Here is a 71,736-nt window from a genome sequence, read left to right on the forward strand (position 1 = left end):
CACAGCACTGTCTGGGCTGCTACAAAGAAAGTTCACTCCAACCCAACCCAGTGCGGCGTGCAATCCCGTGGTACCCAAGCAAGGCAAGCACAGCAGGTCCAGTGACAGCCAACAGTCAGCGGGTACCAGACAACTATGAAGAGCAACACAGCTTCAGCATCATGCCAGCAAGTCAGTGGGTCAGGGTTATTTCAGCAAGGTACACAGCCAGGCACACATAAAAAATGTCGAGCAAAAGCCAAGGGAAGGCCACCAAGGCATGCTTTGTTACCACAGCTGAGGACATGCATGTAATTTCCCTTTTCCTCTCCCAGACTTGCACACCATTATGCTGGACCACTAGATTATCAGCAGAATCACAAGAAACACCAGATGACTGATTTTTACCAGGTAAGTCATAATAGAAACGTTGGTCAGTGAGAATAGGCAGCGAAACAGGACACTTGTTCAACTAACAGATTTTTTATTTAGCCACAGGAGTTTAGCAACCAGAAGGGAAAAACAATGTACTTATTACCCCACCAACAACTCTGCCAGTTTTTCTCAAGGCTTTGGTAGATCCAACTTACCCCAGTTCTTCCAGGTGGCAGAGGTGCAAGTGTCTCCTGAAGTACCAGAGCTGCATCCTGCCTGGAGAAGGATTTGAAAAGCTTCTGGTTTGGGAATAATTCACCCATTTTAGCATCTGTCCCTTTGCATTTCACCTCTGTTGTATTGCATTGTACCTCTAGCTGCCATCTTTCAAGATCATGGGCTGAGCAGACATCATGTAATGAAGAGGAGTGGACCTGGTGACATTCGAGGAAGCTGCAAGGGCAGGATTTTCAGAAGACTTCAGGACTTGCTACTGGTACTCTGGACACCTCTCAGTTTTTAAAAGAGGCTGAAAGGATCCTGGAACCATCAGGAGTTTTCAACAAAGTTCTTTTATGTAAATGTAAAGGTAAAAACGTTTATTCAGGATTGACAAAGTAGATGTGAGCTTTTTTGTTCAAAGTAATGCCACCAGTTCTAGGCATCACTAGCATTACTTGATAGGTGTAACTTTTCAACCCTCCCAAATCAAGTTTTGACCTGTTTGAATCCAGGGATCATAGCACTTCTGTAGCAAAGATTGTCAGGCTAAAAATTATGGCCTATGAATATAGGTCTATGAAGGCGGAAGCGTGCCCTCGTGTGACTCCTGGGAGTCTGGGGTGGGAGAAATCTGGCCTCAAGCTGTTGGGATGCAGCAAATGACAGTGGGGCCTTCAACAGAAGGGTTGTAAGACCTTCTGCACTGAGAAGAACAGGCAGAATGCAATCATGGAAACAGATTATTATGTAACAAAGATAAAACAGAGATTCCCAGAACGGATGTGGTACCCAAAGAATATCATCTGTCTAATGGAGAAAATATATACTCCAGCACAAGTTTGTATACACACATGAGCATATGTTGAACTGATTAAACACAGTTCAGTTAAATTTATTCTAATTTTACTTCGTTAGATGGGCAAATGGAAAAAATATGGTATCTGATAATAAATCAACAAGCAACTGAAAGTGACCAGACATCAAAGGTTTTTTTGAAGGCTGATAAAATATCTCCCTCTCCTAGAGAGCAGCTGATCCACCAGTAAAGGAACAGACCCCTTGATCTGAATTCCAGATCCAGTTATAGGACCACATTAACTTGTATTTCTTTGGCTAGAATTGACCTAAGGGATAACAGCCACAGATCCAGCCCTGACAGGAGAGTGACACAAGGCAGAAGTTTTGAAAGCTGTGGCCCGTTCCGCTCTCACTTGCTCTATACATGTGATTACCACAATTCAGTGAGCTGCTTGTGGTTTTGAAATGAAGCGAAGGTGACCTTGTGAGACTGATAAGTTTTTTCATATAATTTAATTTAATATTTGTATAAGCAAAGAAAAGGATTCTTCTGGAATATGTTACTACAGTATTTCATTCATACCCTGTTTCATGCCTTGAATACTTTTTATTTGAACAGAGTCTATGTCCTTGCTATCTAAAATCACTAGTACAAACATCCTGTAAGAGAATTTCTTTCTTCTCTCTCTTCCCCTCAGTATCACAACTTCCAGAAGAATTCATTAAACCTTCAGAGTGGACAACTTATTGGACACAGTGGGTTGTTGTTACTGAGATACTTTGAGGGAAAAATAGAAAGGAACGGATGCTCGTGCTGTAATTGTTAGAGACGGACAGCTGAGGAAAGTCTTGTTAAAGCTTCAGGGCATGACTCTTAGGTCAAAGACCAGAGTAAGAGCCAAGTGTCTGCCTTCAAGGGAGAAAATAAAACCCAGTAGCTTCTGAAAGATAGATCTTACTGGTCTGCACAAGCCAAACTATGCTACAGACACACACAGCCATGCTGAAGGCTCAGCAGTCTCCCCGGCTCAGCAAGGTCCTGACACAGTTTTATTTCTGCTAAAAGCTGGTACTGACACCCTGCAGCTGGATTTCCTGGTGGCTGCAAGTTCAGTGGGCTATTCCTGCTATGAAGCACAACATATCCAAGCAGCACATTGCTGTTAAAGCTAAAAAAATTTCGTTGTATGGAAGGAGTTTATGGTCTTTGTCCAGGTGGCAGTTTTGGATGTAATATACTCTGAACACGTGATGAGGCATAAAACACACTAATGTTACCAGGATGAAGAAGAAACTCTTTGCCTGAGCCCTGAATTCCACATGGGAGTTGATGTCAGGCCAGTATTTCACAGCCAGTCTACAGATGACAGACAACTGGATGACAGTAAGCACAGCACAAACTGCCACCAAAATCCCAACCAAGCAGTAGTTTGTGATCACCATGGGCACCTCTTGTATCTCCTTGTGGAACTGAAAGCATTCGGAGGGGTTGTACGTCTTAGAGGTGCCATAGTGGGAGAGAAGAACCGGTGTGACCACCAGTGCTCCCACCAGCCAGACAGCACCCACCCAGGTGGTGGTGTAGCACTTCCTAAACTCCAGGCGGAGGAGGCGTATTATGATGATAGCCACGTAAAACATGAAGGTGGTGTACATGTGGAGGTAGATGATGGCGCTTGCTAGCTTACAGGTGAACCTCCCAAATTTCCATTCCTGTAAAATGTAATAGCTGAGGCGGAAGGGGATGCTGAGTAGCATCAAGGTATGCAGCACCAGAAGGCTGATGATGATAATGGTCATCACAGATTGCGATCGTCTTTGAAACAACTGATGGGACATCATGATGACCCCAAGGGTGCCGCCGGCCAGGTTGATGAGGTACAGGGCTATGAGAATGGTGCGGAGCCTCTCTGAGGTGTCTGGCAGCGTCTCATTGGAGGAGTAGATCTGCTGGGTTATGCTGCTGTTCGGAATCATCTTAAGCTTCTCTTTCAAAGCTTACTGAAAGTGAAAAATGGGAATTGTCAAAATAGACACATTTTCTTTGTTGCTTCCTTTATTGTTAACTGTGGAATGTCACAGATGCATGAAGGGACATTTTACTGAATTGTGTTGGAAATGATGTTGTCCCATGTAGTATACAACATTATAGCTACTGTCATGCTGTATATGACAACAATAACTCTTCCCTCTCAGTGTTCTTTATATTTCATATTTTTTATTAATTATGAATGAATTTTTAATTTACTAAGCTGCATTCTAGGAATTTTTATCATTATTATTTGCCTCGAGATTCAGCCATTTTAAAATAGCCAAGACTCTGTTTATCAATTATACAAGTTCAATCTGCACTCATAAAGCTAAAATTGGAGGTGGGAATAATACTGAAATGTGAAGAGGTTGTACTTATAATTTGAGAATACTTTATGAAGACACCTGAGCCCTCTTTTTAGCGTCTTGCTGGATGGATCTAGGACACCCGTAAGGCAGCAACAGTTTCAGTTTCAAGATGCATAGAGCACACTGAAAATAAAATTATGAAAATTCCATTGCTTCTTGCTTCAGCTCCAAGTCTTTTTCACCTGAGCTACTCTACTATCAAAAGTGAGGAAAAGCTAAAAATTCTTTTAAGAACAATCTTCTGAAAGATGTAATCCTATTGGCACTTGTTGAACATAGCAACACAGCTGCATTCTCATTTAGACTTAAGGCAAAATATGGACTGTTCTGTTGTTTGGGCTTGCATAGAAGTATACTTCTGTATATAATTCTGAACAAATAAATGGGAACAGCATGCGGGGTACTTGCATACTTTGCTAATGAAATTTGTCCTTATCTTGCAAAAAGTTTCAAAAAAAAACCAAATTAAAAGCTGGAAAATGGTCACTTAAAAAAGCAGCGCCTTCTCTCTCTGATTCCTTTGGAATTTGAAATCAATAAACTAGTTTTAATCAGCAATTCTTAATTTACTTGCACTCATCTGTAAAATGATAGGCTGCAATTGTGAAACATTTTCAGGAAAACTTACTTATGAAGTAATTTTTAATTTATCTATTTATTCCTTATAAGGAAAGGAAGAAGATCAGGAAAAGCATCTTTAGAAAGCCATTGGAGTGTTGTTTCCAAGACTGATGTAAACCTTTCTGTTCACTCCCTTTTAAAATGCATGATCTTAGAAGCATTTAAATGGCTAAAAGCACATATCCACCACCCAATATTCCTGAGACAGGCATGATAAATTTGCTTTCTCAGACACTTTGCTATAAGAAAAGTTTTACAAGTTTTCAGAAGATGACTTTCTGCTCTTGACAGAAATTCATTTTCCAATGTAAACTGTTAATATTTCAAACTGGCTTTAAGAAGGTACAATCTTTTTTGTTGTTATAAACAGCATAATTACAGCCTAGATGCCAACATTTTATATTACTCTGAAATAGATTATGTTTTTCACTGTTTATAGAAATAAAATACTAAAATTTTACCTTATAATCTCCTGGTTTTGTAACTCCCTCCTTCTTCTTTGCCATTTCACCCATCCATAGCCTATGGCACATATAACCAGCAAGAAAAAAGGAGCCTTTGGTGTTACTGTTTGACCAAGAATGGTTGAAAGTTTTCTCAGCCCACATACAGGAAGGCACAAGTCTTTTTTTTTTTTTTTTTTTTCCCCCCCACTGTGATAGCAATCACATACGTTCAACAACTTATATGATTTTGTTCATGCAGAGAAAACTGCTGAAAAGCTGCTGAGCTGTCAGAGACCATTGCTGTGCTCGGACCTCAGACTGTAGGATGGACTCACCCACCAGGACTACTGGACTACTTCTGCCCACACTTTGGGCAGCCTCAAAGCTCCGATGAGCAGTGATTCCCTGAGCTGTACAACTACTAGAAGTTACCAGGGTTTGCTACTAAGCAAGTAAAAAGTGCCACTGATCAAATAAAGAGATCTTCAGCTAAGCAGAGGATTTTTCATTATAAAAACACTTTTCCCCTTAATGGTTGGACTTGATCTTAAAGGTCATTTCCAGCCTGAATGATTCTATGATTCTATGTTTAATAACTAAGCTAAATGTTCCAGAGTGACAAAGCCTTCAGCAGAGTTAACAAAAGATTCCACTCTAACATGCTATTGGATCTTCAAGAATTCAGAGGAGACTGCTCGCTGTTAAAATATTTTAAGTAAAATAAGCTTCAGGCATATATAAAAAGTGACTTAAGAGTTCCTGCTGTTAAAAAAAGACATGCAGAGGCCGGTGGTGGTTGAAGATGGTGCCTGAACCACAGGCATGAATGCTGATCCTAAACCATATCGTTAGCACAAGGTAGCTCACCAAAAAGAGGAAAGCATTGAGTCCAGGCTCTTGCAGATATTAAAAAACAGTTTCTTGACTAGAAATTAAACAGGAAAGTGTTAGCCAGCTTATTTTTCAATTAGCATTTTAAACCACCCCCAGAGTCATCAGTACTCAAACATGAAAGGACAACGCAAGGTTTTGTGAGCAGTAACATAAATACCATGTTCCAGCAGGGCTGAACTAACACTGTTGCTGCCATCCTGTGATCATCCCCTGCTGTGCATGTGAGGATGGATCCCTCCAAGAGGCTTCTTTCTTATTAAGCACAGTTATTAGGAAGAACAAGATGTGAAAGAGAACTATTAGAAGTAAATAAATACAAAGACTCAAAAAACCAAGGACGCTTCATCAGGGAAAGAAGCAGAAAGGGTTGTGAGGGTAGGCAAGAATGCGGAGACAGCAGTCTGCGAGGCATTCTCAGGATAAACTCTGAAAGCTTTGAGGGAGCTATTACCAACTCAACTAGACCGGGATTCAGAACAGGAGAGATGCCCATTTTGGAGACTGCTTAGACTCATGGGCTTGGGGTAAGAGAAATGTGCAATTGCTTCCACAAACAGAGCACTGAAGGAAGACAGCTATGTGGGTAAGGGTACTCACCAGATATGGTTCCAGCATCACTTAATCCCACATAAGGACAGGCTGCTGCCTGACATGGTAGCAATGGCGTTTGGATGGTGGAATGATCAGCTGGTTCTGCAGAAATGCAGAAGAAGGTAGGGAACAGCCTGAGTGTCAGACACGGATGGTTTCGATGGGTTGGAGTGATTGTGAAACTACATCCACAGCTTCTGGGCAAAGCAGAGAAAAGCCTGCAGCCCTGTGCTATGTCCACAAGACCTGAAGTGATCTGCAAAGCTTGAGCGACCAAGTAATTATGCAGAAGAGACATGAAGAAATTGCATTCCTGAAGTGGTTGCTATGTGACAGCCAGCACCCCAGAAAGAGCTGAATCAGGCTATAAGGTGAATTTTCTGCACTCTTCTACCTGGTTTGAGTCCAATATGAGCTCTTTGGATGTAAAGTGATGCAAAAAAAACCCTGCAAAGGTGTTGCATAGGTAATTCTGGTCACCTTGGGGAGACCACTGTTGACTGACACCACAACTCCTGGGAGTCAGAAACCGAACTTCTCAATTGATATTTCATACCTCTGAGTGTTGTCAACAAAGTCTTCTCCTCAAAATGTTCCTTAGAGGTTGTACATTGAAGCTGTTCAGCATGTAAACTTTTCATCTTCACGTTCTTCTGTTACAAAAAAGAAAAAAAAGAAATCACTCAACTCAACCCTGTAATCCAGGTCTTACACTTTAGGTTAGTTTTTCATTTGAATATAGAAGGAAATTGAGTCATATCAGCTTGTTCAAATGACTTTTCAAGATCTTGCTTTTGCTTCTTACTTCATCAGCACATAGTTTGCTTTGACCAGTGGTGCAAATAAAGGTTGAAACAGAAATGTATAGGTAGACATCAGAGATCCACGTGAGAACTAACGTCACAGATAGACTTTAAGGAAGGAAAGAATGGGGCAGGTCTGGTTCAACACTGAGGGAAAGCGAAGACAAAGAAAAAACGTGAACATTTAGATTATTAAGAAGAGAAAATCAAACAGAAGAAGCAATAGTTGAAAGAAGAGAAACAAGTCCTGTTGGATATTCAGAGACAGGATGAGTCTTGTGGAAGTGTCACTGACTGTGTCCATGCATGGGTGTAGTGGAGCACCTTTAAGCAGGGGCTAGACTCACAGTAAAACTCTAAGTTCTTGATTTAATTTCATTTCTACATAATTTCTTCTGCTTTCAGTGTCATTTCATAAGAAAATGTTATGTTTACTTGCCAGCATAATAGCAATCAAGGATTCACTTCTGAACTCAAGAGCTTCTTTTTATTTAGGAGCAACGGGATGGCACAGTGAGGCTGGATCCTGCCTGCCCATGGCACAGCACCAAGGAAAGGGCTGATGCAGGAAATCCCAGGAGACAAAAAAATAATCAAAAAGGACAAGAAAAGGAGAAAACCCACAAAAAACCAAAACAACAACCAAAAAAAGAGAAAAAGTACATAAAACTGTGCTACTTCATGTGACTGGGTAGGATTTCAGTTTGAGCCACTTCCAACCTAGGGTCATAATTGCTGATAATTTCAATTATTTATTAATATTAGACCCACTGTTGCTAGTTACTTACAAGAACTAAGCTATGTCCAGGCCAGTCATAAACAACAGTAAAACAGGGAAGACCTGTGCTATGTTTTAACATACTGCTTTTTCTGTGACTGCAGATGCAATCACAGCTCTTGCTGCCTCTCTCCCACTCCATTAGATGTGAGTCACAGGTTCTGAAAAGTGAGCAAATCATACTCCATGGTTAGTGAACTTGCAGGATAATCCCTTAACTTGCCAATCCCACCCACCAATGCAGCATGAAGAATTTAATAACTTTAGCCTGTAAGTGGTCAACAAACTTAGCAGGAGATTTGAGATTCTTGGACTAATTTACTTATTTGGCTACAGATTTGCTGAGAGGTTTCTTAGGCCTTGTTCGTTGGGATGGAAGAACGTATCTGGCTTCTCTGTCTGTTAGAAATAATAATATATAGTTGCCTCAGGCATACTTATTTATTATGCCTCAAAAGTAGACATTATGCTTTACATAAGTAGAAGTACTGTATCATGGGTTTCTGTGGTGGAATTTGGAGGAGTATATCACAGGCAGGCTATGGCTTGTCTTTTGAAACAAAACTGTTATTTCTTGGGTTTGATGCAGGGACATGAGATTTATTATTACAAGTTCAGGAACTTGCCATTATTTTCCTGTGTAGGTACATACCAGTTTAGTAGTAAGTTAGAAGATTTATGAAGTAGTTATATCCTACTATTTGGTCTAGTTGCCCTCCAACACCTGTAGAGGCAATTACAGTTGTTGCTGCTTTAGGTTATTCCAGAAAATTTATAATGGTGGCTTTAAAGCACTTGGGAACAGCTGCAAAGAACCACATGTGAGCCAAGCATCTGGCACTGATAGCTTAATCTTTTGCTGGTCCCAAATGCTTTCCTTTCTTCTTGAACACACTGCCACCCATCCTCCTTGTCAAACTTAATCCCTTTTCATTTTCAGTCCCACAGTCTTTTCCAGAAGTCTGTGTTTCTAGGGATGGACCCAAATGAAGCTACTTTAGCCTGTTTCTCATGTTCTCCTGCTTGATAAATACAGTCACAACCACGGAGCCCGAAGCTGTCTTTCCTGACTAACCTGCAGAATCAACAAGCCTCTGCAGTGATTCAAATCACTGCAAAAAATGTTTGCTTGACACAGAGTTGGCAAGGCTTAATGTTTGTTAAACTAAAAAGCAATTAGAAAGAAAACACATAAACACATTAATTTATGCAGGAAAGCAGAGATCCTCATTGCATCAACAGGAATTTTCAGTGAGTTTCAGATGGCATGGAGAGTGCCCAAAACACAGAGGTGGTGCTTTCAGGGTGGGGTGGAGAGGTTGTTTTGGGCGTTATTTTCTGGGTTTCGGTTGATTTTCCAAATTCCCCTTGGTCTTAAACTCCCAGATATCTTGCAACTGTGTCTTTGTGACCATCTCCCACAAAAATGAGCCTTACCTTGACTGAGGAAAATGTCCTGTTTTTCTGGAAGAAAGGCAAGCCCTCGTGTTATGGATGGAGTCGCAGAGAGAGCACTAGAAGACAAGGACTAGGACTCTGAAAATAAAAAGTGTTTGCATTTGTCAGGAGATTAGTTTATAATTCAATGATTCTGGTGTTTAGAGGCCTGTCACCCAGTTTCATCAAAATACACATCCTAAAAAGCGTATCTACTAGAAAAACAATGACAAAAGAGGATTTTGAACTATTGAGAACTTGAAGCACTAGATATGAGCTCTTTAGAACCTAAACCCATGAGCAAATCAGAAAAAGTGGCTTAGCATTTATCCTTACTGGGCGTGGGAGTCAACATCAGCAGCGTGAATTCTGAAATATAAAAGAAATTAAGTATCAATATGAAACAGAAGACCTAGAGCATCTCCAATATATAGTGGTAGCATTTCATACTTTTCTCAGTGGTGGAAACGGAACTGGTTGTGAAACTAGACGATTTTTTTGGTTTATAACACTAGAGATTTGAATACAAAATCTATGCTGCAGGCTACCAGACTCTTCCAATTTCATTTCCTGTGGGATTTCCAAAGGCACTTAGAGAAGCAAGGGTGAGTTTGAAATCTGTACATTTCAGCTAGTGGATGCCACCACAGAAGCCACTTCCTTCAAGTCCCTGGAAAAAAAGACAGGGCTAAGGTTTGGAACACCTGCAGTGGGGCAAATCCACAAGCAAAGGGAACTCCAAAGCTGAGGCCGTTTGTGCAATGGACTAAGTTCTGTATTTACAGACACTGACCCCCTGTCAGAGTACCTTGTCCACAGCGTGGCCACCATTTGCAGGAGAAAATACAACAGAATAAAAAGCAATTCTGCAATGCTCAATGATAGAAGTGGCTTAGGAAGCAAAGTGTTGTGCAGACAAGAATAATCCGAAGGGATTTAAAGAGAGATGCTCATGTATATAAAGTATACCTCCTCACTGCCCTGCCTTGGAAAAGGTTCTGTTGACTTCTTCAGAGATGTCAGTAGTGACCAGGAATGAACCTGTGTGCTGGCCAGTGCATCACCCACGGTAAGCCCAGAAGTCCCAACAGACCCACACTTTTCTCAGGGCAGAGCTGCCATTTTATATTCTAATCACAAATATCACTGGCATCATCAGATCTGGAAACTCAATGGTTTAAAGACAACTGCTAATTGCCAAAAAATTAGCATCTCTCCTGGGATCTCTCCCTAGGTCTCGGGTTTCTTTTGGGTCCAAAGCCCACAGTTCTCCCTCTTTTCAGGAAGAGGTCACAGATCTCTTCAATGCCAGCAATGATCACCCCAGCTGCTCTGACTTGTACCCAGGCCAGCACTTCTGCTCCTTCTAGTGCTATGCTAACAATAAGTAGTGACCACCGCTTCCTTGCAGAAGGGCATTTCTTTACAGCAAACAAAAGATGGCCTTTAAGAGGAAAGACATACAAGTCAATAAACCAGCCGCTCTTCTTATTTAGATCTTACCCAGGTTTGCTATTTGCTAAAGCGTGAAGAGCCATTACTTGAAAGCATGTCCCAAAGCAACTCAGAAAGGCTTTTTGATCACTAAATTGAATAATATCTTTAAAAGTGGAGAATATCTTTGACGTTATATATATTGTAAATATCACTAAATAATTCAGCCACATTCAGCATTTGGGAGAGGACATAACAATGCCATTTCTGCTGCCTTTTTGCTAATTGGGAAATCTCTGTGCTTCCATTATAGATTGTGTTTTCAGAAATGAAATAAAATGAGTGCCATGCCGTATGTCTGTTTATACCCCATACTCTCAACCATGGCAAAGAGAATACGTACAACCAATCAAAATGTTCTCATATTAAAATGATCATGATTGTAAGTACCATCAAACTGTCTACATCAATTCATTCAATAGCTTTCACCGTTTCTTTGTTTTCTCAGTTGAAGGATCTGAGCAATTACTGTAATTGTAAGAACATTTCTACCCTAAAGCATAGATGGGCCGTGCAGCTAATTAACATACTTTAAGCTAACTCTGAAAATGAAATATGTGATAGGTTCCAAATGGACTGTTTAGCAAAGTCCTGTTGGACTTATCTTTCCATTGTAACGAAAACAGATTGTAGAACAAGAGAATGGGATGGAGGGGAACATCTGAAATGAAGTGATTAACTTAATTGCTTTTCTTTCAACCACCAGCCGTTCTTAGCAGAAAAGAATGGGAGAAGCCTTTGTTAATGCGGAAGACACAGGAAGGAAATTATTTCTGTACATGCAATGCAAGGTTACTTTATAAAATCTTGTACTCAACCTCTAATCATTTTTGAATCACTGAAACTCAAACAAGTACAACATTTTGCAAGCTAGAAACTTGGGTATTTTAATGCATCAGTTGCCAACTGAAGAGAGGCATGGAGAGAGGGTGTCAGGAGCAATGACTAAATCCCTCCATTCCTAATATTGTTCCACTGTGGGCAATCAGTCTTGGCTTCAGAGAGCTAGGAGAGGGCTACCTTTAAAAGCAGAAAGGGGTGTTTAGGATTTAGCAGTTACCTCCCTTTGGGGATACAGGCAGCAATCTTTCTGGTGCTTTTTCTCCACTTCCCAGGAGGTGCAAGCGTTACTGGATGGCTGGTATATCTGAGCTCTGACAAGTCTCTCCCGTCTCTGCTTCTGGCTTGAAACTCTCTGAGCAAATATGGTGGAGCAGAGATTAAGAACCTACTGCTCTTCATCCAAAAATTCAGTAGAGGAACATCTCCCAGTCCAGGAACAGCCTTAAATCCATGCAATCCAGCACAAATATAACACTTGCTAGTGATGCACTTCTTTCCCAAAGGTCGGGGGAAAGACGGAGGCCCATGGATGAAGAGGACAGACTGTGGGAAGCACCGTAGCTCTTGAGCCCAACAGGAGGAATTAAACCCCCAAGGTGTTTAGAGATTGAGGAGACTGCTCAGCCTTAGGAACAAGGCTTAGAAAAGGTGGATTTAAAAGATCTTAGATTTAGGTAAAATAGCTGAGAAACACTCGACAATTTTAAAAAGGAAAAGGTAAATAAAAATGAAGTTGAATGTCAGGGCTAGGAAAAGTAAGTTGCCGTTGCTCAGTGAAAGAAAGGAGAACGCTGCCTCTTCCATGCCCACATGTGGTGGAAGGCAGGATTTGGCAGCGCCCACGCTGGACTGGGCTGCTGCAAGCCTGAAAAGGCAGCTGTGCTAGTGCTCGTATGGCCCTTCATCCACAGGGTAAATATACATTCTGGAAAGAATTAAAAGGAGAAGCTGATGTTTCTTTAATCATAGCTGGTGGGCTACTAGGGCCCTTGCAGACCTGCCTGCCTAATCTCCTATTGCACAGCGACAGCGTTGTCAGCCGGCTGTTCATATAGGACCTCAGAGGTTACAGACCTTTCTGGAGGGAAATGCAGTCATATGGACTGTGAAATAGTTGAAATGGCCTGAAGTCCTTGCCCAGCTCCCATTTTAAATACCTGTGAGGAAAAAAAAGTGATTGCATTTCACAGGAGATCATCAGACTACCTCAAACCAGCTCGGGTTTTATAAATCACAGTGCTTTTACATATGTTTTCTGTATACCTTTGAGATAAATAGAAGCCAAAAATCCAGCACAGGCATTTCTCTGCCTTGTCTACTATTTCTTTCTCATTTGGAGGTCCATTCTCTGTTCATATAAAAGCCTTCTGGGTGGTACTGGCTTTGGCATCCTACAGCTGCCTTCCAAGGATGGCAGGGCAGGCGGCTGTTTCCCCAGGGTTATCACTGACTCCCACTACAGACTTGCTGCCCAGAGTGTTTTGCTTGCAGGATAACTGCAGCAGCACACAGCTGCATGAGGAGATTTTCCCCGATCCAGGTACCACACTGATTTACTTACTCCAACCACAGTTAACATCCATCCCTCCAGCAGCTATTTACTCACTACGAGAAATAAGCTCAGGGGAAGTTTTTCTTTTCAAGAGGTCCTGCTTTTCTGCTAAGTATATCCTGAGCTCTTTGGAGATTTGTTTTATTTAAAACTTAGAGAAAAAGTTGCCTTTAATATGATTAATAATCTGATCTAAAGTGCAGACGAGAATCAGGGAGGTAGTTTACTTACAAGTTTCAAAGTTACATAGATTTATGTGTTTTAATTGTACATTTTCAATGTACAATATAGCAGAAATAATTATAGTAGAAATAAGCATCTTTAAAAACATACTTATCCGGAAGGCTGAAGGCTTAATTCATCTAAAAATTCAAAGTTATGTTCAAAAATTTGAAATTTTGTACCTTTGCATCAGAAGATGTAAACTGTCAAAAATAAATCCAGGCATTATGTCCTCAGTTCAAAGGAAGACAGTGAAAGAGACAAGTAATTCTCTTTCTTCTTTTTCACTAAGCATGGTTTTAGGCATGAGTGTCAAACCATTGTTAGCCAGCATCAACCAGTTGTTTACTACAAGAAGCTAAAAATTAACTGATTTAAAAGTTGCTTGTTAGATCCTCCTGACACTTGAAAATCCTCCTGATTAAAAAATGAATAAATAACACCGGTTTTTCCTGCCTGAGCCTTGGGGATTTCTTGCTTTCGTGTTCAAATTTAAAAATGTGCATAAAAATAAGTTTGTACCAAAATCCGACTTTATTTTCTAAACTAAAGCTCTTTGGTGCAATCCAAACCACCAGTTTAAGGAATTCTACAGCCTTTTAACTCCTTTAAAAATGTAGCTTAGGTTTTGAAGTATGGTGGGTTGCCCTTGGCTAAGCCCCCACCCAATCACTCCATCAGTTCCCCCAGAGGGATGAGAGAGAGAACTGGAAAGGCAAAAGACAGAAGAAAACTCAGGGGTCAAGATAAAGACAGGTTAATAAGTGAAAGCAAGAGGGTGAGGGGGGATAATTAAGTAATGCAAAAGCAATCATCACTCACCACCAGTAGCTGGATGCCAAATCAGTCTCCGAGCAATGGCTACTTAGAAAAAACTCCTCCCCAGCTTTACTGCTAAGGGTGACGCTACCTGCTATGAAATATCCTTCTGGTCGGTTCAGGTCTGTTTCAGCTGCATCCCTTCTCCACCTCTTGTCCCCCCCAATCCACTGGCTAGAGGGACAGACTGGAAAACCAGAAAAAGCCTCCGCACTATGCAAGGATGGCTCAGCAACAGCTAAAACACTGCTGTGTTATCAACTCTGTTCTGGTCACTAATCTAAACCACAGCACCATACGGGCTGCTATGGAGAAAATCAACTCCATCCCAGCCAGACCCAGTACAGAAAGGAAAAACACAATTTTGAAGCAAACAGTTGAAATATTCTGAAAATATAACTAAATATGAATCTTTTCAAGATGAAAGCTTTTGTTTGGCGGGGGGAGAGAAAAAAAAGAGTATATTCAGAAAGCTTTTCTAGAATATGGATTAATCCAGAAAAAAATATTTCCAGGGTGCAGTTTTCATCTGAATGGACCATACTTAAGTAATGACTGTACTTACTTAATATTTTCCAAAAAATTCTGTCTCTAGTAGCAAAAATCCCTCTTTCTGTTTGTAGAGGAAAGCGGGGCAGAGTGGGTGAGTTGTAAAGACTTTGGTCACTGGAAGATGGAGCGTATCAGGTGAGTGAGGACCTCAGGTGTGAGAGGCAAACAGATTTGAAAGTGTCCCGAAGAGAACAAGGCAGGAGTAAGTGGCAGTCAGACAGAGGCAAAACTCCTCAGTCCTGGATCTGAATGCCCTTCAACATCCTCGCCATGAGCTGCGTAACTGAGGACAGCTTTGTGGGTAACACCAAACGGGAGGGAGCAGTGATGTGTGGGGGTCAGGGCTGCCGTTCAGAGGGACCTCAGCAGACTGAGGGAATGAGCCAGCAGGAATCTTACAAGGTAATAAATAATTTGAGAAAGGTGTGGCTGTGGATGAGAAGCCCAGCGGAGGTGTTTGGATTCTCCATCCTTAAAGATTTTTAAAACACAACACCACATACTGCAGGGCAGCCTCATCTAACTTTGAGCAGGGATTACAACTAGATGACCTCGGGAGATCTCTTACAACCCATTTTTTCCTATGATTCTGTGATTTTTAACTCATCTTAATACAACAGAGGTGAGCCTGCTTTCCACATCTTTACCTCAGATTCAGAGCTTTGTGGAGGTTCAAGTTACTAAATCTGGTTACTAAATATAGTAACCAACTTGCAGCAATTACTCATGTGGAACATTTAATAACACAAATCTAAATTGCCATTTGCTCCTACACACATTCTGACCTCCAGAACAAGATTTTGTCCTTGCTATTATTTTATCAGCTCAGTTTTTTCCTGTTATAGCAAAAATGCCCCCTGATATTGAGGGTGACGTGAAACCACTTTGGTCCAACATAATTATTATTTTTCTCATTTTCACTTCACCAGTAACTGCAGTGATTTCACACTCCTACACACTTTTGTAAAAGGTGTTGTTATGGTGATGTATTTCACATGCTGTATTTTTCCATGTGCCCCCATTACCACTTTTTTCATTTGGTTGTATGGTTAAATATGCCCACGAGTGACCAGTTTGGGGTGTTTAACCAAGGAACAGCTGAGGTTTTTCTTGCAGTTTCATTTTTGTCTCATAGCTTGGCTTTAGTTATTTCGCCGTGACATAACTGCCTGTTGTCTAATTTTACTTGTCATGTTTTTCATCTGTTCTTGTAATTTTGCTGCTTCCTGTATTTCACATTCACTGGGGTGAAAAGTTTGCTGGTGGTGTTTACCAGCCTTGTTTATCTTCCACACCCCACTGCTGCATTACAAAGAGCTCCATCTCTCCTTACACACCCGAGAAGGCTCAGCCTTTCGAATTGCCTAATCGTCTGAGCATTGATACTGCTCAGTGAAAGAGCATCAGCTTGTGTTTGCAGTCTGCTGTCAGTGGTGGACAGAATGAGAACTTCAGTTTCATGGGTGATTATTTTTTGTTCTTTTATTTGTGATTGAGTTTACAGGTTGATTATTGTTGAGACAAAGTAAAATGTATGGAAGTGTGGAATACACACTTAGCAGCCCTGAAAGGAGCCTATTCTTGAATATCAGGGCAGGCTTCAGTAAATTGCCTCTTTATTTATTACAAGATCGCATACGGAGATAACAGCAGAGCTAATGAGACTGTGCATATATATGGGTTACACTAGTAATGAGAAACAGCTACGCTAATTAACTCTGCTCCCTAATGAAATTAAATGCATGCAGTGAAAGACATATATATTAAAGTCAATACCAAGCCAAAGTATATCAATTTCTAATTTCTTCAGTATGGCAGGGTGACATAAACAATATCAAGATTATATATTATCATGGAACAGTAATCATTGACAAGGAAGAAGCAGGACTTTGTGCTGGTAGGCTAAGGTGGTTCAGTTTCCACCAAAGAAAACAGTATCTTCTTTCCCTCACCCCTTCCTCTCCTCCAGACAAGCAGACTGGTAAATTAATGAACTATTATTTCTTACTTTTTAACTTAATGTTGGAAAAATAACTTGAAACGTTAATTTGCACATGTAAATTCATTAAAAGCAATATAAGCTCAAAATATAAGATTGAGTAGAAGACATAAAACAGCATTTTTCCCCACTGAGCTCACAATTATTTTCATGATTGAGACAATGGTGACAAGGGCTGTTGACACTTCCATTTTACCCTGTAACTTTTCAGTCAACTTGTTTGCTGATCTGTCTTGGGGACAGTCACATTGTCCCCACTGCTGTCAGTTGGTTGTTGACTTGGCCATGCCTTCCCCTCTCAGATGTCAACCCACTTTGTTCTACCTGGTCAGCCTGGTCTGTCCATGCTCCTTCATCCTGTTGATGAAAACAGAGGTCAGCTTTGGAGTTTGGGAAAGTTAGTTGTTGTCCACTGGCTATGGACTCTGGTGGCAAAAGGCTATGGGTCTGTATGGTCTGTGTAGGTGGAAGTTTCTGAGGTTATGGGTGAATTTCACCTGATGGAGACCCAGGTGCAGGTTCTGTTGCAGCTTCAGCTTTAGTGGCAATACTGGTGGGGCCCTCTGGAGCTTTACAGGCTGTGGGGAGAGCTGATGCCGCAGGGGTGGTTAGCATGGAGACCAGGTCCTCCTCAGTCATCACACGGTTGATGATACCCAATGGAAGTGGTTGAGGTGAACCCACACCTGGGATCTGCTCCAAACAGAGCTGAATATGGTGCGGTTTATTCCCGAGTGGTGAGCTGAATTCTTAGCAACCTACACAAAGCATATTCCCATAGACCAGTCCCACAAATTATTGTCTGCCATCCACTTCACGACCATCTCCTTAATATCACTGTCTGGATGCTCTGCTAGTTCTTGGCTTTGGGAGTGCCCTGGTTTTCCATGCACCAGGCTGAGCTGAGGCCAGAAATACTTCAGATCTGGCGTGAATTGGGTAATGAATTCTGTTCCGTCATGACCCTGTGATACAACAGGGGCTCCTAAACTGAGAAAGATGTCAAGCTGTAGAGCTACCTCAGCTGCTTTATTTGATGTAAGTGGCTGAAGAACTCAAAACTTGGTGATGCAGCCCTGGTACACCATTATGCACTTGAGGCTGCCTAGACACATGGACTGTATATTGATAAAGTCAACTTGCCCCTGTGCTAAGTGCTCCTTGTTCAGAACAGACCACCCAGAAAACCATTCCAAGTGGTGCCTTCTCTTTTCTTGGCACACTACACAGAAGGATTTGAAGTGCTTAACAGCATTTCTGGTGATGTTTGCATACTGAGACAACAAGTGTTTCATGACAGTTGTGGCCACCGTGGCCAGTAGCCATATATGCTTTTTTGATGGTACCACATGTGTCCTCAATGCTCATGTAATATGTGGGAGATTCCTCTTTTGTCTGCCTCCTCTTAATCAGCCTCTCAGTGTCTCTACATTGTAGAATTTTGTATCTGAAATGAGGGAAATAACGAGTTTATTAGCAGTAAAGCTGTGTATCTAAATGGGGAAAGCACTGATGTATACACTTAGAGTTAAAAACCCAGAAAGAGTAGGTTCTCCATACTTACTGCGTAAGCAGGTAGTATTTATGTCTTGACTTGGGATTCTGTTTTGTCATCTTTATTTCAGCAACAGCTGCACAATACTCTGCTTTTGGGATCATGTACTTGGAGCATTTCTTATTCCTTTTGTATAGTTCTTTACATTTAAATTCAAAGTCCTGAGGCAGCTTCAGGAAATCAATTACTCAGCAAGTAGAGAAATCTGATTCAGCTCCCTCCTGTTACATACAGCTGCCCTTGCATCAATTTCTGACATATGCTACAGTCATATTGTGAAACCAGTCATTTTGTAAAATTACTAAAATCTTCAGCCATTTCTCAAAATGACTTCCATTTATTTTGCAAAATGTCATAAAATAGTAGGCAGGTATTATGCAAAACAGCTAATCTCTAGCTTTTTAAACTTATTAGCTTGAAAGACAACAGAAATAACTGTTTTATTTCCTTTTATTTCCCAAAGTACTCAAAACTACACATTATATCATAGAGTGAACTATATACTATATTTTCTAAAATAAAGACTCTTGTGAGATCAACTTTACTTTGTAAAATTTGCAGCTGTTTTTTATTTTTTGTGCCATTGGATTAATATTTGAAACACCTGACATTCACCCCTGGAACAACAGTGGCAATAGTTCACATTTTGTGAAATGCTCAAAACGGTTAGGTATTTCAGGTGAAGACCAAGTAGAGAATGCCGTCCAGTGTTGTAATAAAACGAACGTTGGTTTCTGAAATGCCTAAACCCAGTATAGTTATGTGACTGATACAGTCATTTCATGAAAGAACTCAAATTTCCAATTATTAATATTTTTTGTTCTAGAATAGCCACTTTCACAGTATCATCATAATATACACTGATTTTCTGCTGTTTGGGTTTAAACTTCTGAAGGCCGGTTTACTGTAGACACAGTTTTATTCTTGCAAGCTGAATTTAACTTACAAACTGCTTTTCATGATGTGAAACTTTGTGATGCTGTTTCTAGTGTATGGACACATTTTGTGTCTTGAGCAGATCCTGATTCAGCTGCTCCTTCTGTAGCAGAGGATGGGAGCTGTGGTCTGCCTCCATATATGTGGAGTTTGCATGCATGCACGTTTCTTTGCATGCAGCTTCCCGACTGGTGAGGCTCTCCTCTCCAAGGATATGATTCCAAGTTCTCTGCCACAGGATTTTCCACCAGTGCAGATACTGTCTTTGCTGCCCTTTCTTACTTCTTTTCTCCCACGCTTTTGTAGCACCTGACTAGTGGAGTCTAGCATCTGTTGATGTGCTCATCAACAACTCCTGCTGTGAAGCCTTGCATCTGCTGAGGAAAAGCATTGGGAAGACAAAGTCCTATCTGCAATTTTTACATGTTTCTGTTAGAGATTATGGTGCCACCACCAGTATATGCCTCCCCCCTCAGCCATAGGCAGGTGGTGTGTTTCTCTGTGCTGTAGACCTCTAAAACAGATGAGAAGCTGAGAGCTCTTTCACAGGTGTCCTTCCCTTAGCATGCACCCCCTGCCAAGCACAAGTCAGGGTCTTGCTTCCCAGGTTCAGATGAAACATTTGGAGATACTACTAAATTTCTGTGCAGCATCTGTTTTGCCTCTTTTGTTGGCATTGGGCATGTGGCCCCTCCTGACTGTGACCTTGCCATGGATGGAGTCACCTGTGGATTTGATAGCTGAGCCTCGAGCTGGTTGTGTGTTACCCTTCCCAGCTGTGAGACTTGCACCATGTCCATTAGCAAGACCTCAGAATCAGGGGAGCCCCAGCCACCCATGGGTGGCACACAATTCACTGAGGGCACAGCTGCTACAGTGAAGGAGCAAAACCAGCCAGGCAGTCTTCAACTGGAGGTGTTACTGGGAGGGAGGGAAGTGTTACCGGTTGAAGGTGAAAGCAGCCAACCAGCTTGTCTGCTGCCTCGCCAGAGGAAAAAGGACTACATATTACTTAATGCTTCAGGGAATGAATACTGTATATTATCTTTATTGGTATTTATCTTTTGAGTTTAAATCTGGCTTATTAAGCATCTGTTTGCAAGTGGGGAAAGTTACCTCACTGAGTACCAGAAAGGTTAGTTTGATTTTTTGAGGTTTCTGTCTGGGAGGTCAACCTGATGTTTTATTAATGACCCCTTGACTTTTGAAACCAGCCCTTGTTTCCAATCAAGTCCTAGCCACAGGGTTTACTAACAGGGAAAGTGCACACAAACTCCTATTTCTCCGAGAACAGCAGAAACGAGTGACTTTATTGGTCAGAAATGTCCAGTCCTGCAACTCTGCAGAGGTTTCCATTCAGGCACTGCTGCCTCTGCCACCTTTGGGAGTTGCCACACTCATCTTTTCTCTCCCCATCCCTGGCAAGAGCATCAATGCCCGAAACACCTCTCCTAGCCTGCATCTGTGGAGGTCCCTTCTTCCCCTACCAGCACATCTAGTCTAAGGCACCCTGGTCCTTGGGAACACATGGAAATGTCAGGTGATGTGGATCTGTGAAAAACTGCCCGGAAATAAAAGATCTGGATCCTAAAGGGAATTAGACAAGTAGTATTACAGTCTGATAAATACCCCAAATGAGCACTGCTGCAAAAAGCAGTCTTGCTGTATTTATCCTTACGTTGACTCTGTTTCAGTGACTGCCTGCTGAGGCAGGGAGAGAACTGATGCAGCTGAAAGCCATTCAGCAGAAGAACCCCAGCCCTATGGTAAAGTGGTGGGGGAGTGGGAACATACTGACAGAGGGCAAGTTTGCTCCTGTCAGTGACTTTCTGGCAACTTTAAGCATTCAATAAGCAACATGAGATGAAAGCCAGCGACATAGTCTATGCTGTCTTGCCACTGTGTTGTGGAAACATGCTGATACTCTGCTCTCCTATCCTCATCCCCTGTCGCATCGTCCATGTTCTCCTATCCCTTCCATGTCCTGCTGTAATACAGCTTTTAATGTTCTCACATGGTTGTTTTCTAATCCAGAACTATCCTTTGTGATCCAGTTGGAAAAATCAGGGTCTCCTTTAAGCCCATGGTGCCTCTGACCAAGCAGGTGATGGTAACTGGGTATTCCCACTTCTCATCACTGCCCCTGCCATCCCCCATCACAGAGCCACCTGGCTACATTCTGGATGCTGCTTTGGCCTTGTCCACCCTTTCTTCTTCAGGAGTTATTCAGACTCTTCTCCTTCTGTGGCATCACCTGGCAGCACCTCCAGCCCTCCTCAGCCCTCCTCAGCCCTCCTCAGCCCTCCTCAGCCCTCCTCAGCCCTCCTGGGGGAAGCGAGCAGGGAGGGTGCCCAGTAGGGTGGGAGAGAGCAAGCCACCAGTGAGGGGAAAAGCAGGGGGAGGCTGGAGGGAGCAGCAACTGGTCCTCCCTGCGAGTCCTGTCAGCACCCTTGCTGGAAGCATCACCTCTGTCACCACCAGGCAGGGCAGGTCCTGCCAGTGTTCACCGAGATGTCATTCTCTCAGGGTGGAGGCAGGCTTCCTCTGCCAGGCGCTAAAGCTCACAAAGACAAGTGGAAGATGTAAAGTTTGTGTAGACAGTCCCATATAAAGCATCACTTGGTGCTGAATAGTATCATGAATTTAAACATCGAATTACAACCCCTTTTTTCTGCTCATTATCATCCTGGGTTAACAATAACATCATTAGAATAAATATTTATTTGGAAAAAAAAACCCACATTATCTAGGAGTTTTTGTGATGCTATGGTGCAGGGTATTGTGATGTGTGTGTTTTTACAAGAACTAAGCAACTTGTGATTTTAACACATACATGAACAACATTGGTTAAGCTGTATGGTGAGGAGGTATTGTTTGTAAACATATGTTTTATTTTCTCCAAGTCTTGCTGAATTCAGATACAAATTGCTTTTCATTCATATGTGTTTCGCAGGAAGGACTTCAGCACATAGTCATATGGCAGAAGGGTTATAATATAGTGTTACAAAGGTATGCAGTGCCCACAGAACACATGCAAGATATTTTCTTCTACCAACGATGTTGCTATAGGAGGAAGGAAAACGTTGTGCCATTTTCCATCTTCTCTCCTGCCACAGGGAAAACCTGAGTTCTTTGTGTAGTTTTAAAACAAATCTGGATCAGAGAAGTTTATTGCTCTCTTAATGACACATAATTAACCAGGAGTGAACTACTCCTTTGAGCTGACCCCTTCCATGTTATGGAAGTCTACGTAGTTCCCCAACTACTGTTGAATCTGGCTGGTAGTCATCTTCCTCTTTACAGTGATCCTTTTGGGGCGAACACCTTCTCAGAGAGTTTTTTCTCAGATACACACACACTGCAAGCTCTCACGTTTCTGTCTTCACAGATGTTGTGATCCAGGCTGTCTGCCAAGGGTGGGCCACGTGAGCACTCACATCTCACTTGTGTTATGAACTGCAGTAATTTCCAACTTTGGGTGTCATATAGCATTACTCAGACTCTGACCTGAAAATAATTTCTCCTGATCAGACCTCCCGAGAGATATAGAGGAGCTTGAAGCAAGAAGGAAGACAGGGAAGGAAGGCTATAGAAGAGATGGGATCCTATAAAATAACCATATTGATGGGACCTAAAGCAACGAGCATAGCACTAAGATTGTACAGGCACAGCAAGCTCAACCAATTGTTATTTGATTGCTGTCCGATGTGCAAGAGATGTTGAAGGCAAAGTAGAAATGTATGGAAAGATTCAAAAGTATGAAAAGGTGGACTTCAACAGCATCATGAGCATAGACTGTCACTGGAAATCAATCAGCTGATAACCTCTAATTTGTCAAATGGTTATAATATTGTCCCACTGACTCTAGATGAAAAACCTTATGCAGATGACAAGAAGGAGAAAGATATATCAGTGATTGCTGTCTTGGGTTATAGCAGTCAGAGATTCACACACTTTTTTTTTTTTTTTGGGGGGGGGGAGCACAAGGGATAAGTGTAAAGCAACTGAGCTATGAAAGCCTGAATGTCTTTCACAGAATCATTTTGCTGATTTTCTTCCTCTTTTTCTAATGGAATTCAATTCTGTCTTCAGAGACAGCAACTGACAATGCCTCACTGAGACATAATAAGCTTTTTAGCTATGCCAGGTTTATTAGCTTTTTTCATCCCTCCAATCCAAGCAACAACACTTTAACTTCTCCTACCAGTACATGGTACTAAATTTACAGAATTGAATTCAAGCTAAAGATACTGTAATTAGTCATAAATTTCAGAATTGCAGAAAATCAACATAAGATTAAAAAAAGCATTGTTACCTTGGATACCAAAAATACTTGAGGTTTTAAGAGAAGACAACTGCTGTCTGAATGATCTAAATAAAATAATCTTCACTGTTAAATATCTTTTTTAAATTGAACAATTCTGTAAGTAAAAATACAGCTTTTTTGTTTAAACTTACAACATTCTTTTCAGTAACAATGTGTAATCTTTGTTGTTGGAGACATTTCCAAAATGTGGAAGAGAACAAAACTCTTTTCTGCCATAGTGATACTATCTCCAAAAGGTGATTGTGAGAAAATTTGTTAAGAAATAACCATTTATTGCTGGTTTGTTTTTAAAGAGTTGGTTTAATTATTCAGTTCACTTAGAAGTTTATGCTTGTCTTTACAGTGAAGGAACAGACCAACTGAGGAGGAAGAGTAGCTTTCCTGATACTTTATGAGAGCTTGTGGGGGATAAGAAATGTATGTGGAAAATTATTTAGATCTTTACATCTCAAAAATATGTGCCTTATTGCATAAAAAACTGCTTTTCTATTTGTGTTCCTACATACTTTGCAAATTCCCTTGAGTCTCCTCCCATAGTGCCTTTGACTTAACAAACCTTGATGTAAAAACAGTAAGGCAGAAGAGCCCATGCCCTTTCCTCCCTTTCCTCCAGGTGCATCCACAACTCACTAGGTAGCACCGTGAGGACATGCCAGAGGTAACCTTCCAGCTGACCAGGTGTGACACTGGAGGCGATTTGCCCTGTTATTTCAGAGAGCAGGTGTGCAGAGCCCCACTCTTTCCAGAGCCTGCCCCGGCCGGCTGAGGAGAGGGTTTGCCATGCCTGCCCAGCATCAAGTCCTCCCAGGTCCAGGTCCGTGCATGCTGCCGGAGGTTGATGCTAGCAGCAAGAAAACTTGCTGCCCAGCATGCCCACCTTTTGCTTGAAGAGGCGGCTCCCACTCAGCACAAACGACAGCAGGTCCAGGCAGCTGAGGGCAGTCAGGCTCAAAAAAACCTCATTGTAGCTTTCTAACTGGTCAAAATCGCTCACGTGCTGTATGTAGTAGGCCCTAAAGAGGTGATAGGGAAGGAAGCAAATGATGATGACACAGATGAAAATCAAGTTTTTCACCTGGGCCCAGAACTCCTGATGTGACCAGAGGGTGGTGGAAAGTTTTCTCGCCACTTTTACTAGGATGAAAATCTGCAGGCCCAAGAGGACACAAGTAATGCAGGCGACAGCTACAATTATGGTGTAGTTCAAGGCTTTCACACTGTCCTGCTGTAGTTCTTTGTGGAACTTAAAGCATGTTGTATCATTGTATGAGCCTGAGCGCCCGTACTCAAAGCACAGCACCGGCACCACAAACACCAGGACAAGGACCCACACGGCAGCACTCGCCGCGATGGCATGCAGCTTCCTATAGAACTCCACTTTGTCCTTCCATTGAAAGAAGATGAGCCACCGGATCACCAGTGTGATCACGTAGAATAGGAAGGTCAGGTACATGTGGATGTGCACCATGGCACTCACCATTTTACACAGTGGCATCTTGAATACCCACTTCTTGTTGACATAGTAGTGCAGACGGAAGGGCACGGTGAAGAGGAGGAGGCTGTGCACGACGACCAGGTTAATGATGGCTGTAGTGGTCACAGACAGAGTGTTCATCTTGACCAGCACGAATGACATTGTGATGGACCCAATTCCACCTCCAGCAAAGGCAACTGAGTAGGCAGTGATCAGTATGGCACTTGTGGTGTTGGTGTGAGTGAAGGCAGAAGAGGAGTCACTGCTGTTCCTGTTCTCTGCAATCATGTCCCTGAAATCTTCCTTGTACATGTTCTAGAAGTGAAAGCATACATAAAGATTAAGATAAGGTATGAATGAGAGTGCCCACTTGAAAAACCAGCAGAGCTTTCCACCTGCATGTTGCTCGAGGGATAGTACTGCAATCTTACAGTTGGCACAAACTGTAACCAGTAGTTTTACCCAAACATCCTCCAACCTAGGAAAAAAATGGCTAAGAAGGTTGTATGGAGAAGCTGCTCTAGTTTTTAAGTCATTACTATCCATACCCTTAAAAACAAGCATGAGTTAGTAACACGTGAGATCAAGAGATCCTTAGAGAAATCACATGATTGTGGTGGTTTCGAGCTCTCAGTGTTACTAGTTCTCCTCTCTCCTGAGCATCTGCACGCTTTTGCAGTGAAGATCAGAGATATTGTTCAAATTCTGCTACTATTCATCAGTTTATTTGCAACACAAATCTGCCCTTCCCAGAGCCAGAAAATAACCCTATGTTGCTCTATCAAAGCTACAAATTCTGTTTGTTACCGAGCACAGTTTTGCACACATTAAAGTCAACTCCTCCTCCACGGATAATTTATCCGAGTCAGGGATTACACACCATGGATACCCAGGCTCCATGGAGATGCTGCTCAGATCCTGCCAGACGGAGTAGCATTGGCAGTGCTGTCCTGGTGCTCAGGGCCATTTCACACCTAATATGTGGTAACTGGGTGTTACAAAATGGGTTGTTAGAAAACATTAGGAAAGGACATCCTGGGTTAGTGCAAATAAGCCTCCCTGGCCTGAGCTGAGGCTAGATGAAAGTTAATAGCAAGTTTAGTAAGTACACTATACATTTCTAATATATTATGGTTTCAAAAAGAGGTTAAATATAATTCTAAACGTAACATCTGGTAGGATTTTTAAATACAACAAGACCGTGTGGGAGGGAAAGAGTTCAGGCAGGGTGTTATCCTGAAGCATGTTTGCATCTATGAAAGTATCAAGTGGATGTCCGCACTAGTCACAGAAAAGAAGCAGGGGCGATTGAACAGTGCTGGGCTCTGCACTATCCCCGTTACACTGCCACCGCTACCTGAACTATAATTTTAAACTGACCCTGGTATGTCACCCATTTCATTGGTGAATCCCACAGCACAAGAGGGGGTTTTCTGCTGAGTTTTTGTAATTTTATTATTGCAATGACTTCAATTTCACAAAGCAGTTCCTCTGTCTCTTTGTATGAGTGGTGTTTCAGTTTATTTTCATTTTTAGGTAGCACATACTGCCAGAGGTTGGGAGGGGAAAGAAGTTCTTGAACAGCTCTCTCTTGTCAGAAATATGTCAGGAAATACCTGTAACTTTTATAATCATAATCCACTTTTATTCACAGTGGGGGATTAATATCTGTGGTGCATCTCAGACATTTTCCGTTGATTTTTAGCAATATTTCTAAGCATTCACCCCTACAGTAGTCTAGGTCTCTTTATACATTGAAAAGGTAGTTATTCTTTAGCTATCCCAATGCAACTAAGACTCCAGATATTTTATTGTAGTCAACATAAATACAACTGCCATATCTCGAGGTGTTGGTTGTTGGCACTCACTGACCTTTCCTGTTTGAAGCTGTATTTAAGAGTTACGTGGACAACTAATTCCACTGCATTATGAGAAGTAACGCAGGTTGCAATGAAAGAGCTTTTTCTCAAAGGCACTTCAGATTGACACACTGCAGCTCTTGCATCAGAAACCATGCAAGTTCCTTCCAGTTCTGTTCTCATTTCTGAGATGTTGCGTTTCAGCCTCATCACCATGCAAGCCAGAAGGCATTAGCTAGATGTCCATCAGTTTCTCCAAGTTGTTATGCTTTCACTAAAAAAAAAAAAAAAAAAAGTCTCTAAAAAGTGGCATTATCGCACTGTTTTAATTTAAAATGCATATTTACAGTTTAAAAAGTGCCACAGCCCTAAAGGCAACACGCTGGAAATGCGGGTTGGTGTGAGCAGACCCAGCAGGGAGGCTGCGCTTGGAGAGGAAGGACCCCTTGCCGTCACCCTTTGGAGCCCGACAGTGAAACATGAACTGAAGGTGGTAAGGAACAGATAAGCAGAAGTCAGATAACCAGTATTTTCCTCAGACATTGCTATTAAGGGAACAGCAAGAGACCTATTTCTGTCTGCAAATAAGCAACTGAGACACTGAAATGTAGGTTTCTGCAGAATTTTACAGTCATCACTAAATCCCTTCATTGTAGGATTCTGCAGGAAATCTCATTTTCATTCATCTTCCAGGAAAAAAGCTACCAGCAGCTATGATATGAGATTATCAGGTCTCCAATACTACAGGCAACCCACTGAAATATCATTGCGTGATGAATACAGAGTACAGCATTACACAGAGGAAACGCTACTTTCTGCTGAAATGAGGTTTCCTATTGTACTGACATTCACATAGCTGTAACCTACTGACCTGAAACACAACAAACAAGTCCTTTGGCTAAAATCTAACAGGAGGCACATAGAATGAAAAGGAATGCAGGTTTTACAAGAGACTAATTAATTGTATGACATAAGGCTATCTACTGAACCTCACTGGAAACATAAGTTACAGAAGGCTCCAAAAGCTGGACAATATCTCACAGCAGAGGAGGAACAACAGGAGAGACCACTGAGAGCAGTATCAAACTATCTAAGAAATGGTCTTCCCTCCATGCTACTTAGCCCCTTGCCAACATCAGCTGTTGTAAGCTCTTGCCAGCTGTAACAGCATTGTTTCAGTACTGGACACAGCTTGTTTTAAACTAGCTTTTTAGAGTGGCTGTACACCAGTCACAGAGTTACAGTTCAATGTCATGCCTTCTTTCCTCCTCCCCACATAACCCCTGGTCCCAAGCAATGTCTGAAGCACCAAGGAGCTCCTTCAGGATGGTACTTCACAGCTTTGCCTCACCCAGGTGGCTTTCCTTCATGCACACTGATGTTAGCTCTTGCCATCTGTCAGAATGGCAGGAGCACTGAGAGGACGCAAGTCATTGCACATCCAAAAGCAGAAAGTTTCTCCTCAAGGAGGTGTTCTTGTTCCTGTGCCTTCCTACCCCCTCTAGCTACTGCCAATTCAGTGATACTGCTCAAGTTTGGGAGTACACTTTGCTCTTCGTCTGTGTTCAGCCTCATCACTTGGGTAAACTTCTGCCTGACATGTGCCTTGAACAGCCACGAGGCAATGATGGGCAACCACCTCACCTGAGTGCCATAGCAGTTAGTGACAGCTGCTGGTGCCGAGCGCTTGGGGACAGTTGCCAAAATAGCTATGTTTGAGTTTGACGGAGCAGGCAGATTGTCAAAAGGCCGGGTGCTGGGTTCTTTCAGATATATGGTCAGCAAAGAGATTCTCATGCATTCAAGATTCATCAGCTATCAGTGTGGGTCAGGCAATCCGCAGCACAGCCCACGGGACTTCCCTGGACCACTCTCTTCAGGCCAGAGCATGCTATTTACAAAACCAACCCAGTCTCTGTCAAAATTTTCCTGGTAAAAAGAATGTTCATTCCAACCTTCAGGAACTTGTTTCTCTTTTATCTTACTGTTAATTATCCTATCATTAAAAAAAACAACACAAAAACCAAACCCATATTTCTAGACATAATTTGTACAACCTCAGCTTCCAGGCACAGTATGTGCTTCTGGTTTTGCCTTCAGATTTCAAAAATATTTAACAAATTTTGGCTTTCTCTATAGATACCTGACAATAAGTAGAGTTAAGAGACAGAAGATACTTAATTTTCTCTTCATCCCAGTCATACTTGTGGCTCCTCACTGAACTGCCTCCATCAGCATTGTGCTCCTGTTTGGTTCTTAAGTGAGCAGCTTTGCATTTGGCAGTGGTAAAATGCATGTGACTAGTTTGCACCTGACTTAGCAATCCAGATCACCCTGTCACTGGCTTGTTCCCTTCATTGTTTATTATTTTCCCAGTCAGGTTCATCAGTCACCATTATGTTACATCAACATTATGTCAACTTATTATAAAACCATAAAAAAACTCATTCATTAAAAATGATGACAGTCTTACAATCTGCCAGCGAGCTCTACTTTCTGTATAACAAGTGCTTGCAAAATTTATGCCCTCCATGTACGTGTGCTGAGGGACCGGCAGGCTTCGCACAGATTTTCATGTGTTCTAACAGTTGTGTTCTGCAGAAGCAGCATTTGCAGCCTGCATGTACCCAGCTGAGGAGTTTTATTTGCATTTGGAGGGGAAGAAAGTTCAATTCAAATGAAAGATTTCTATTTTTGACAGACTTAAAATGGGAAAACAGGGGTTTGTCAGAACTGACATGTCTACATTGAAGTAGACTAGGTTGGAGGGAGCTCAAAATACAAGTATTTTTTTTAATAAAAGTCTACTTAAAATGTGTGTTTGTTTCACAAACATCCTCATTTAGTATCAAAGATTATTTCTGTTGATGGCATTGTAATTGCTTTTCGATTTGCTCTAATTCCATGCTGTGTTATGGTAATGTAGGCTATGTTACTAGAATAATTGCAGAATTCTCTTCATTTCAAACTAACCACACACACCTGAAATCTGAAGTATAAATATCTGCTTAAAGAAAAATGTTACAAGTTAAAAATATGAAATATCAAGTGTGTGTTTACATTTAGATATTGACTTTTTCTAAACAACTTTTAGTAATTCCTCTAACTCATTCACTAGCTCAATGACTCAGCTTGTGTCATCATTATACTGATACTTTTAAATTTAAATCCAGTCTACTGAAGAATAAAACAGGATGGAAAAACTTGTTGAGCTAGCCCTCTTTCATTTGAGATTTTTTTTCTGGTATTACACAAAACCAGAAACCATAGAACCTTCCCAAAAATAATTATTTACCATCCTGATTATATCTTATCAAAGAGAATAAACTTACCCTTCTAGGTTGTACAGAGATTGAATGATATCAAACACACAAAGATGGAGCAAAACAAAGTTAATTGCCTCCCAATTTTAGGTAGCAGCATAGAACTACAGGATAGCAATAAGGAAAAGGATGAAGCAATATTTTCCCAATACTACGAAATTACAAATAACAGAAACAGTTATGCAGAAAAGCCTTAAAATGTGTTACAAATAAAACAAGAAAATTGGATACTTTTTTTTCCACTAAAGTTACAAACATTGGAAAAGCACTGCAAACCAAGGCTTTTGTTCATTTTCTATATACTTACAGATTAGAATTTCTTTCCCCTCCTCAAAGGTTGTTTACTTGGCTCTTGGTTTTATGCAAGCCCTAAGAACAAAAAAGCAGAACACCTGATGTTTTAGAGTCATGGCCTTCCTTCCTTCTTTGAGCCTGTGACAAAGCAACAACCATGAGCCTCAGCTGTGTGAGGGCAGGGCTGCCCTTAAGCACCCAGCCTCGGGGAGGTTTTTAGTTGCATCACAGGATCCTCTCTTGCAGCTATTTCTTAGCCATATGAGGTCTTCAAAGCCTCCTGCTTCTGAACAGTTATGTTCTCCTACTGTCTAAATTGATCAAGTCTATGCATTGATGTAAACCACACAGATCACTAGGTGCTCCTTTAGGAAGGTTATTCCCCAGAGCGGAGGAGATCATTTGAAAGAGTTTTTTGAGAAAACAAGGTAAGACAGGAGCAAAATATGATCTATATTGTAACTAACTGTGGGTTTGGGTATTGTTAAAGTATAGATATTGAAGTGCAAGGGATGAAATGAAGCTCACCCTAAAGCCCAGCATCATGTCTCAGCCCTGCTTTCTGCCAAGACTGTAGCTCAGCATATGGATCTCAGGACTCAGTGCCACTGCTACATCTATATAGCGCTAGCAAAATGAAACTAGCAGATTTTATTAAAAAACAACAACAACAACAAAACCCCAAAACATTAGCTGTGTCAGTATCAAAGGTTCATCTGCAGCAATGGTTGGTGTGTGGTAAAAGATGTTTCCCTGCAGGACTGAGCCTCCATGAGGAGTCTGTGCAAGGTCAGTGTTTCCCTCCTGCAGGCTCAACTAATTTCTGTCGGAACACAGTTATATTTGAGTATAACAGTCTCAAAGGCAATGGTATTAACATTCAACATTTACATGTAATCTTACATAAGGACATTTTAACTGACTACATCCTGTTGCTTCACATTTGACAAAAAAAAACACAGGAGACAAACTGTTCTGTGGTACCTCACAACAGACTGGTATGTGAAGGAAACTGCCTTTTTGCATTGTGCAATTTTAACAGTGGTTAACAGCTAAAAAGCTATTCAAATAATATTAGAAAGTCATCATCATCATCATATTTAGCTTTTACCTAGTACCTTTCTGCAGCTGATCTCAAAGCTCTGTTAAAAAGTATACCTATCGCTCTCCCCATGATACAGCTAAAAAGATGAAACCTTTGTTTCAAAGCCAGATATAAAGCTAAGGGATCCTTAAATCAAATCCTATACCTTTTCAGGTTAGTCATGCTGACTCGGCTTCTTGTAGGTCTCGCTCTAGAATAAAATCATCTCAACTAATAGTGGGAAGAAAGCTGAGGTAACTTAAAGCCCTGTAGGTAGCATCTGAATATGGGGTTTTAAAGTTATATAACATTGTTGATACGTATAATAACTTAATGTATGTGTTAATACGTATAATATTGCTTATATATAGTTGATGCATATAATAATTACATAACATGTAAGTAATAGAATATTGTTGATAAATAACAATGTTGTTTTCCCAAGCTGTCATCACAAATGCGACTTTCCAGATTGCCTTCTTTCCATGTGTTTGCATTCTGCAAATCTTCAATCCTTGCACTAAGGTTTAAAACAAATATTGAAATACCAGAGTATGGTCTAGGGCAGACATCCTCATTATCTTTGTTCACGAATGCCAAGTTCTAGATAAGTATAGAAAGCTTAATACACATGGTTGTAATTCATTTTCCCTGCTAAATTGATGTAATTTTGCCAAAGATTCAGCATCATGTATAATGTCTGGAGTATGTTTCTCCCACTGCGGTATGAAGAATGGGTTTCAGGCTGGTACTTTTAGATTTTCATCAGTAATGCACTGAGCTGGTGGCAGAATGTGATTATGTTAGAACATCACACAGCAGCTGAATTTAAACGCAGGTGCTAGAAATGCAATGCATGTATTTTGTAAATTTCCAAGTAATTGCTGGTGGTCTTTTCAATACCCCCAAAATCTAGAAGTGTGATAGTGGGTTTGCACAGTGCCATTGTATCACCTGGATCAGACTTTCAACTAGTTTGAATTTTTATTATAGCAACAGTTTTATGGGCCAAGGCTGTTTAATCATACTTGAGAGCCTGGCCCAGATTTCAAGGACTGCTTGTCCTGGGATCTGCATAGCATCAAGGCTCCTTTTACTCCGGATTGTGTGAAAGGTCCTTAAGGAAAGACAACCATGCTCAGGCATAATATACCCTGTAAAGGATTTTTCAGCTGTTCCGAACTCAGATATGTGCATAGAATAACCATGGCAACCCAGGTGATTTATTTTTCTACATTTTTTGTGCCAAGACTCAAGGGTTTGGGTTGTTAAATCAGCAGTGGACCATACAGGGTCGTAGGAGGTGTGCAGATGTGGTGGTTGGGTCTTGTAGAAAACTCCTTCTCTCCTTCACTTACGTAGGTGGCAGAAAGCAAGAAATAAGATCCATCTGAACACCTTAAATTCACTGTGGGTAACCTGACTCATTTAGTTAGTTGAGAGTAAAGCTGGAGTGATACTCCTGAAAACACTGGGCTGATGTTGATAACAATCAGGCCCCCAGAGAGGTCTGTAAACCTGTGATTGCTAAGGGTGAGTTTTGAAATATTCCCCAAAGTGCAAGGAACAGTTATCTGAACTTTGCTGGGCAGTTGAGCAGACTTTTGTCAGCCAGAAAACTCTATTAGAAGTAGCAAAGTATTCCTTAATTATAACATCTTCTTTTACACTGGAAGAGGTAGACCCTGTGTCCCATTACATTCATGAAAGAATCAGGACTTGAATTATTGGAAAACTACTTCAACGCTGGGTTCTAGCCTTCTTTGTTCCTTGTACATTTTCAAATCCATCACATAAACTTCATTTATATTAATAAACATAAGGTTTTTTACATCACCCAAGGCATTGTCCCATAGTTGTTAGTCTTGCAGTGAGCCATCAGCCTGATTCTCCTCTCTTGTGACAGCTATAACCTATCGTTTCCTAAAATGGGGAAAAATCACATTGCCCTGTATGTTTGACTATGAGAGAGATGGATTTAGTAGATACACCTGTGGGCTGACTAACACCAAGTGTTGGTCACCTGTTCCTCAGGCCTTTTTTAGTATGGGTCAGAGCAGTGTCCTCAAACAAGGGCAGTGTCTGCTGCCTAGGTAAAAAAGATGAGATACAGAGAGAGCATCATCTGCTACATCTCGTGTTCCTTACAAAAAGCCCAGATCTGCTCAGAGTCCCTTCCAGTGCCAGCTATGGGCCTACTCCTAGTATATAAGACTGGCTGGATCAGTTATCAAGCTGTAATTGTGACAGGCTAATTGCATTATATCATTAAGTAAAAGATCAGCTGCTAATATGAATAGCAGAAAGGCAGCATGCAGTTAGAGTGAGTAACCTTTAGCTGCTACCAACAAAATCGTATTTTTGACTCATTTCTAATGTGCTCTCAAGCACCTGAATAGAAAGATATTAATTATCTGCAAAAAGAAAAATGTTAGGTATCAGTAACAGCCAAAACCATTTTGTAGATTATATGTTTCTTAAAATGTCTCTATCTGTGTTCTGAAGTGGTTGTGATTTGTGGCTGTCACCCAGGCTGTGCAAGGCATCCCATGAGTGAGAAATACTGCCTGTGACACATCCGAAAGAACATTTTGGAAAAGTATAGGGAGGAAAATGTGACTTGCAATTCCTTGTTTCACACATTTTTGCACAGCAGAGAGATAAAGTCAAGCTCCTCTAAAAAGTGGAAATACATCTGGTGGTCTCCTCCTAGTTCCCTTTTCTGATTTAGAGTGAAAAAAAAGCCGCTTTGCAAGTTACTACCCCATGGCATTATTACTCAAATGAAATTTGCTTGAGAGTACCTGAATTGTTTGGGGAAAGCCTGTTTCTCCTTCAGTCTATCTCACTACCTTTCTCTCCTTTGGAAGCACCCAAATTGCACCTCACTCCATGTTGAAGTATAACGTATCAATAAAACCGTTTCAAATTTCTATTCAGCTCTTACCATAATCCAGACCTTTCAACGGAGAAGTACTGTAAACAAAACAACACCTAAACCCACGTCAAAGTCTGCTGCATGCCTTTAATAGTGGGTATGTGGGAAGGATAACAAGTCTAGAAAACAACTGTCCTGACACTAATAATTTGCCCAGCTTTCCCCATACCTACTCCTGTTTTCTACTGGCACTGTGCTTTGGCCTCGGTGTTGGTCACTGAGGGTGGGAGGAGCAACCAAAACCATGTACAAAAGATATCTGTGCAGACTCCAGTCTACATGGACCTTTCTGAGAAGGTGTCTTACTTATTTTTAACAACTGCACATTTCCAGGAGTCTAGCACCAACTTTAATACTATCTTGTTCTGCAGGATTTTACTAGTTCACATCTGTTGCATGCTGGTAGGTTTTTCAGGAGATATGCCTTTCATCAGGAATACGGCACAGCAAGTCAGTCATTATGGGAGCTTGTTCTCACCAGGATTAAAAAAATGGAGGGGGGAGTTGACTGACAAGAAGATTCATTACTCCTGCCATAAGGATGACATTAGACTGCAGAGATGGAAATCATATATGCGGTACCATGCCCATCCTATATGCATATATGCCTTTCCAAGAGAAAAAGCCCTTCCCTTAATCTGAAAATACAGTGCTCATCATAAAATTTGTCTGAACTCTGCACTAGCCTCTCACTAATTGCCTGCTGAGGCAGCCAGCTTGTTGTAAGGAAGAATATTTTTTTAAGAAAGATTACAGCATGAGTCTATTGATACTTGCCCTCAAAATGCTGACTGCAATTGCTAATACTGTTTTCTTCTCAGATTGTTTATTTCAGTTGATTTCTGACTGCAGAGGTAATACAAACTCTATCATCAGATGCATGGAAAGAATCATTTTACTAATGATCATTTTCATGCTGAATATACATGTACAGTTATTTATGAAATTTAGTATGCTAAAATGTGTTTGTGTTGGCAGAGGAACAAACCTCCCTGCATTAGTCCAAGAGTGTCTGCCTAGGAGCAGTACAGAAGGCAAGGCTCAGTACCAGTACTGCTAGATGGGTAATGAAGGTGCTTTCCTACCTGAGCATAAGCACAATGAAACACATGACTTCGCTACTACAGTTGGTTAGACAGGAATTCGGCATTCCACCTACTTTCAGAAATAAGGAATTTGCTGCAAGTGCATTGCTCCACGTTGCATTCATAAAGTACATTGATTTGCAAGGGCCTTTCCTGCTCAGCACAGCCAAAGACTGCCTGAAGGAGCGAGGCGCAGCCTGGATGCGAGTGCTCTCTACATCACATTGCTTGGGCTGAAGTGGTTCATTTTGCTGGTAAATCTGGAGGTTTCTGTTCTGAGCTAATGATAAACATTGGTGTTAAATTAAGATCTCCAGTGCATTTGCCAAAATATACAGCTAATTGTGCTAGGAATAAGCTCATTACTGATGCATTTTTTAAGATTTCTGACTTTTTGAAGTTCAGCTGAAACATTTAAAGATGCAGCTAGGGAGTCCAGCCAGGAGCAGCTGTAAAAACACCTATGTGAAGGGCTGCTGTCTGGGCTTTGTAAAGAGTACCCACACCTGCCCTTTGTCCCACCATCCTCCTAACATGCTTTCTTTTAGCCTCTTTCCCCCTTTTGTTGACACAGGACTCCCCAGAAAGTCTTGAGCCATGTTGCTTGTGGCCATAATGCTGTTTTGTTGGTCCAAATCTGTTTATTTGATTTTGGAGTGCCCTGTGCTGTGGTGTTGCCCCTCTTCTTGGTTGGTCTTTGGACATCTTTATAAAAAAGTAGAATTGAAAACATTAAACTGCCAATTAGTTTCCTTTCTGAACTTCCTTCTTTTCCTTTGATACAGGTTATTTGATGTTCTATACATCTTTCTGATCACTGGAAATCATAAGCACCAAATATTTTACATCATTATTCACTATAGTTGAGCTCTTCTTAGCAGAAGACGGACTGACAGGACATTCCCATACAATATTATAAGCCCTACATGACAGATGTACAGAAAAAAAAAAAGAATTAGTAAAATCCACCTGGAGTCAGTGGAAAATATCCACAGTAGGGTAGTGACATGCCCTTTAGCTTATCAACAGGATTTGTTAGGCTGGCCATAATGACGTGCCTCTTCAGCCCCATTGCTTCTGGTTCTTGAGTTAGCACATTAAGCACTAATTTGAATACATCTTCACAAAAAAGGATACCATCAAAATAGCTTTCCTGTTGATATAAGAATTTGGGGAGATTAAAAAATAAGCACACAGTTAATGTGTTTAATTGTGCTAGCGAAGTGGAAATGAGAAGCATCAACTCACTGAGGAGACATTCCTATTGCCGGCTTTCATTTCTTTCTGCACCATCAAATCAGGATCATCACTGAAAGTGATTCAATGATTTCTACAGCCCTCACGATGAGAGATCTCACCATTTACTGCTAAGTACCATTAGCACAATGAAAAGTGCAGATAAAACAATGCCTATTGCATATCCACTCCAGATTTTCCTTATGCCCCTTACTTTGGCTAGAACTATTTTCCCCTTAATTTCACTTAAGAAGAAAGAATTCACTCTACTCAGTGAGCTGACAGAAAAATAATGAATTCTGTATCAAAAGCTATCTCTATTTAATTTTCGGATTCAGTTTCCCTTAGAGAAGTTACTGGGCACCTGAGCTGATTCCATTCCCACACCTAAGATTATCCTCACATGAACTTGATTCCAGCTGTGTACCAGAGATCCCTTCTAGGTTAGGAAGAAGTTGATTAATCTGGTGAGAAGTTCCAGCAGTAGATTTTGTTATGGGTTTTTTGAAGTATTTTTTCTCTGAACGTTTTTGTTTCAGATTCAGCAGCAGCCTGCACTTGTTGTTTTAGGGGTAAAAGGGCAGAATTTGTGCAGCTTTCTGTACGGCGTTGGCAAGAGAAGATATGTTTGTTACCATGTGGGTCTGAGGTGTGCGTGCAATTCAGAATGCAACGCTATGCAGAAACACCTAAGCTAGCTTTAAATAGGTAGTTGGTGATAAATCCGTGTTGGTGTGACACTCCTTCTAGTCAAATATATCCCAGTTTTCCAGGCATAGAGGCTGTAGTATTTTCAGCACTTCACTCCTCCAGAGCTAGTTTCAGTATCTCTGCATGAGACTGCAGATAGCCATGTGCACATCCCAGTTTGTTCCTATTGAATCATAAAAACATCCAGGTCAGCAGAAACCTCCAGAGATTTTACAGTCACACCTCCTGCTGAAAGCAGGGCTTTAGACTGGGGTATCCAGGGTCCCATCAAACCAAGCCTTGAACATTTCCAGCAAGGGAGATTCTGCCGTTCTGAAATTTTCAGTCTCTGTCTTGGACTAGGAGGACCAAGCCGGGACACAGCATCCCAGGTGTGGCCTAAGGGATGCTAAATGGGGTGGAATAATCACACCCTTGACCTGCTGGCTGTAGTCCTTGCCTGCTGGCTGTACTCTTGCTGAGGCAGCCCATGACAAAGCCTCCTTTCACTGCTGTTAAGGGCACACTGCTGGCACAGGTCAAGGCTGCTCCCCAGGCAGACAGACCTCCCAGACATCCACCCGCCACTGCGTGGGATTACTCTGCCCCAGGTGCAGGATTTAGCGACTCTCTTTGTTAAACATGCAGTTGTTGTTGGCCCAATCTTCCAGCTTGTTGCAGTCTCTCTGGTGGCTCTTCCTTTTAGCATCTCTCTTCTCCCAATTTGTTGCCATCTGCAGGCTTGCTTGCTGAGGGTGCATTCAATTGTGTCCTCCCAATTTTTTATAAAGCTATGGAATAGTATCAGGCCCAGTACTGACCCCCAAGGGACTCCACCTGTAGCTAGCTACTGGTTCAGCTTTGAGCCATTAGCCATTGCCCTTTCAGCTCAGCATTTTACATAGTTGTCCACCTGTCTCGTGGTCCATCTGTCCAATTTGTATCTTGCCAGCTTGCCAACAGTTTATTAAGGTGACCATGTCAAATGCCTCGTTAAAATCAAAGGAGATGATGTCCATGGCCCTCTCCTCATCCACTGAGCAAATTGTTTCATCATGGAAGGCATCACAGAATGGCAAATAAAGTCAGTGCAATGCTTTTTGTAGGGCGACAAGTACTTTTCACCTAAATAAACCACCTTTACATCAACCTCTTCATCATTTGACAGCTACTGGTCTCAAAATTTCCTTCAAACAATGCCACCTGTACCGCTAACAACTTCTTGTATGCTCAAAACAACCCTGCTTGTGAAGCCAAATACCTGGAATGACTCCCTTCTTCTTTTGTTCCAAAAACTGCTTCACCTGTTTATCCTTCCCTGTAGGAGGTCAGTGAATAAAAAGAGGCAAGACCTGAGAAAGGCACAGCTCAGGCTGGGAGGCCTTGTGCCACCTGCTGCAGCAGAAATGACATACCAGCCATCACTGGCTTACACCAGGATGCGGCAGGGAGGCAAGCATTCCCACCAGGGAGCCAAGGGCTGCCTGGTGCCCCAGCTTCTGAGATACAAGCTTGGCAGAGGTCAGACTGGGCAGGCCCACATAAAGACACCCCTACTTATCCGCACCAATATAATTATACAAAATAATTGCCACCTTGTGATGTAAATTGAAATGTAAAATATCCCATCAGCCGTGACTTCCCATCAGCTGGGAAGGCAGACCCAGTGATGGTCTGATCACTTTTCATGACATGTGTCACACTGAGGGCGAACAGCAGCTGCACATATTTCTGGGACATGAAGTTTAGGGAGGTCCAGCTGATATGGACAGCTGCAGTGCACGTGTGTATCAGCCCATGTTACGAGAGGTTCTCTACCTCAACACCAACTACCTATACAAGATCCAGACCCTGTTTCTTTTCTTCAAGATCCTCTGCAGTCCTAAGCTTTTTTTTCAAAGCAGCTACTCCCAGTTTCAGAATGAAGATTGCGATGAGCAGCTGCATTTCCAGAGACTCTTTAAGATAAGGATAAACTGATTAGGATGCTTCCACTCTGGGCTGTCTCTGGGGCTAAGAACCACCACAAAGCTGCATATTTCTTATAGAAATTCATAACAGCACATTTATTAAAAAACCCACAGCAACTTCTCAAAATAAAATATTATGCTGCAGAAGTTTCTGTATTTCAGTAAGGAGAAGATATAGTAAGTAACAATCTGGGGCAGCCCATTAATATACTCACTTTATTCAATTAGCTTTGAAAGGTATTCAGATATTTTGTGAGGATCAGTTGGACGTCATGATAATGTCATCATTCTATGAATCCATACAAAACAGTAACAGGCCTCCAACTATGTCATCCAGTTATTGGTATTGCTAGCTTTTTCACATATAAAATGGTGAGCAGAATCTTCTCAGACTAGTTGCTTCTGGCAGCATGCTTGAATGGCTGGCTTCTTTATATACCAAAAGGATGCACAATCCTATAGCATATAGTCATGCAACAAAGCAAGGCAAAATAGCCATCACACTTCCTACTGCCCTCAGCATCGCTTTTGAATAATGTGTGATTTTTGCAGCACTTCTCTTAGAAAGATGAGTCCATGATTGGCTCACCACCTGAAGAGCACTTTCCATGGGTGCTGAGAACACTGGGAATATTTAAGCTCTCGGGCAGTGAGATGCTCCTGGACAGCAGCAAGTGTATGGACGGTTATTGCGGAGTATCTGGTGGTGCCCTTCAGACCTGCAGCCTAGTTTTCTGTGTTATAAGTTGTTTGTGTGCTTCAACTGATAATACTGTCACCAAGATGAAAACTGCAATGGTACAGTTCAAAAGGAAAGGTGAAAAAATAATTCTGCTACTTTCTAATTTCTTAGAGGAAGAATCATAGAGCTGTGGTTCCAGAACAGGGGGAGAAAAAAGCTGCCACTGCTGCTACAGAGATAAAAAAACACACACCTGATACGTGGTCACCCAGGAAAGCTACAGAGTCCAAGCAAAACACCACTGCAAAGTTACGCGAATAATATAAACGTAGACCTGTCTGCATTTGGTGACACAGGTCATTTTTGCTGGTGTACCTTCTGATCACTTTTCTCTGTCCTCCAGCCACAGCTCTATCTTCTCTGATTTATCTGTATTACTCGATTCATACTTTTCTTTTCCATGATCACTGAGAAAGACACTCAGCTGCTCTTCCTGGCTAACGAAGGAAAGCTCTGCAACATCAATAAAATGGAAAAACCTGTCACCCAAGATTGCTTTGTTGCCTTCCTAATGGCCTCCTGTACACACTGAGCAACAGGAGGACAGAGATGTAAAATTAAGTATCAGAGCAGATCATCAATGGCTAGGCCAGCTATCCAGAGCTCCTCAGTGGACACTAAACCACTCACCAGCCACCCTTGCTGAGCTATGCAAGTGTCTGAGAGCATCAGGGAACGTGTTCAAAAGCACCGAGGTAAAGGCAGAGCTGGCAACCCTCTGACTGTCAGGGGACTTATGATCCTCAGCATCTGAGGTGATTTTTAAAAATTTACTCATCATGAAAGAGTATCAAAGCCCATGAGAAATCTAGTAGAAGCACTGATAGATAAATGGAAATTTTCTCCTTAGTCTTTGTTTAAAGATTGATTGTCAAAAGCGGTAACACTACTCTTGTCTTTCTGGTTTACATATTCGTTTGATAAATTAATTTTCAGAAAGGATTATGGAAGCATGGATGCTATTGCAAAAGGAGGCTGGGTGCCCTTCCTGCAGTGCCGACTCCCAAAATACACTTTTAACTACCTTCTACTTTGCTTCCACAGATTTCAAAAAACTCTGACATTCACAACTGCTGCAGTGGACTAAAAACCCAAAGCACATTTAACTTCCAATCTATAACATTTGCTTTAAGCTTATCTCCCACCAGGAGCTGTTAAGCTCCATCCAGATCTGAAGACTTCTCATTTGAGTTTAGTATTTCCCTCCTCCTCTCCAAGGTGAGGGATAAAATACTGCCTTCTGCACGTCTGCCTCCATTACCTCTGCCAAGTACCTTTGTAGTACTTACCCACGGGCTCTCCAGCAGCATAGTAGGAGGCTTGCCTTGCTCCGTACAACGCCGCGATTTCATACAGAAATGCTGCTGAGGAACTGCAACTGCAACCCAGCTCTGCCTGCTTCCTGAAATATTGCCCACTGCCCACAAACCACCCAGCTGAATCACGTGATTAGACCAGTTTTTATCACCTCATGCAACAGGTCTATTGTCATTGATGTGTTTGGATATTTTATTTATTTTTGTTCTGTTTCAATGCGTATTAAGTATTTCCAGTTATTGAAAAATATATCTGCTTGTAAACAGTTACAGGTGCAAGAACGAAAGGGGGCTCATTGGGCTGAAAGTGAAACAGCACAGGTGGGAGTGTGCATTTATCATCATGTATGTGGATATATAGATAAACGTGGTTTGCTCCTGTTGTATGGAGGCTGCTCAGTCTCTCAGCAGCATTTGCTTAGTTGCTCAGATAACGTCCAAGATGTGAATTTATTGATCTGACAGCCCTTGCAGGAACTTTCCTCATGATGCAGCAGTAAAATAAATGTAGTAATCCTGAAGCAGGGCAGCCCACAAGGCTGAATGCTTTCTGGTACTCCTGAAATGCTTCTGTCTCATTATCAAACAGTAGTCTTCCTAAGAGATGTGAGTACCTGCTCTGCATGTGCTTTTTATACACTACAGCCTTTTTCTAAATCAAAAGTATCGACTCAGTCTTTTTATAAATGAAGAGGATAAGGCATGTAAAAAGAAGAAAGTTTTGGCAGAGATTTGCTATGAGATTGTCGTGATCCTCTTCATTATATACTGTTAGCTATATTTGTAATTATATCCAATTGATGTATCTGCTACCAGAAATCTGGCAGAGCAGCAGAGGTACACACAAAGGTGCCACTGTTTTTTCACCCACTTTAATTTCAAAATGTTGTTCTCTACCAGTCATGCAGCCAGAATAGCTGCAACACTTGACCATGCAAGAGGTAACAGGAAAAACTCATTTCTCTTCAAAAACTCGAAGATACATTCCCAGGAGTTTCAGTATAAATAATAAAAGTGTTCAGAATAAGGATGTTCTCTTCCTTCCATATTAAAGGGATATGCTTGGGAACTTTTAAATCCAAAAGTTCATTAAATGTTCTGTTCTATCCCTATGTTAAGACTCTACAAGATAAAAAGCAATATTTTAAGAAAATACAATACTGTCCCTATGTTGCGGTTTAACTCCAGCTAGCAGCTAAGCTCCACACAGCCACTGGCTCACTCCTCCCCCTGGTGTAAGCACTGACTCGCAATAACTAAAACATCCCTGAATTATTGACAGTTTCCAGCACAAATCCAAAACATAATTTCATACTAGCTACTATGAAGAAAATTAACTTTCCCTCACCCAAAATCAGCACATTCTCCACCCCTTGTTCCATACCACTTACATCATGCTTAGATCCCACACTATCCAATACAACTTCATTACCCACCACCACCTTTCCCATCTTTTGATATAATATACAGATATCATTCCCTCAGTCTATGGACCACCCCTGCAAAATGTCTGTAAAATGCCCACAAAATGTGCATCGAGTTAATTTAGTCCATGACCTTGGGCTCCATCTGTTATGGTGGTCAACTCAGGACAGGAGAGCTGGTGTGTTCTGTGAAGTCACTGGGCACCAGAACCAACTCAGGTTGGGTCACTACTGCACTTGTGCTGCCTCTTATAAGGCTTGTCCTCCACTGGTTCAGGTGGTTCCCGCTATAGTAATTCCTGTAACATTCAAGGCAGCTCATGAGTTACAACAATTTAAAGGTATATCTACTACAGTCTCTGCCCCTGGTCCCTTTGGGCCAGATTACAGGGTTTAGCATCACAATGAATTCCTCCTCTTGCTCCTAGCCTGGATAACAACAAGAGGTTCCTGCTATAGTAATTCCTATAACATGCATTTCAGGTCCCAGGTTACAACAATTTAAAGGTATTTCCATTACAATCTCCACTGCTGGTTCCTTTGGACCAGACCGTAGGAATTAACATTGCAATGAAACTCCTCCCCTTGCCCCTGCTCTGGCTTGGACTCATCCACAGATTGCAGTCCTGTAGGGATGTAGCTGCTCCATGTGGAGCCTTATCTATGAGCCACGGTCTCTCCAGGGGTATACCTGCTGTGGCACAGACTTATCCAAAGCCACAGCTGCTCTGAGGTGCACCTGTTCCAGTGTGACCTTCTCCACGGGCCCCAATGCCTTCAGAGATATACCTGCTCCAATACCTTACCCCTGGCTGCAGTCCCTCCAGGGGTGCACCTGCTCTGCATGGGTTTACCCATGGCCACATGCGGTGACGTGCTCCAGCATGGCCTCATGCACAGCCACTGATGCTTCAAGACGTACCTGCTGCAGCAGGGACTTATCTACAGCCACAGGTGCTTTGAGGTGTACCTTCTCCAGCGTGGGCTTATCCTTGGGCCACAGTCCCTTCAGAGGCATACCTGCTGCAGTGCAGACATAACCACGGCCACAGACGCTTTGAGGTGTGCCTGCTGCAGCATGGACTTATTCACAGCCACGGCCACAGGGGTTTTGGAGTGTCCTGCTCCTGCATGGACCTACCTACGGGTTCCTTTGGCTTGCGTTCACACTGGAGTTCCAGCCTGTCCAGCACAGCAGCACAGAAACAGTGGCCATTCCCTGGCTGTCTGCCAGGCCAGGCACATCGCCGCTGCTGTTATCAGAATGCTCCTGGGCACAGCACAGTGAGACGATAAGCAGTACAGCAAGCAGCACAAGCAGAAAGCAGCCACTAATGAGCACTAGACTCTAACACACAGCCAGGCAAGCAAGCCCCGTGGCAAGCGCAGAAGCCTGCTGATTAATAGCTACACAGCAATAACAGCTATAAATTCAATCTAGGACATTCCAATCTAATCTGTCGTTATCTCAAACCCTTCAGGCCCCACATTGGGCACCAAAAAAAGGCTGTTGTGGTTTAATCCTGGCCAGCAACTCAGCCCCACACAGCTGCTTGCTCATTGCCCACCCTGTGGGATGGGGGAGAAAATCAGAAGAGTAAAACTGAGAAAACTTGTGGGTTGAGATAAAGACAGTTTAATAAGTAAAGCAAAAGCTGCGCACACAAGCCAAGCGTAATGAGGAATTCATTCACTATTTCCTATCAGCAGGTAGGTGTTCATCCATCTCCAGGAAAGCAGGGCTCCATCATGTGTAACGGTTACTTGGGAAGATAAAATGCCATCACTTCAAACGTCCCCCCCTTCTTTCTTCTTCCCTGAGCTGTATATGCTGAGCATGACCTCATATGATATGGAATATCCCTTTGGTCAGTTGAGGCCAGCTGTCCCAGCTGTGTCCCCACCCAACTTCTTGTGCACCCCCAGCCTGCTCACTGGTGGGGCGATGCGAGGAGCAGAACCCGCCTTGGCTCTGGGTAAGTGCTTCTCAGCAACAGCAAAACCATCCTGGAATTATCAACACTGTCTTCAGCACAAATCTGAAACATAGCCTCATGCTAGCTACTATGACAAAAATTAACTCTACCCCAGCCAAAATCAGTACACCCTAGCAATGTCTAACTAATCTTTTTAGGGTTTAATAGGGAAACTATTTCTCCAAATACTGGTTGAGCTAAGAAAATACTCTTGTAACATTTTAGTGATCTGCAGTTTAGACCTTACAACCAGTTCCGTATAAAAAAGACAGTAATACCTTTCATCAAATAAAAAGTATAGCAACATTTTCCACTACACTCAAATGCAAAAAGTACTACTGGATTTGTCTCAACTGTGCAATAGCCCACTAGTCCTGCATTAAATGTTGTGAAGCTAAGGCATAAAAGACTTCAGATGATTTCTTCAAAGTCACTTAGCAAGTCTGCTACTGAATCAGAATTAGACTACTTTTCTCCTAATGTTATGTCTTATGCTTTAACCTGTACGCTGTATTTTGCCTTTCGGTAACAGTAAGGAAGCCTTCCAGAACTAAATTTCTAACATTAACCCAGCAACCTCACTGTTGCCTCAAGCCAAAAGCAGCTGTAAGCTTTTATGGAGCTGCTCATCCTCAGCACTTATATGGAGCATTAAATATCCCTGGGGCTTTGCTTCTTAGAGGAGTAAAGTTTACACTTTCCCTGGGAATGTAGGTTTAACCATGGCTCTTAAAGCCTGATCTGCTTGCAGAGTCCTAGGGTAATATAGGATATGGACTTCTGGAGGTCATCTGGTTTAACCCATCACTCAAAGTGGGGCCAGCTTAACCAGGTTGCTCAGTGCCTGGTCCAGTGGAGTCTGAATATCTCCAGGAATAGAGATCCCATTGTTTATGGGGGGCTCGTTCCAATTTTGATGACCCACATAGTGAAAATATTTTTTTCCTAACATCTAATTGGGATTTCCCACACTGCAATTTATTTCCATTCCCTCTTGTCCTATAGCCATGTACCTGTGAGAAGCATCCATCCCCATCTTTTTCTTCTGCTTCTCATGAGGGAGTTGGAGAGAGCAGTAAGAACTGCCTGGGATTTTAATGCAGCCCAGGATGTGGTTGACCTTCTTGGCTGCAAGGCCTCACGTTCAGCTTCTCTGCCAGGTACCCCCTGGTCCTTTTCTGCAAACCAGTTTTCTAGACAGGCAGTGCCCAGCCCACGCTGTTTTATGAGCTTATTTTCTCCTAGGTGTGGTGCTTTGCATTTGCCTTTGCTGACTCTCATGAGGTTCCTATCAGCCTATTTTTCCAGCTTGTCCAGGTACCCCTGAATGTCCTGCCCTCGAGTGTACCAGCCACCTGCCCTAATTTGTTTTCCTCCTCAAAGGGGATGAGGGTGCCCTCCATCTTGTCAGCCGGGTCATTAATACAGTTGTTAAACAGTCTTGACCTCAATATCAAACAAGAACCACCACTAGTAGCTTAGCCACCAGTTAAACCTCTTACTATAGATCCCAAACCCTTGAGCCTAGTTATCCAGCCAATTTTCCACTCAACTTACTGTCATCCATCCAAGTCATCTCTCACCAACTTGGCTATAAAGTTACTATGGAAAACTGTGTCAAAGGCCTTGCTAAAGTCAAAGTACACAACATCCACTGCTCCCCACCTCATCCACAGAGCCAGGCATAAAACATCATAGAAGGCAATCAGGCTGGTCAGCAAGGATTTGCCCTCAGTCAATCCTTCCTGACTGTTCCAAATTCCCTTATATTTTATGGGACTGGATACTATTTCCAGACAGATTTGCCCCATAACCAATGGCCACAGCCTTCCAAAGGTGATTGAGAGTATTCTGTGACACTAACAGCAACTTTCAGCAACTTTGTGTGAACATCAGGTCCCATCCCCTGTGGGATGTGGTCTGTGAGCAGTCAATGGTGTTGGTGGCCACTGGTTAATGTGTAGACAAGGCTGGCATCAGGCATGGAACCTCCCTGCCCTGCCCACTGTTTGCATCACAAGAGCTGGCAGCTCTGCCATAACACCTCCCAAGGCTGGATCACTGCAGGCACAGACATGTCCATGCTTCTGCCAGGGTAAACCATCTCTCAGGTAGGCAGTAAAAAATAAAGCAGCAAGCCAACAGCTGCTTCTCATCTGTTTGGGTTTGGGAGTAATTTGTCCTGATGGCTTGACCATGTCCATTAATAGATCACACCAGAAACCTGAAAGCCTCCAACTGTCTCCTTAATCTTTACAAGAGAAAACTGCCTGATTTATACTATTACTTCCAGAGAAAAACAACAGAGCTGTACAAAGTTTCCCACAAAATACAGAACCATGATGAGAGAGAAAAAAGCTTAAGCAAATATTTAGCCAATACAGCTTGTAACTTCCATGCCTTTTCTCTTCTATTTGCTGTCCAGTTCTTTTCTCTTGTATGCAAATAGAGTCTTATAACATAGGAAGGTGAGGATTAAGGATGAAGTGTAGCAATGGAGCAAAATGGGACAGGGAAAGAGTGTGGGGGCAGGTGTGGAGACAAGGTCATGGTCACCGGAAGAACAGACTGCACCTTCTGACTACCAGTCTGTCTTCCATCCTCTTTCCTGCTTCTCCCCAATCACTTGCTCACTCTTTCAGATGAGAATTAGACTTTTTTTTTCAGTCTGACAGTAGAAATCTTTTAAGGGTCAAAACCATATGAACACGATAATGCATTCTTCCAGTTCCCAGATAGCTGGAGAAAGTTTTTATGATCAAAACACCAGAGCTTGGCAGTTGCCACTTGAGTTATCACGGCCTTTCTCTAGCATTCAAAACTACATATTAATGGACCAGAAGTTCAACCAAATACCTGATCTATGTGCTAGGCCACGCTATAGGCTGCAAACCCCTTTCAGCCTTCTATAATAAATGTCTGATGCATTGTGAAGAATAAAATACTAGCAGCATCAAAGTGCTGCTGGACACCAATGGCTTGAGCCAAGGAGTTTTCATCAGGTGTTTCCTACTCTGTGCAGTACCACATGTTTGCGAGGATGACAGTTGCATCTGATGAAAATGGGAGTTGTAAACATATGTCCTGGGTGCATGGCTGAGAGCAGATCAGAGGACATCTCTTCATTGCTCCTGTGCATCTCTTTGATCAATGAAGAACAGTGGATAAGCCTTTGAGAGACAGAAACAGGAATTCCCCCTTGTGACTTTTATCATTCCAGGAATGTTATGCAAGTGAGCGAGCTATACAGTATGTTCTAGATTGAGGAACACTGCAAGGACACTGAAGAGTTTAAGTATCAACATGTCTCCCCAACTTACAAAAAAATGTCTTCAGTAATTTTTACAAATTTTCTTTATGTTCATAGACCTGACCAGAAATATTCAGTAGATACGGTAGATGCTTGCTGTATGCATTGAGTTTTTACTATTTTCTCCACTGTTTTTCTCTTGGAATCAAAGTTTAGTGACACAGTGATAACTATTGAGGTCTCTGGATCATGCGTAGACTATTTGAACACTGAAAAGACTATTGAACTTTTCAGAAAAACCAATTAATAGCCTTCTTAGAGGAAAAAGTGAATAATTTCTGCCGGAATAGAGCACAATTGATTTTAGCTGTCATTTACTAGCCAGAAGAGACATGGGTATGTTTTACTAATATTTCTTGTATCCTTCCACAAGACAGAAGAGCAGCAGGCAGTGGTCAAGGCAAATGCTGAGGCCTTCAGTTATCCACCCTGGGAATGAATTCTCTGGAGGGTTTATCTTTCCTGTAGTGCAGAAGGGTTTTGCCACAATGTCTGAAGAATAAAGTTAGTTGGTTGTGATGTGCAGTGCTGTGCAGAGAATGAAATAGAAAGCATCCTTTGCTTCTGCTGTTGTGGTGGCCATGTTCGACAATAAGTTTACCCATAGGCAGACCAAACTGGTTTTGAGTCTGCCATGTGGGTTTTCCAGTGAAGTCTATCAGTGAAACACGGTCAAAGTCTTTGGTCAGCAAAGAGAAGGAAGCAGCTTGGACACAAGAAAGATAAATTAGATACTAGAAGCAGTGAAACCACTCAGAGCAAGAGCAAGTCCTGAAATTTTACAGCATGTCAGCTCCCTTGCTGCAAAAGTGTCACTTCTGCAAAGCAAACTGGAAATGCAAGCAAATCCAAAGCTTTCTGTGTTGGAATCACCTTTTGCCCACCTCCTCTACTGGAACAAGCACAGCAGTCTTGGTCTGCTGGGAGGGTTCCCAGCCTTAAGCAATGGGCGATGCCTCTGGGAACTGTCTGAGGTGAAAAGCTAATCCAAGTAAGGCATAAAAATATCCCTATTTTTATCCCAGTTCAGATGCTGGCATGTGGTTGTCATGGTTGCCAAATCTAGCTTAAAAAAAAAAAATACAGGAAAATCAAGTCTTTCCAACCACATGGAAGAGAAGCCCAAGCACTTTAAGCACTGTGTCTACTAAAATCAAGGTGCAGGCATCCACTATCTGAGCATTCATAGCAGGCATCCTTCTCTGAGCAAATAGATTTGGAAATAACTGAGGATTTTTAAAGAAATACCATTGAACAAACAATGAAATTGCACTTTGAAAACTCATGATAGATGCAGAGCAGTACGAAATCAGGAGTGGGTTTTTACCCTTACCCAAGCAAGAAATCTCTGGTTAAATGGAACATAAAAGACCATTCAGCTGCCCAAACAGGACAGACATCTGTACCACAGAACAGTCAAAACCTTTGTCTTGTTCAAGTGAAGCCCTCTGCATCTGGTGACCACAGGATTTTGTCTTCCCCTGGAGGACAGGAGAGCTGTCCTGGGAGTGACCGGGAGCAGCAGACCTGTACTTTCGCGGGGTAAAGTACATGGTCTGTAAAGATGCAGTGATGATTCCAGGAAAGACAACAGCCATAACATGCAAAGGAGCACAAGCAGATGAAAGAGATTAGAAGTAAAGACATAAAGTCAGGAATATGACACCACTGAGATTGCAAAATCAGTCACTCAAAAATCAGGGAATGGGGAAATCGGAGCAGGACAAAGCTAAGTCTCTCTGTCTAGGTTTTTCTCAGAGCCGACTTTCTTCCCTTTGGGACAAGCATTTCCAGTTTGGTACATGCTGGGAGGATGGTCGGGGAGAGGGGTGGCACTACAGCCGCTAGGATTAACCAGATCAGCCTTGAAGACTGTGCCTCCCTCATTTGCCGCAGTCACACTGTTTTGGTGATATTTCTAGGAGATCTGATGAATGGGAAGACCAGGCTGATACTTTCTGTTAAGTCGGCTGAACATTGAACCTAAACATATTTCATTTGAGCTATAGCTGCTAAAATTGAAATCATTATGGATGTGCTTGAGGGCTGACATTCAGCATGAGAGCCCCAGAGCACTGGCTGCATTTCGTACATCGCTGAGAGATGATCACTGCCTGACAGAGCTCACAGTCTGAGCTGGCAGTTAAAGTTTCTTCAAGGGAATAGCTCTCACTGTTTTAAATTGAGCCCAGCCAAGAGCCTCCCAATTACTTAGGCCTCTTGTCTCACCTCCTACACCATTACTGCTTCAGTCAGTGACTCTCTGTACTATCCTGCCTATGGCAAGAGTCTTAAGGCTTCACTCCCACTCCCTCTGTAGTCAAGACATGACTTCTTCCTGGAAGGCTGAACGCCTTTCCCATCTCTAGGTCTTCTCAGAAGTGGAGGCAAACCCAAAAGTATCTAATGTCAGGCAGCTATTGGGGTTTTTTCTCCCTATCCTTTTAAGTGCAGGTATTCCCACACACGTGCATACACAAACACAGAAATGTCTTCGTTTAGACAAACTGGTTACATAGTCCATAGCTGAACGTAGCTGAATACAGGTTTTAGATGTCTGAACTAAAAGCAAACACTCCCTTCTACCACATCACACACCTACACAATTAAAACTGCATGCTAATGATCATAACAGTCAGCTTGCTTGTTCCCATTTTGCAGTCACGGCAGTGGACTTCTGAAGAAGACCTCAGTGCACTGCTAACCCATCCCTGGAGACCGAGATGAAGAAAGACATCTTTAAAATGCAAAGGGGCACAAAATCAAACTATGTGATGAATCTAAAACAACAGCAGCAGCAACAGCAAAACCATTCTTCTGTTTAAACTGGGAAATTCATTGGAGTATTAGTAGAAATAACACCAGCTCCAGCTGGTCAGACACGGACTGCAGCAATAATTAGCTCCAGGTGATTAAATCCCGTACATTAGCATGTAGCACCACATCTACCTTTAGCATCTGTAGTTCCTCAGAGGCTGCCTCTGAAAAATAACAGCCTAGCTGGGCTGCTCACCGCAGACCTCAGTAGCAGCATGGCAAACGAAGATGTCATGAGCCAGTAGCTTGCTGGATGAACCACTCCAACCACAGCCACATCACCGTTTTTGTCCATCACATGATTTTTCTTGAAAGAATTGAAAGTTTCGACATGGTAGCCTTCTCCTATAGAAGCATGGGGTTTGTTTAAGCTAGGATGTCTCTGTGGTTAGTCTAAATACAGTTGTACAGCAAAAGGTATCATTTGCTGGTTAGCAAGAGCTCTGAGGTGTGTTGTTTCATGAGCCTGCTTGTAGCCTTTGCCTGTGCAAGCGTCTGTCTGGCGTCACAACTGCATATGATTTCTGATCACTGTCTCCAGCTCTGCCTGCATAACCCTGCAGACAGCACCTGGCTTTCCTGCTGTTCCCTGCACGGTTAATCCTTCTGACGCTCAGACATACTTTTCGGTGGGCCTGTCGTGATGCATACTAGAAATCTCAGAACTCATATGTGATGTCATAAAAAATACTTAGTTTTCAGATTCCACTGAGACTGCCTCAAGGGAGGAGAAAAACTCCCTGTCTGGCTTTTAATATATAGCCCATTTACTCATTAAAGCATTTGACTGATGGTCACCAAAGTGCTGGCACACTGCATTTTCTGCTTGGTAAGAGCTAGCAAGGAGCAAGCCAATGCATTTTTAGTCTTCGCTGTGTTACTGCTGAATGCTGATAGCTTTTTTCAAGGCCCTATCTGCATCTGTTTCCCCTTTTGAGGAAAGGAAGTCCAAGGCATGTATTCGTTAGCTGGAGCTTGTAATTGAGTAGATTAATGATTTGATTGGCATGATATAAAGCCCAATTTTAAAAGCACACAATTAACTTTAAGCACTAATATTCCCATTCAAGTCAGTCATTATTCCGTTGCTTAAGTGCTTTGTTGAACCAGGTCCTGAATATGAAGCAGACCTGGTGTTACAAAATTAATTGCCTCTCTGCCCCAGGAGCTTAGCTGCTTTGCTGACAGAACCGACACGGGGAAATTATATACACTCTTGGCAGCGAGGTTTAATAGCACTGCTGCTGTGATGGGTGACTGGGAGAGTGACCATCAGGAGAAAGAGACTTCAAAGCAAAACTGAAAAATAACAAGCCAAAATCCATGAGCCTTCCACCTTTCTGGGGTGCACGGTCGGTTCAGGTCTGGTGAGCTGCCAAAGGACGCGACCCCAGAGAGCAAAATCCTGCAGCTGAGAGAGCGGGGGCTGGGAGCTGTCAGACAGTGGTGGGCTTGAGGGGGCAATGAGGCGCAATTAATTTTGTAATTAAAAGTTGAAGTTGCTTGCCCGCTCCGCCCAGGATGCACGATGCTCACCCCTCAGCTATGCTGGTGGGGGGAAGGCCCCCCCAGCTCAATGGCACTGCGGGAATTCAACCTACCTGCACCGCACCTGCAGCTGCAAAAGCTGTGTCAGGGACAGTGCTGCTGCGGGGATGGTGGCAGGGCTCTTTAGGTTGGGAGCAAAACTGAGTCTTCCTGGAGAAATACAAAGGCAAGGTGCTGAGTAGTGTCTGTTAACTAAGAAATTATCATTGTGTGACACCTCACATTACCCGAGGGCCTTGGGGGTCAGATGTGGTAGATATAGCTGCGTGTATAGCTCTCTCTTTATATATATATGTATATATAGATATAGATATAGCTGTTTGGAAAAGAGTTCTCCATCTGCAGGCAGGAGCCATGGGCCTCTGACCTCAGCTTTTGTTTTCTATGTCAAGTTTTTCTTCATTTGCTTTCTTATTTTGCTGAATTTTGTTTCTGGCTGGGGTGCAGAGCCCACATTTTTGGGGGACGTGTAAATAAATCTGGCTGGCAGGATGGTGCGAAGGTGTAGAAGAGACTTCTGGGTGTTTTGGTGAGTTCTTGCCAGGGTTGTCTCTGCTTGCTTGGCCCACAGTAGTGAATTCTGGTGAAAGACTGCAGGGACAATGCAGAGTTGTTTCAAGGCACCCTGACCTTTTTGTTGTTTCAAGGCTCCTTCCGCTCCGCAGTGCAAGTATTTAACAGGACAATATAGAAGATAAAATTTTGTAAAAATCTAAGGTAGTTTCTCTGCCTTGATGGCCAAACTGAAGACACTCAAGACACATAAAGTGGCTTAAATGATGCAGCTTTTAGAAGGAGGAGAGTGCACAGAGTGCTGTCCCCCCGGGAGTAAAGTGTGAGTGCCTGGATTAGCTGGGATTAACCCGCATTTTAGAAAGGATTTCTGAGAGTATAGTGTTGTGTGAATCCTCCTTCATCTTTGTTCTCATGTGGTTTATTCAGTAAAAATTTGGTTTGTCAGAGTTTTCACACCTGCATTTCCTCTGGCACCCGCCTACACACCCCATCGCGCCTCTCCCCCTGCAGATACTCTTGTTTGTTCGGAGGGAGCCGAGGGGTTGGTATTACGCCCAGCCATGCACCCACCAGTCCTGCCCATAGACCCTCACGGGGCTGCAGGCTGCACCCACGGCAGCACCAAGCAGCTGCAGCACTCAGAAGGGCAGCTGCCCCACGGCCGTCCTCGGTTTATGTCTGTCATCCTCGCTGTGAATACCGGGGGAAGAGCTCCGTCCCTTCGCTGTGTAAGTGAGGTGACAGAGCCCTCCATGGGAAATGCCTCCAAAAGCTCCTTTCTTGCAGACTATTTTGTCTTTGAAAGCCTGCGCAGAATTTCAGCAGAGCTTTTTGGGCTTGGGATCAAAAAAAAAAGAAAAATGCCAATAATGTCAGAGGCTCACCCAGTACTTCCTTGTGTCAAGCAGGGTCTGAGTGAACTGCCCCACCACCCTCCCCTGCAACATCCCTTGGGACATGGGTACATAATCCTGTGCCTGTGGGACCCTACTGGCCAAAACCTGGATACTGGTTATTCTCACTGAGTCTCTTATATCCTGTGGGATGGCCTCGAGCCTATTCGTGCCCAAATGCCCTGCCTATAAAGGGAAATAAGGATAAATTTAGCAGCTACAGTACTAAAATGAAAATTAGAGTTATCGTGGCTTAAAAAAAAAAAAAAAAAAAAAAGAGCCAAGGGGTTTTGTGTTTGTCTTTTGCAGTTTTATGGCAGCTGCTGCTATGAAATAGATCGCATTGCTCTCTTAGAGCTTGGTGTGAGGATTGGTTTTCTACCAGCCTGTCTCAAAACCTAAAAAAATCTGGTATTATAAACATTTAAGAGACAACCCACTGTGAGGTCTGTCAGACATGAAGAATCTGGGAGAGCAAATTATATAGTCCACCTAGGCGTCTCGTTCCAGCTCTGCAGGAGATGGGACATGACACAGTGTTTAGTGCAAAACAACAGATTTTTCTGTGCAATGTTTTTGTAGGAAGATACCGTTATCAGACGTGACCTTATCTACTGAGGGTGAAGACAGATCTCAGCAAGATAGTTTCCATACTTCTTGATGAAAACAAGCAGCCCCTCAGTGAAAAGAGACATTTCAGGAGATGAACGCAGTCTGAGCAGATTCCCTTGTTCTTGCGTCTTCTTGAACAACCAGAAAGCAAACAACTTTTGTAAGTATTTAGTGTAATAATATTATAAGGTGGACATTTTCTGGTGTCACGTAGGCCTGAGCAGAAGTATAGGCACTTGCCAGACCACTCAAAACTCACCAGGAAAACACAATTTGTTTTTGAGATTTTGTCAGATTTCTTGCTAGGCTAAAATATATGTGAGATAAGGGAATTCCCTATGTATTTTGGTGCACCTGCTTCTTAGCCATTTCAGACAATGAAAAAGCACAGAAAAAGATGAATGCAATGAAATCTTTTGGGAAGTTCATCAAAACCTTTCATTGGTTGAAAATGGTATTAAGTTGGTGTTACAGAAAAAGGCTTGATTCAGTTATTTTATAATCATCTCATGTAACAAGAAAAAAGATATGCAGTAGGCAGAAACAAAATGCAAAGCTAAGGCAAAGTTTAAATTTAGGTTTTAATGTTTTTGCTCCTGCTTGGCCTGTTTTCATGTAACCAGAACAGGGGCCCAGGCTGTGATCCTTCACCTGACACTCTTATTCTGTAGTTTTCAAACATTGCCTGTGCCTCCCAGGACTGAGATGAGTCAGGAAGGTGCTTGCAGGCTTCATTTCTGCAATAAGTGAGAAGGAACTGCAGCAGCTGATGGAGGAGGTAGGACAGGGGCTGCTAATGGGTCTGGAGTCAAGGACACACAACCGCTTTGTAGCGCCTGCAGCTGATTCATGGTGAGACCATGGGCAAGTCACTTGTACTCCCTTGGTCTCACTGCATCCAGCAGAATTTTTCTGGGTGATGTAAAATAGCTTTCATGCGTTTTGGGGCAGAGATGGGGAGGGAGCACGCATACACATGCGCACTAAAATATTTACCTACATCATCATGGTAAAAGAAAGCTTGTGAAGTCAGACCATGTTCTACTTACCTAAAGAAGGAAAAAACAGGCTTTATTTGTGTACTTTCCAAATACTGTGAACTTCCTGACAAAGAGAAAATATGGCCAAATACGTTTTAAGGTACTTGAGGACTTACCTTGAAAACAGCCTTCATCTTTCCACTGTTCTTAAGTGACACCTATTGTTATCTTGTTTCAGGCATGTTTTGAAAACTCAGTTACGTCCTTGATGGGAAGCATAATTAAAACAGCTGTTGCTGCAGAGACACATCCTTAGAAATTTTTAAATTTTCATGCCAGTCTATTTTGTAACCAGGCCTCACAGGGAAATGTTCTTTCGTCTTGAACAGAAACACAAAAGTCTGAAGAATCAAGAACTCTTGCATAAAGAGGGTGGAGAAAAACTCCAACTCCCCACTGCATTGTTTCTTCTTAATAACATATATTTTATATTAATTTGTCATGACATATACTTAATTTTATTTCTCAGATTGCTGCATTCCAACAATATAAACTTCTTAGGCATCAACAGGTTCTGTGTTTAAGGGACACAAGTAATTTGAAGGCAAGTGGTCGGATAATAACATATCCTGCTACTAGTGATCTGATAAAATCTGTAGTACACACACACTTCACACATTTTGACCTGATGCGCAGAAATTTCTAGACACCCCTATTTCCCAAGGGCTGGTTAACCTGAGCAAGAGCAACTTTTCTGGGGAAGAATGCAGGTGAAAGACATGTTGGCTGGTGATAAACCAGAACTAACCTGTGGTAAGCAGGGTCTTTAACCAAGGATAGTGTTTGGTACACCAGGTATCTTACATGCATAAGGAAATAGCCAGTTCCTCATCTAAAAGCTTTGCAGTTCAGACACAAACACAAGAATGCTTGATGCCAGGGCTGCTGCTTCTGGTAAAAACAAGCAAAAGGACTTTTTTTCTCCTGTTCAGCTGGCTCTTCCACTGAGTCCCACGTATAACTGCAGTAAGGAATGGGTTGTAGGCTGAATACATGAACACACATGCACACACACATTTCCTCCATCTTCTTGCTTGTAAAACAACCACAAATAACAGGCACGGGAAGGATTTGATTCATCATTTTCTGATAGGAGTGAAATCAAATAGCACAGTTAACGTCAAAAGTGCCTATAGATAAGTACTGAGACATGCAGAGCTTACAGCAAGACTTGTGTTTTGTCTCCCATCTCTTTAACCCTGTGGCTTCCCCCTGTGCCTCTCTCTGCCCCCCCTCACCCACTGCTCACCCTTGTCTTGTGACAGACGTGTTTCTGGAAGACAGCAAGAAGGTTGGAAGAAAAGGTATTAAAATGTCCTTGTGAAGAAAGAAATAGGCAGGAGGTGTGAAGAAAAAGTGAGGGTTAAGCTTAAAACTATTAAAAACGAATTATAAGTTTGGACTTGCCCTGGAGCAATAAAGACCATGTCAGGGTGGCTCTGTGATGTGTAACTCTGGCAAGACGTGAGCCCACCAAAGATTTTGCTGGCTGTCGTTGGCATGACAGAATTCCCCTGTCACTGCTGTCTCTGAGTGCAGGGATGGCCTGAGAGCAGGCTGTTGGATGAGTCAGAGCGGCTTCGAGTTTGTGGCTTACCGAGTCTTTGTGGTCTCTTCTGCTGCTGCCCAAAGTGAATCGCAAATTATTTGCTCCTGAGGCGCGCAGTTATCCATGAAGAGATGTACACAGTCCACCTTTCTTTCACAAATGTCAGATGGTTACTGACTGATTTTCAACCATATATCTTCCCAGTCTATTTTGTAGGCACAATAATGACCTCATGCCAACAGGCTTGCTTCTCCTGTTTTACCACAGAAGCAAATAGCATGTAGCTGACATCTTGGTTTGTCCCTCCAGTGGAAGGTGCCTCGGGTTTCTAAACTCACAGCTGGAATTTAAATTATCCTTTCCAAAATAAAATCTTCCACGTTCCATCAACCATCATAAGGCTTTGAAAAAGCACAGTGCTAAACAAAATGGACTGTTGTGACTTAAAAATTGCTTTTCCTGCCTCCCCCCCACCTTGACTGGCTGATAGTTTCTTTTTGTTCCGTATGAATAGAGGAGATTATTTTTTTCCCAGCAAAACAATTAAGTGCAAGCACTTGTCATAACAAAATCCTCAGGAAAGGTTTGAAATGGTGCCTATGTCTGTGATTTCATGCTAAGCTACAGAAAAGCAACACTTTTGTTTAGGAGAGGCCTCCATAAACCAAGCTGACTTATTTTATGAGTCAGCAGAGTCATGGTATCACAGAATAATTCAGGTGGGAAGGGACTGGGGGTGTCTCCGGTCCAACCCCCTGCTCAAAGCTCAGGGCAGGGTGCTCAGGGCTGTATCCAGCCGGGCTGCAAAACCTCCAGGGATGGAGCCCACACAGCCTCCTGGGCACCCACCATGGGACGGACACACACACACACACCCCCCGCAAAACTTGTTGCCCTTCATTGACATCCAACAGATACTGGGGGGGTTGCAGCATCCACACGTGGTCTAACGAGTGCTCAGTAGACGAGGATAACCCCTTCCCTTGACCTACGGGGCCACGCTCCTGCCCATAGGGGTGGGAAGCTGCTGGTCTCCATCACTGCCAGGGCACGCTGGGGGCTCGTGCTCAGCTCCTGTCCCACCACCCCCAGGCATTTCCTGCACTGCCCAACTCCTGAGGATGCTTTGCTGCTCAGGCGCACAAGCCACCAAACCCCCCAGCTCTGTGTTTGCAGTTGCAGAAGAGCCAGGCTGCCTGGCTGATGCACGGCACCTTGTCCAAGCCTGTGACTGCACATGCAGTGTCCCCCACATCATCCTCACAGCATTAGCTCAGTCAACCGTGGCTGAGCAGGGCTGGGGTGACTCTGCAGCATCACTGATCCCCGGTGAGCTGCCAGTCAGACCAGGCTGACATGCAGCACAAGCACTGTGGAGCATTAGCTTCTGCCGATACTGAAAAAAAACCTTTGTAGTGATCACAACAGCTTGCTTGTGTAGATTCTCTGGGTCTGATAAAATAGTTATAACCACCCTCAAAGCATTTATCTCAGCATGGACACCAGCTTCGGCTTCTGTCTTCTATCCTACTGCCTATTTTTACCAAACAGATAGGAATTTCATTTCTGTAAGATTTCCCTTCAGTGCTGATATCAACCACAATTTCTGGGGCTAGAAAGACTGTCAAACACAGCGTGTGACCCATAATCCTCACTTCTGATAAATGTTTGATGGAAAGAAAGCGCTGGTTTGTAACTATTTACTAGTCTGTTTACATTGAAAGTTTAACCAACAGTACTGTTTTAATATTAATACTTTCCCCACAACAAGTTATATTTGATTGTTTTTATTCTTAGGAAAAAAGTGAAATATTGGAAGCAAAAGAATTAGTCATACAACAAGACAAAATCTTAGAGGTACAACACCTATTGCATATCACAGTACATGCTCTTTCTTTGCTTAGACCAGCACCATTCTGTAATAAGTTTTACAAAGGTAATGACAAGGGTGTCAAACAGTGAAGAGAGAGAGTAAAATATAAGACAGATAAGAGTGCGGGGGTAGGCCTGCCAGTAGTCTCAGGAATATAAAAATAATGCAGCGCTGAGAAGTTTTGGGTTAGAAGTTTTGCAGACTACAGCCTGCAAACCAGCAAGTCCGCCTTTAAAACAAGTAAACTTGTATTATTGGGAACATTAGTCATCCAGAAAGTTACAACGATATAAAACTAATACCAGCAGGGCAGATTCCTATAGATTTCTATCAGAGCTAATTTGGGAGAGCAGAATGTAATATTTGCAAGGGCAGCACTGGTGCTGATCTCATGCTAATAAGCTCTGACTTGACTTTTATTGCACACCAGACTGATGGACTAATATTAAGATTGTTTGCTTTTCCTTTGAACTTTTAAGGTCATGCAGATAAAAATAACCCATTTAAAAGAGCAGCTCAAGCACCCTGAACTAATTGAGCTGTAAGTATTAGCAATGCCCTCCATTCCAGGTTTCCTATTTTATGGTATCCAGAATATTTCTACATCAGCCATACCTGAAGCATGTGCTATTGATCGTAAGTTAATGTAGTTTATGCGACATCAAACAAGCATCTCATATTTATGTAGAACAGCTTCTTTTTCTGGCACATAGTCACCCAACCACAGAAATGCAAATGAAATTTAGATTTGGAAAGTATCATCTCACTCTTAGCAGATTGCAGAAGTAGCTTGTCTTTTCCTCAGAGGACCAAAGTTTTGGGGCATATCCTGGATATTAATTTCAATTCTCTTTCTTAATAACCTGCACCAGGTTCATATTATTACTTTGCAGAATAACAAGCAAAACCAGCAGCTTGAATAGCAGCAGTGGCAGCAGAGCCTGCAGCTACACAGTTATTTACAGAGCAAGTGCTCTCTTTTCTTGGCCAGAGTTCAAGTGCTATTAAAGACATACCCCCCCACCTCACTACTGGACTGTGGTTTCCTTTAGGTAATGAACTTACACAGAATCTCTGAATTTCAAAACACCACATCTAAGTACAGAGTGTCTAAGCACCAGACTTCTCATTCTTCCCTTGCTCAACCGCTCCGCAATGCAGAAATCCTCTAACTTCAGTAAACACGAGGGGTGAAGTATTCCTTCTAGCAATCACTCCCAAATTAAGCACTAACTATGAAGTGCCAGCAGTAAGTATGAACCCTATTTAAAAACTCCTCTTTCAGTTCTGTGTAGAGATTTGAGATGCAGTTTTGTGCTCTCTGTGTTATGGAGGGAAGAGCTGTGTAATGACATTATGTATGCACTGCGTGAACTGTAACGACAGAGGCTGAAATACAGTATAAAGTTTTAAAAGAAAAGAATTTTGGAGGAAATCTGTTGTTTGCAATAGAGCTATCCCCACACCTGCAGGACACTACAGATGCTCTGGTTTAGTTACTGTAGTGTCTCTCAGGCAGGAGGACATCATAGAAAACCTTATCAGACACTTTTTCCTACCTCGCTGCCATGGAAGCAGGTTTGATGTGAGAAATGCAGCAATACCAATGTTTTTGTGCAATAAAATAACCTGAGTAGCATTTGTTCTGTGCTGTTGGTATGCTCTCCTACCTTTGGGTGGCTGCTTTGGGACTGCCTAGTTTTACCTTTTATCCAAAACTAGATTAACCCATTAATTCAGTTGTTCCATGTTGTAATTCCAATGGAGGTGCACCAAGTAAAAGGGTTTCCTAGTATAGGTGCTTACAAACACATGAGAAGGTACAATATCCCATTGGAAGCAGTTTGAGGGTGTAAATGGTTGTACAGCATGCAGCGGGGTGTGTGTGTGTGTGTGTGTATAGCATCGCAGCTCTGAAATGATCGTAAGCACAACTAAATAGATGGAAATTGTTTTTTTTCTTTCTGCTTACAGAAAAGCTCAAAGCAATTGCAGAATCAGATAGAAGCCTTGGGAGCCAGCAACAGGTAAAGCAAAGGGGAAGAATAAAAAGAATACACAAGATAAAAGGCATGTGCTGTGGTGAAGGGGGAAGTCTGAGCAGCTCAGCAATAAAAGCTGACAAACAAAATCTTGATTTCGGCCTGTTAGCATAGTTAAGTGATATCAGTGCTTGGCCCAGAAGTTCAGTGTGTGCCTCTCCTTGCCCCTGCTGTTGCTCCTGAAGGCTGACTCCATCCTGGGAATCCTTATTGGTTCTCCATTGCCTAAGTGGCTGCTGGAGATACATGCTTTTGGCCTGACTGTCCCCAGATACTACGCTCTTGAGCGCCTTGTCATGCCTGGTCAAACCAAGTAAACAGAGGTATAAATGAAACATAATAACATGTACTTTCAGAAAGAAGAATCCAAAACTTGCTCTATCCTAGAAATGTGAAATTTAAAGTGGAAATTAAATATTTCTTACAAAGTTCTCAAAAGAACTGCTTGGCTTTGTTGTTAATCAAGTCTTTACCCTGTATGGTGTTGCTGTGCAATACTTTTTAATGCAATCAGCTTTGTAATGAAAAGCAGTAAGAAACTCTTCTCCACAACCCAGGCATCTGTTATATTACAGCTCCTCCTTGCGCTGTAGCTTTATTGCCTTTGCTAATGAGCACTGCTTGCAATGAGCCGAGTCGGCTGCAATCTCTGTTGGTGCTACTTTTTGCTCCACAGCCAAGAAGGAGAGAAAGCTGACAATTACCCAAGCTCTGGCCCTCAGAAGACAGCCACAGAGAAGCTAGTAAAAAAGAACTGCACTGCTCCCCCTATACCTGCACTTGCAGACCCTCCTCCATCTCTCATTGTTCCAAGCTGGAAACCTCCTTGTTTCACCAGATGTGACTCATCCTTGAGGTTTTCAGCCCCAGTGGTTCCTTAGAACACTCAGCTCCTGTGTCTCAGGCTCGCCACTTCCTGCTCAGTTCTGTCAGTTTGTGAACCATTTTTAATTCTTAAATGTTTGTTGTCCTAGAAGTAAGAAAACTTCTTTTCAAAGTGATTCATGCCTCTTCTTTGCCTTTCTAGATCCAGAAATCAATGGCCAGCTACCTAAAAAAATTCTGCCTCTGCCTTGGGTAGGTAAAATATTCTCATTTCATGCACACTTGGTTAGTTACACCGGGAGCACCACGGAATCAAGATTATCCCATCTAATGCTGGGAATCATGGGGGAAACAGTGCGAGCAGGGAAATGTGCTGCAAACACAGAGTTCTGTGTGCAGACTTAGTGGAGCAGCAGATAAGCAATTGGGGTGCAAACTCTGTTCTGGACCTTGGGTAAGTTCCCTTACGAATCTGCTCACCTGCCACCTCTGAAAATGCAGCACTTACATATGAATATCTCCTTCTTCCCTCTTCACGGGGAAAGGGAGGAAGGCCTAAGGGCTGAGCACGTGATTCTCTCCTCCTGGGTGCTCCACTACCAGCCTTCCATCAAACCACTTCTCTGCCATACTCCCCTCACCAGATGGATGCTGAGGGGCTGCTGGTGGACTTTCACCTTCCTGGATCAAGTGGACTCACTGAGCACCGCAGCAAGCGATGCCACTTCTCCTTTTTTCTTAGTCTTGGATGAAGGTAGTTTGAAGAAAAGGAGATATTTATGGGTGACTTCTTCAGTTGGTCACTTTACGGTCAGGATACAACTGCTATTGAAACTATGTATAGATTATTTCACAAAGGCTGTTGGTGTTAGAGTCACCAACCACTGCTCATTTGCTTTGTTCCCTTCCACCACTCCAGCACCAGCAGGAGTGTCTCCCGAGATACATTTACCTTTCTGTGATAGTCTTCTTGTGCCTTCGTAAAAGGAAAAAAACCCTTCAGCTTGCTTCTGTATGGTAGGAAGTTTTGAGATGGATCTTGCAGACAGTAGTCCAGAGAACAGATCCATCGTTATTTCCCCTCCTGAGAACAGAAAAGCATTTTTACTATTTCACGACCAAGCACAATCGGCAAGTGCTTATGGCTTACTTCATTTGTGGAGCTTCATTTCTATTTAAATCTCTGCATTTTAATGTCAGGAAGCTGGTCCTGATAACACAGGGCATTCACCTGGGGGAATAATCACCCATAGGAACGAACAGAAGCATTGCAGTGTTTGTCTGAACAAAACAAGGGAGGAGTGACATGGACTGAGAGTGTGGCTGGGCTCACAATGAACATTACACACTCCCTACAGGACCTCAGGCAAATTTCTTCCCTCCATACTTCAGTTTCCCACCTGTAAAATGACAATAGTATCTATTTTTCTCTGCTTTGTGTCCTCCTGTGTTCACATCACAAAACCTTTGGTGGCAGGAGCCAAGGCAAGTGTTTAACACTTGCTAGGGACGGACTCTGTGGTAATATTCCCAGCCAAAGGAAGGAAGGATCCTGCTTTGACCAGGGCAATGTAACACAAGATTAGATGCTACAGTAGTTTTTAATATTAATAGAGCTGTTTTACAGTGTCTGTATTTTTCTCTGTGTGTTTACCTTTCTTGTTGCAGGACCTCTTTGTGGCTGTTTGGGAAGCTCTTACTGCACTCTGGCTGCTCATGTGTAATCATCTTGGTTTATAAACACTTATTTGATACTGCCTGGACATGTTGGCTACTGAACAGAATCTTCCCCCAGGAGTACAAGCGCTGGCTGTGGCCAAATTAACCCTAGGAGGTTTTGGAGACTCCAGACTGGATTTCTGCAGGCCCACTGCATTCCTTCTGGGAAGACCCTGCACTCTAAAATAAAGCACCCACAAATGCTAAAAGCACATGGTAATGTCTGTCTTTCCTGGGAGAACTGCATTAGCTCCTCAGAGGAAGAAACTAAAGCCCATGTGTCTCAGCAAAAGGGAGGATGCTTAAATGCATTCAGTTGTTTGCTGTTGGAGGTGGGTCTGAGATGCAAAAGTTGCTTCAACACCTACATTCTGATCTACTTCCCAAATCCCTGAATGTCCTTCCCTCATCAACACAGGCATGAGTGCATGAAATCTGTAATTAAATCTAAATAGGATCTTCTGTTAATGCAAATTGAAGTGACCCCATCAGCAGCAGAGCAGTGATAACTGATAGGAGCTGAAGCTTTGTCCTAAAAAATGCCTCTTGGCAGACTCAGGACCAGGCAGCTCACTGAATTACTGTCTCAGTTGACCACCTTGCCACCTCATGACAGAAGTCTCGCAAATGGCCTCTGTTGTACACACAGCAATGCTACTGCACATCCACAGCAAGGCCCTCATGAAGAATATGGGGTTGCCCCCTTTGCTCACAGCGCAGGGACTATCTGCAGGCTGCGGCAAGCCCTGGTGTACCTTGGAGGAACCTGTCTTAGACCACATGTGTGACAGGGCTGCAGTTTTCAAATGCCCTGCACAGGCAGAGGCCATCCATATGTCTTCTGTGGGCTTCACTGAGCAGTCAGACCTTCCCCACCCACTGCCACATGCAGGAGACCTTGATCAAGCTCTCACTGATCCTACAGGATCATCCCCTTGTGGATGCTTCAGAAGATTTCAGTGCAACCTGCCTTCTGGGCTTGGTTGCCCTAAGAGCCCTCTGTGCCCTAATTTTCTACCCTCCAGAAGGGCACGGTTCACCCTCCATTCTTGAACCAGTTTTAGAAGCAGACTGTCTTTGATCATGAAGGAAGACATGCTATCTCAGAATGTCATACCCAGGTGTTACAGGACGCACAGATTGCTCATCCTAGTTATAAATTACCGTGCTTAGTCTCTGAAAGGAGAGCAGGATGGTCTCCACACAGAGGCTATGTCTGCTCCTGAGTCTGAAAAAAGTGTCTCAGGGCTTCCATAAGGATCAGCTGGTATCAATATTTCCAAGTCTTGCTGACAGCATGTTTTTCCATGTTCTTCCAAATTCGCCACCCATTGACTGGAAGAGAGCAGTGGGAAAAAGTCCTGTCTGGCTGTTGTTGCTAAGTAAGTCATGTAGCAATGAATTAGAGCTGTTGAAGATCAAAATAACCCAGAAAATGGTTTTAACTTCCTTCTCATGTTATCTCCTGCTCCAGATATTTTTGTGCTTTTTCACAGATTAGTAAGAGCACAAAAAGCACTCTCTAATGAGATGGAATCTTGCAAGGCTGTCTTGTCATACGTCCAGTTGCCTTTCATGGTTAAGTACTTGATGTGAAGAAGAAGCTGAAATACTGAAAGTTGGGAATGCAAACACACATAAAACGTTTATGGTGGAGTGAAATTGTGCTGAAAGCAAAGCACAGTAGCAAAATGTTCTGTTTTCATGTAGAAAACTGAGCTTTCAAATTCCAAAAAGAAAATACAGTAAAGCTGTGAAGAGGGGGTACAATTGCAGGAAGCCCATCTTACAAGACAGAACATTTGTAGGAACTCATAAACAACCTTGGCATACTGCAAACAACTGGGAAAACCTGTGAAAGTATCATCTAACTGATGCGAGGTGTTGCCTGGTACACCTGCTGCTGCTGCCTGCTTTCCTGCACCCAGCTCAGGGCACGATGCTAACGCTGGCACTCCGTGCCCGAGTCTCCTCCACACCGCATGTGAGGCTGGGCTTATGTAGCCTGGGGAGAAATTTGGAAGTGTGCTCTGAGATGAACATCTGTCTCTATTAAAAAAAATTATCCTAACTCATCTCTGTAACTGCCATAACTCACAGGTTGCTATCCTTTTGACAGAAGCCTTTAGCAGAAGAAAGCACAGTGGGGAATGATTTTGGTATCATTGTTCAGCTCTGTAAGTGCAAATCTTTGTGGGCAACTTGACCATAGAATTTAAAAACACAAGATAAAGCAATGTGACACTTGATGGTGGCATGAAAGAAGACTGATTGAACAGCCCAGTCTGCAGCTCTGCCCAGTGGAGCGGGTGGCAGTTGCTGGAAAAAGAGCATGTGGGGGCAACTGTCGAAGTTCAGAAGACACCAGCTCCTCTTTGCTGCTAAAAACCAAAATAATTTCCTTAACTTGACAGTTGACAGATCCTCCTCCTGTCCCTAGCCTGTAGGAAGGGCACCTTCTGTTTCAGCCTGGTGGTGCTGTGCTGGGCGGGACACAGCGGGAGTCTTGCAGGGAGCTGCAGTGGAAGGGATGGTCAAGGTGCTGCTGGGAGCAGCCGTTCAAACCCCAGCATTTAGCCACAGGTGCTTTACCAACGGCGTACTGTGCAAGACCTAAAAAAGAGCAACAATACCATTGCTTATCTGCTTCCTTCCTTTGCACATCCTAAATTTTGCTTTTTTAATTCCAACCCAGTTTATACACCCCAGATATACAGTGTTTAGTGAAGTCTGATGGGTTTGCAACAGCTTTCTGTCTTTAGTTTTGCCTCGTTGGGTTTCTCTCACTAGTACCCTCTCCTCTGCTGGGGAATGGATTAAATCATTGCATTTGTAAAGGAAGTTAATTAACTCCCGTGCCAGCTTTACACTCCTCTCAATCCCACAACTGCACTGGATTTCGGAGGGAAAAAGTGTCCGCTTTTGATTTATAATAGTTTTTCCTTGTAGCTTTTCATACTTTCATCTCTGAGCTGATGAAAGGCATGGGTTTAGGTGCAGCTCAGCCACATGTCCCTCCTCATCTTCTGCAGGGAGGAAGGATGCCTCAAGGCAGGACAGGACAAGAGATCCCTGCGCCAGACCCATCAGTCAGCGGCTCAGAGTGGCCTTGCTGCAGCTAATTCAAATTTTCTTCCATCTGTCTTGATTTACTGGATTGGCCAGGAGGGCTCATTTGGCTGCACCAGAGTACCCTCACTTAATATATTATTGCTGTTATACTGGATGGGATTTTTAGGTGTGCTCCTTCCTGGTGTAAGCCTGCTTCCCCTGGCATCAGCAGCAGCTTTTCTTCGAGGGCTCTGCAGCATCATCCAGGTGTCCAGCATGCTCTGGGTGGTCGGGGGCACTGATGATAACACGGTTTGTTATCTCCTTTTGTCCTTTCTCCATTTTTCCCCTCTCAGATGGAGAAAAGATGGTTGCTGAAACCAGACCTCATTATCCTGAGAGACCACATCTGGGTTCAGATTGAATTGCCTAGCAAATCCTTCCAAATTTCTGCAGCTGTTTCTCTCTGAACCAGGAAAAGATATTTAAGGAATAGGGGTTTATAACTTAGAAGTGCAATGGTGTTGAATACTCACAGAGCCTCCTGCAAGGGTCTGAAGGAAGTGAGGGAGGGCGCAGATGCATAACCAGGCACACTGCAAAGCAGGGCACCTTTTCTGCATGCAGAAGAACCACCAATCATTGACACACTCTGAAGGACCCTTCCTTTGCTGTTGTAGACCCCCAACTCTGACGCAGTTTGTTGTTGCCCTAGATGGGTTTAAAAAATTCCAACACACTGAGATTTGTCACCTGAGGCAAACGCAAGTGTAGCTCCTGTGTTTGCATAACCCCGTTCCCCAGCATAACACTGCCACGACAGAATGTCCTTGTTCTTCACCCCACCAAGTACTGAGTGATGTGGATGCAAAAACTTTAGGTGGATTCGCATCTGAAAGCCTGAACAAGTAGTTGGAAGAGAAATCTCTTGAAGGTGACTTAAACAGGCAAACTGCGTTAGGCTGAGGAAATCTTCTGAGCTGAAAATAGCTGGAGGTGGGGACAGTACTCAGGGGAAGCACCATATATCTTTATCCTATTCTTACTTTTCCCTGGCTGCTTATGGACATCATGCTTATACATTCTGCATATTTGATATATTTATCAGTTCAGTCCTAACAAAACTAAATACATTGCCCCTTGACACACAAAAAACTCAGGTCCCAGAGCAAAAACAAATGGGTGGATGTGTGTTAGGTGGGAGAACAATCAGAAAAATGCAGAGGTGAAAGCCCAACAGTCAAAACCAAAATGGTTTGGGCCAGTGGAGACTGGCCTGAGAGGGGACCACAGGGTCTGACTGCATCTTTATGTAAGGAGCACAGTTTTAAGGGGTGGAATGCCCAACAGGAATGTACAAGCCACCACCTGGAAGGGAAGATAACTCAGAGCCAGTAAAAAGGGAGAAAAAGGCCAGGGCAGGTTTTGCAGCAGTTGCGTTGCTGCAGCGGTAGAACCCCAGCACCCAGACCATACCGAGAGGTGCTGTGGAGGCAAAGTTGCCTGTCGGCTCCTGGGAGCTTTGGGAACCCCCTTCCCAGCCTTTGGGAGTGATGCACACACACTGCCAGCAGTACATGTGTAAGCAGCGGCAGTCTTGCTGCAGCTCCTTTTGCTAGATCTCGGAGCATTAGTGATGACAAACAAGTCAAGGTGGCCCTCAGGACACCACATTAGTCAGCAAACGAGCCTACTGACAGGTAATCGGTGGTAATGCAGAGTTTTCATGAATTCTGATTCATCAGATAAGGTGATGGCCTCCAGTTTAGATATTCATGTACATTGTCTGTAAGGTGCACACCAGTCCTTCCTGGGAGAGCGAGTAGCAGTGACTTATCAGGTCTTGTACAAGTGTAGTCCTTGTGCTGGCAGGCAGAAGACAGGCAAGGACAAACAGGAGGAACGGGGAAGCGTGCTCCTCCTTGATTTCAGTGGGCTACAGGTCCAGGCATTTGCATGCATTATCTGAATTACTGAGGAGAGGCTTGAGGCTACAAGAGTTAACGCCAATGATTTCCATATCAAAGGGCTTTCAGAATAAGTACCAGAACAGAAATTTCCCTCTCTGAGAGTTTTGGGTGATTTTTTTTTTCTTCCACTGATCAGAAAGAGTAACAGCTTAATCTTCTTAAAGAAGCCTTGGTAATTTGTTAAACAACAATCTGACTCTGGGATGAAGTTCATAATTTATATCCATAGATGGCCAACCTTGAGCGAGCAAGAAACCTCTAGGTTGAGAAAAAGGAGAAAATTAAATAATTTCTGTAATTTTCAGGGAAAAATTGCCCACTGTCTTCTGAAATGTATTATACATCCAGTGTGCATTAATGTAATTGGTTAGAACTTGGAGAACTATGCTTTAAAGTCTGAGCCACACCATCTGGTTCTTTCCCTGCTCGGTGCCCTAAGCATATGGCCTGAGACAGCATATTTCTTTTTCCCTTCTCTTCTGTCTCCTTTTTTATTCTGCCTAGCCTCGTTACCTTAGGTTTCCTTATACTAAAATTATATGCATAAGCCATTTATTTACCTTCTCTCTTAATCTAGCTGTGTGACTCTGAACATCATTTAGGCTGGACTGTAAACTCCACATTTTGCCTTGTCGGAAAAATTATTCACCTTAATGCGTACTCATTCTCCTGAATCATGATATATAGGGAATTGAATTGGTCCTAAGGATGTTCTCTGTGTCACTTTACAGCCTCTTTCCTGTCACCAAAGACCATTTTCATGTCAATTCACTCCTCTGTTTTCAAACCCTCATCTACAGAGAAATTGTGGTGATAAGGTAAAGCTGCTACCTGCTGATAAAAATGGCTTTGAGCAGCCCTTGTATGTGCTGAGTTGGTTTGTTTTAGCTACATCGTTCCTCACTTGAGTGAAAATCTTTGAGTAAGACCTTTTGCATGCTATGTAATGTGAAAAGCACTCTGAAGAGCAATACTTTTGCTAAGACCCCATTAGTGGTGTTGGTCTTCATGTGTGGATCCCTAATGGGTATATCTCTCAGTCTTAGCATATATATATTATTTCAGTGAGAAGGTGGCGCCGCTTTGCCCATTCTTGCCTCTAGACAGTCTGGCTGCAGCACTGGGTTTTTTGGAAAACTTCTCAAGCTACAGAGAAACAAAACTCAATGAAAGTCCAGTTGTCTGATTTTTGCAGTGGTTGTAGTGAAGAGAACGTGGCCAGCACTGTGCAACATGCACTGCCGTTAAATCTCTCCCCTGAACTTGTCACTTTCTGCAAAGACCTCACACTGGCAGCAGGTTTCGTTAATGTTTCCCCCTTCCTTAAGACATGCAGAACCCACCTGGGTTTGCGTCCAAATCGTGAGGATCACAGCCACAAGATGTTTCCCATGCAGGTCTGCTGGCCATTGCTTATGGCTGGTTATACAGAAATGGCAGAATTAGTGCCCACAGAGGCATTTCAGAGCAGGGCTCCTCACAGATGACTGTTTCTATGGAAAGCAGTGTAGCTGCAAGGAGACGGACAGGTCCTGCATAACCATGTCTTCAGCAGAAACTGAATATCCTCAGTTTTCTTTCCATAAATGATCCCTGCCTAAGCGGGGGGGGGGGGGGGGGGAAGGGTTTTCCATAGCCCGTTCTAGCCTTTATTACAGTGATGTGTCCAAAATATGGGATGGAATTTAGATCATTATTTTTGCTTCGAGGGAGTTGCGGTGGTGGAATTTCAATTTTACTGTTAACCAGTGAAAGCCCAGCAAAAATCATCAGCATGGGGAGAAACAGATGTGCCGATGTCCTTAACAGGACTTTCTTGATAAAAGGATGTTTAACCTTAGTTGACTTATCCAGATGCAGCAAGGTTTCACAAAATAACAAATGCTTCAGCATGTGGTACTGACTTGATGTTTTCATTTGAGTTTCACTGGTGACGTAGTCCTACGGTCAGGATTTAGAAGAGAAATAAACCACCCCAGTTTGGAAAGAATATGCAATACAACTGCTCAGTAGGAAAACTGCAGAGACAGCCTCCCGTATTCAGGGAGGAGAACAATTTTGCTGCCTTTCCCCAGCAGAGCAGAGAAAGCTGGATGCTGCTGGGAAACCATTGACGTTACTGCCTACTATCTGTGGAATATTTTGCATACAGTAGGGAACAATATGACCAAAGCTGATGTCCAGCATGATAGCCAGGAGTATTTTATCTCCCTGGGATGGGAAATGCTGTGTTAAATGCAACTATTACAAATGGTTATTTGAAGGAAACATGGTCTTTAGGTTAGGGCTTCGGCTTGACACTTGGGTATGTCGAGTGTCTTTCCTAGCTCTGTCCAGTGCCACAGGCAAATCATTCAATATCTGTTAGCCTTAGTTTCATGTCTATACAATTCGGACCCAAATTATTTGTTCTACTTTGTCTTTTGAAGTGGGCCATACTTTCAAAGCCTGAAATACACAGGTCAGCAAATGAATCACTGCATGTCTAAGGCGTACCCGACGCGACTGCACCCCAGCAGTGGGATATTGTCCCTAGTGAACAGAAAGGGAGAAAACCTGCCCAAAACGAGTGATCACCCCCCCCTCCCCCCCCCCCCCTGAAAAAGCTGTGGCTCTGAGGCTGTGCTTCAGGCAGGTGCTTTTCCCTGCAGTGCATGCCACCACAGCAGCAACGCCTGGGGCTGCAGAGCTACACCTCACTCCTGTTGCAGGAATGGGCTCTCTAGGGGCAGACTGCAGCGGTGCTGCCTCTCAGAATTTTCTTTTCCCAACCAACTGTGGAAACACAGAGGAAAATGCCATTTCCATTCTCTGCAGAAGAAAACTGAATCCTTTTTGACCTGTTGCAGCACAGTGATCTGACCCGCGTAGGCCCGGGTACCAAACCCTGCTGCGACAGGAACGCACAGCAATCGGT

At 42.8% G+C, this 71,736-nt stretch overlaps 2 protein-coding genes across 11 annotated transcripts; both read right to left on the bottom strand.

Annotated features, from left to right (window-relative positions):
- Positions 1 to 1,434: 1,434 nt before the first annotated feature.
- LOC101916380 (probable G-protein coupled receptor 141) lies at positions 1,435 to 7,427 on the bottom strand. Of its 5 annotated transcripts, XM_055806659.1 has the most exons (5): positions 6,883 to 7,427; positions 6,333 to 6,428; positions 5,893 to 5,987; positions 4,857 to 4,962; positions 1,435 to 3,375 (listed from the first exon to the last, which is right to left on the bottom strand). In XM_055806659.1, exon 5 carries the CDS (start codon positions 3,349 to 3,351, stop codon positions 2,485 to 2,487), a length of 867 nt encoding a protein of 288 aa, XP_055662634.1. In that variant the 5' UTR covers positions 3,352 to 3,375; positions 4,857 to 4,962; positions 5,893 to 5,987; positions 6,333 to 6,428; positions 6,883 to 7,427; the 3' UTR covers positions 1,435 to 2,484. The 5 variants fall into 5 exon arrangements, with proteins under 5 accessions (XP_055662634.1, XP_055662635.1, XP_005242331.1 ...); XM_055806660.1 differs by lacking the exons at positions 4,857 to 4,962; positions 5,893 to 5,987 and having other exon boundaries at positions 6,883 to 6,979; positions 7,132 to 7,427; XM_005242274.3 differs by lacking the exon at positions 5,893 to 5,987.
- Positions 7,428 to 22,184: 14,757 nt separating this feature from the next.
- Positions 22,185 to 41,809, bottom strand: GPR141 (G protein-coupled receptor 141). 6 transcript variants are annotated; one of them, XM_055806449.1, is made up of 5 exons: positions 41,628 to 41,805; positions 40,654 to 40,791; positions 30,607 to 30,668; positions 26,990 to 27,250; positions 22,185 to 25,432 (listed from the first exon to the last, which is right to left on the bottom strand). In XM_055806449.1, the coding sequence occupies exon 5, from the start codon at positions 25,427 to 25,429 to the stop codon at positions 24,485 to 24,487; it is 945 nt and encodes a 314-aa protein (XP_055662424.1). In that variant the 5' UTR covers positions 25,430 to 25,432; positions 26,990 to 27,250; positions 30,607 to 30,668; positions 40,654 to 40,791; positions 41,628 to 41,805; the 3' UTR covers positions 22,185 to 24,484. The 6 variants fall into 6 exon arrangements, with proteins under 6 accessions (XP_055662424.1, XP_027649534.1, XP_027649533.1 ...); XM_027793733.2 differs by lacking the exon at positions 40,654 to 40,791; XM_027793732.2 differs by lacking the exon at positions 26,990 to 27,250 and having other exon boundaries at positions 41,628 to 41,803.
- Positions 41,810 to 71,736: the final 29,927 nt, after the last annotated feature.

Source organism: Falco peregrinus, chromosome 5 (assembly GCF_023634155.1).
Source record: "Falco peregrinus isolate bFalPer1 chromosome 5, bFalPer1.pri, whole genome shotgun sequence".
NCBI classification, from domain to species: Eukaryota; Metazoa; Chordata; class Aves; order Falconiformes; family Falconidae; genus Falco; species Falco peregrinus.

What these genes read in the sequence shown, in the direction of transcription:
- LOC101916380 (XM_055806660.1), bottom strand. Translation starts at nt 3,351, where the DNA reads ATGATTCCGAACAGCAGCATAACCCAGCAGATCTACTCCTCCAATGAG.
- GPR141 (XM_005242199.4), bottom strand. Translation starts at nt 41,690, where the DNA reads ATGAAATCGCGGCGTTGTACGGAGCAAGGCAAGCCTCCTACTATGCTG. An exon ending in TGCTGCTGGAGAGCCCGTGG is followed by an intron (nt 25,433 to 41,627) that starts GTAAGTACTACA and finishes TTTCACTTCTAG; the next exon opens with AACATGTACAAGGAAGATTT.